Source organism: Ylistrum balloti, unplaced genomic scaffold (genome assembly GCF_031769215.1).
Source record: "Ylistrum balloti isolate Yb309-2 unplaced genomic scaffold, AGI_CSIRO_Ybal_v1 Utg371162, whole genome shotgun sequence".
In the NCBI taxonomy this organism is placed as follows: Eukaryota; Metazoa; Mollusca; class Bivalvia; order Pectinida; family Pectinidae; genus Ylistrum; species Ylistrum balloti.
The window spans coordinates 34,669-106,757 of record NW_026782635.1 but is presented as its reverse complement, the minus strand read 5'-3'; the positions used below and the strand labels follow the sequence as shown (position 1 = coordinate 106,757).

At 34.6% G+C, this 72,089-nt stretch overlaps 4 protein-coding genes across 4 annotated transcripts in view; 3 read left to right on the top strand and 1 right to left on the bottom strand.

Moving 5' to 3' along the window:
- The window catches only part of LOC132561175 (lactadherin-like), a 3,336-nt gene extending 1,745 nt beyond the window's left edge, over positions 1-1,591 (top strand). Inside the window, exons 3-4 of the mRNA XM_060225902.1 lie at positions 68-217; positions 1,421-1,591. Coding sequence (XP_060081885.1) covers positions 68-217; positions 1,421-1,591 — 321 coding nt within the window. The remainder of the gene's footprint in view (positions 1-67; positions 218-1,420) is intronic.
- Positions 1,592-11,370: 9,779 nt separating this feature from the next.
- Positions 11,371-13,623, top strand: LOC132561174 (uncharacterized). Its single transcript, XM_060225900.1, has one exon. It carries the CDS (start codon positions 11,371-11,373, stop codon positions 13,621-13,623), a length of 2,253 nt encoding a protein of 750 aa, XP_060081883.1.
- A 10,948-nt stretch (positions 13,624-24,571) lies between these two features.
- On the bottom strand, positions 24,572-36,214 carry LOC132561173 (proton channel OtopLc-like). The gene is made up of 8 exons (XM_060225899.1): positions 36,193-36,214; positions 29,578-29,707; positions 29,043-29,166; positions 28,066-28,312; positions 27,126-27,289; positions 26,226-26,388; positions 25,739-25,906; positions 24,572-25,344 (listed from the first exon to the last, which is right to left on the bottom strand). The coding sequence occupies exons 1-8, from the start codon at positions 36,212-36,214 to the stop codon at positions 24,572-24,574; spliced, it is 1,791 nt and encodes a 596-aa protein (XP_060081882.1).
- Positions 36,215-46,536: 10,322 nt separating this feature from the next.
- Positions 46,537-59,874, top strand: LOC132561172 (neurexin-4-like). Its single transcript, XM_060225898.1, has 6 exons — positions 46,537-46,627; positions 47,161-47,327; positions 55,368-55,526; positions 56,948-57,101; positions 58,236-58,391; positions 59,861-59,874. The coding sequence occupies exons 1-6, from the start codon at positions 46,537-46,539 to the stop codon at positions 59,872-59,874; spliced, it is 741 nt and encodes a 246-aa protein (XP_060081881.1).
- Positions 59,875-72,089: the final 12,215 nt, after the last annotated feature.

The following is a 72,089-nucleotide window of genomic DNA, read 5'->3' as shown; positions in this document are numbered from 1 at the left end:
TTAAAGTGGTGCGTTCTTGTGTATTGGAGTCCAATTAAACAGGCCCACAATTCTATTCATAAAAAAGGTGGAGTTTAAGACAGTTTCGACACTGAAGGCAATCGAAACTCTTGGTCGGGCAGATTCCAACCAATGGGTGTCATCATACAATGTCAATATCAGTCTGGATGGAATCACTTGGAATTACATAATGAACTCCACAACAGGCGAAGTGAAGGTAATACTTATCGACTTCGTGTGCTGTTATGTATATGCGACAAAAGGCCTTTTTAGGAACAATTGAAATTTGCCAATGAACTAATTTAAACTTAACTGAATGATTGTTGTAACACTTAAAATGATAACCCAGGAAATGTGTTACAAAAACGCCTCTGGGGCCTGTGATATGATATATTTAGTGCAGCGAATCATGAGTATGAAACAAGGACTAATATTTTGTAAAGATATCAATCAAAACATTAGTTAACACCATCAAATTGCATTATTTTGAATAAGTAGAATGTGTTACAATTAATGATCTGGAAAAGGTAACGTGATATTGCAAAATGATGAAATTTTCAACAATTCCAAAAGTTGAAAATGTTAATTTGTAATTTTAGATATGACAATTTTTAATGGATGTCATGCATCTATTTCCGGTTTTCTTTCGCCATAAAGATATGTTATTTTGCGCAATTTGAAAATTTAGATAGAAATGTAGAAAGATCATCAGAGTTTGTATGAATATGTTCCTGTTAAAAAAAATCACTTTTGCGTCTAAATTACCTTTACTTCTTAAATGGCATCAGCTAAGTCTTCAATGCATTTTGCCACTGTTTTTTTTTAAATATCACTTAAAATCATTAAATGCAGGAACGGTAACCTTTCAGTACTTTTTGTTTTAAGTAACAATGTGTTCAACTACAAACACTTATCTCTGATTGCAAATATGACGAAATATTTGAAAAATACGACCAATTACAAATCAACCGTTTTTGTGCGACGAAAATGCAATTAGCAACAGACCAGAATTATGAAAAGCTAAGAAGTATTGTAAAGATATTGTAACAGATTAGGTTAAATCTATAAACGTAAAAAAGATGTCCAGAAGCCCTTTTACCTCGTAAAACAAATAAACGATCATAAATCCATATATCCTAATTTTATTTCAGAACATAAAATTCGAACTCTGTTTTTATCAACAGTTTTACTCGTTTACCTATATATTTTTGAAATCTAATTCTGAAAAGATACATAAATGTTGATTGCACTTCTCGGTGTTCGGTTCAACATGTTGAACGAGAACTATACATCACTGACAACTTTTACTTTCTAGAGCATCATTCAATGCATGAAGCAATCACTTTATCAGAGTTTTAAAAATTCAAATCTTTGAAAAAAAATAATAAACTAATCATTGCTTTGATTTTCCTCTGTGAAGCGTTTCCCGGGGAATTTTGACAGGTTAACAATCGTCACCAACGAACTGGATGGGAATGTCATTTCAAAGTACATTCGCATCATACCCATTACTTTCCAAGGCTATCTGTCGATGAGACTTGAGGTGCAAGGATGTCCAGCTGCAGATCTTTGTAGTGAGTTTTCATTTTGAGATTTCGGCTTTTTCGAATTACATTGTAATGACATCATATCTTTTCTTTCAGCTTTCCTTGGTAAAACTGTCATTATAATATATTTGCATAATTACTTTTAGTCAACTTGACTGCCACATTTATCATGAACAACAATAACAATGTCGCTGACGTATAAATATAAATATAGAATAAGATCTACTTAAAGGCTGATGAAGGGCTGGTATTTAGGAAAATTACTTCTAAGACGTTTGTATACAATTCGAAATATTGCAGACCAATTTTTATCTGGCATAAGACCTCGATGTGAGCAATATTCCTAATTCCTTGAAGAATACGTGTTAACAATTTGTAGCCAATCTTTAACAAGCATAGATAAGCAGTTGTCAAACAATTTTATATTTGGTAATGAGATATAAAGTGGGTTAAGTTTAACTATATTTTATACACAGAAGTTTTCAATATACTAGTACCAGGTCTAAATATCTATGATGCCTCGATAATTTATCGATGTATTTTTCTACAGCCACTTGTCACAAATGGAAAAAAGTGTTAGGGTCCATTGGCGATTTTTTCACCGTTCTCATGGACATAGAAATGCCAAATCAAGGAGCTTGCGGATTGATCTGTTGCAGGACAGCCGGGTGTGACAGCTTCATGTTTGTGGTCGCAAACAATCAATGTACTTTACTTACATCTACCTTGATATTGAATAGCCTTGTGAGCGTGGATGGAGTATGGTATTTCATAAAAACAGTATCTCAGTAAGCGTAACATTTTCCAAGTGAATGAAAAAGATAATTTATGTATCCGAATGCCATCTATATATAAATTATTATCATAATGAAATTCAAAATATTTTCGAGCTTAATATAAATACGTGTTGAGATGACAACTGATCATGACTGATAGTGCAATTTAGCCTTGAATTACACAACAGCAATGACTTTAAGTGTATACTTGAGATCTTGTGAAACTATTATTTTTAGATCAAACATTTTATCACAAGCCGAAAGGCATTTCATGAAAATTGTCACTATTAGAATATAAGATATGCACCATGTGATTATTATGGTAGATGCATGGTCAGTAGAAGACATGCATCGTTTCCTTACTCGTGACGTAACAAGGTTATCATCATAAAAAGTGGTGAATTTCATACAAAGTTTCGTGATGTAGACAGACGATGATGGGTTAGTTCACGGTCGTTATAATGATCTCTTTGTGAAGTTAACTGTCGTGTTGTGACATTATTTGCCACACTTACCTTACCAGAGCAACGGGTCTTATTATATTTGTAGTTTTGCAGGAGTTTCTGCATAAATATTTTCTGTATTTTTACTTTGCCCTAGATTCAAGAAATTAATGTTATAACTCAGAATTTGTAAACATGTCGGTATTGTCTTTGTTGTTACTAGTTTTGTCGATTTGAAATAAAAAAGATAAAATAATAGACTCCTATTCTTAGCGTTCAGTCGATACATTAAATATGGGTCATGGCGTGATATTCATATGACGCCTAGTTAATAAAGTATATATATCGTGACCTCAACTTTGACGTCAATGATTTGTATGTTATAAAATGCAGAGAATCAAAGTCAATATTCAAATAAATGTATAGCATAAAACAGCAAAATAATTTCCTTTGACATAAATTTGTGCCGTTTAATAAGAAAGGATAGTGACCTTACTCTATTTGTGTTTATATATTTTCATGTTGATCTGAACAATCCTATATATTGTTGTTTACATATGTATCTTATTGAGAACAAAACAACAAATTTCATCAAAAAAAAAATTCAAGTTGGTAATGTCTATAGAATAGAGGTTCTTATAACACAACCAGTAGAAGATTAGAGTGTGGCATTTTGATAACTACGTGGTCACTTTCATCAGATAAATGACCAATATGGAGCTTACTAGCACAGACGTACGTAGTGAACGAGATAGTAAGGGATCCACCATTTTGTTTTGACTGTGCTATAATCCTGTGTAGATAAAGGTCGCAAATACGGTGATGAGATGGTGAACAGATTATAGACCACAAATACACAAGATGGTAACAATATACTAAAGTGAATTCGGCTACACTTGTTTAACACTGCGGTACTTATCCAAAACGTTCAGGAATTCATTTCACACAATTTAGTGTCTCTCTTTTCGTCAATACATTCACTTATAAAGCATTCGGTATCATCCGCCTATAGCAAGACCGCTCATACCGACAGAACTCCAAACTCTATATACAAGACATTAAGTTTCGATAACGTGTGTCTTTTGTGATACCGTCTATCAGCCATGAAACCTCACAAGTCTCTCCGTTATATCCTTGTCCATCTTAAGGATAAAATACCGAAAGAAAACTTCGCAGAATACAAATCGGATGCAAGGACTGTGACGCAACATATATCAGAGAAAAAGGCAGAAGCTTGGCGTCCGACTCAATAACCGTCAGAAAAACGCGGAATTTCAGGAAGGAAAAAAGCAAAACCACTAGATCAATATATCAGCATTTACAGATGCAAAATCACTGGGAAAATTCTTTTCATTCATGTTAACCTGAACATATAGCACACTGTACTGCACACTTTATACAAACTCATACGTCAGCAGACTTTTATGCCTTAGCAAAGAACGATGCCTTGATGGAAAAGATATAAGGAACTGGAATGAGCACAGTGCTACTATACCGCTTGATTTGTCTGTCTTTGTCCATAAACATTGTTGCTTTATTTTATTTCTGTATTAAATAACTAAACTTGTTTCCGATATAATAAAAAATATGTATACCAGCATTTACGATTCATAATGAACCCTTAAGCTCTACAATAATCAGGAAAGCTGTATGATGCCTCGGCGCTGAACGCCATATCACTGAAATATTTTGCCAGGGTTCAATATCTTACACAGTCCTGGTATGGCATCATTCTATACCAATGCTTTAAAGGTAATATTGAAATAGATTGGACTAATATTTACACTGGTATTCTGTTTAGTGTACCAGATTTGAACTATGGTATCTATTGGTAGTAACAAGAGCTACAAATTGTCGACATTTGTACAGGTGCTTATCACATTAACACAGTAGGATAAGACACAAACAGTGACGTGTAATATAGATCTGTATTATACCTCTCTGGATAAGACTTACATTGATCACATATAAAATATCACTCTACTGTACAGGGCTATGTATAATATGAAGGTGGAGTATGATGCTGGTTAGATACTTGTTAGTTCCGTTGTTGTTTACCATGTTTTCAATTGGAAATATGATACTACTTACTTGGATGGGTGTCGTCGACGAATTTGAGGACGCTTATCCTTCGAGAGCGTCTGGTCGCATTTTCCTTGTGTCTTTTCAGTCTCTTATTAAGTCCTCCTCCCTTGAAAGTTCATGAGAATTATGTTAGGATGAATAGAAACAGATTTTTTTAAACACTAGAACATGCTATGAACTACATATTGTCTAAGATTTCTTTCCGAGCATTAGGAATTGAACCTAGACACAGAAGTGAATGACATTTTTAATGTGAACTTAATAAATTGATGTATACCGAATAATGAATCAAACTGATCATATAACATTTCAGGAATTGTTAAGTGACTTCCTCAATGGGGTCTTAAGTATGACAAATTAAATGGGACTAAGTAAATTGCATTCGAATGAATCACATGTCAGTTGTGAATTGGGCGCCGTACTAAACAGACAGACAGACAGACAGACGGACGGCCGGACGGACGGCCGGACAGACGGACGGCTGACAGATAGACAGAGAGAGAAAGAGAGAGAGGTGGGGGAGGCAGAGAGGCAAACGATACTGAGACGACATATTGGTCTTATTATCAGGCACATTATCGAATGACCGTTAATACTTAAGTTCATCTGCCCAGTAAAATATATATATCGGCGGAACTACTTCAAAATCAAGTTATGTATGTGTAGCCCAATCGGAAGACATGATTTTTGTTTGACTTATCTCTGTATATAGGTACTAGTATACAGAACAGAACAAAATAAGTTGTGATTTAACAGATGGTATTTTGTCACCAACACGTATGTGAAAAGAGAATCCTAATGGGGACCAATCAGCGACATATTTAGCGTTCTCCTTGATACGAATGCAGGATATATGTGGGTTCATGTGTTACGGACAATCCGAGTTCAGCAGGCTTCCAGTTTAACGTCACCACTAACCGCTATAGGTTACTAATTACAGCTCGCAGTCACACGGCAAATGTCATTTTGAATCTGAATAGAGTTGTGCATTTCGTGAATATACTTAGAGGTATACAAGGACGCTTTCAGGGCTTTTTATACAGCGTGATAACAGCAATATCAAAGTCAGTTGACCGTAATGTACAATACATTCTTGATGAACAATGAAATGTTGTGAAAAACGGATGTGGAAAGTATTATATACGGTACGTTGTAGTGGAATATTTCCAAGGATAGCGGCTGGAAAAACTTATTCAAATTTAAAATAAATTACTCAACACTTAAACAGGTAAAAAGAAATATAATTTATGTCGGCGGAGAAGAAATATAAAATGAGAATATAAAATAGAGGAATCAGTTCTTTAGCACTTCTAATATATTTTCTAAGCGATAAGGGGTCAATTCAACAACCAACATCGAGATACAAAATGATATAAAACGGTCCTATCCGATGGTAAATAACTGTCAACAAACTGGAGTCTTCATATCAATTCAAAGAAAAAAGTAGACAACTTACTCTTTAATTTTTTGCTTTCTGTGTCAATCTCGTGGTAATTTTGTTTTTCAAAACTGCAACAAATTACACAACTTAGAATCGTCTTCTTTTCAGAAATGATTGACAAAGATGCTTTAGTGTTATTCACTGATATTTAATGATATTCGATAAAAGAAAGATTCTTTTTCAGATTTATTCTACAAACAAAACCAGTAGTGTGATTTGGAATGTATCTTCTATTTTATTGTAAAGTGTATTATTTTGAATCAGGGTATTTCAACGGAGTACGCATTCTATTTAACACATTGCATTACATTGTTCAATATCAAGGCAGAAGTTTTTCAACAAAGCGTTGAAACAAGTTTTCATGCGATAACCATCATTTATCAGACTATTGAACGTTAAAGGTCATTGAATACACTGAGTGCTCTCAGTTTAATGAGAATACGAACTGTCAATTTGTGAAATACAATATTCATTCATTTATATTTAGCAGATATAGTTCCCAACAGGGGTTTATCATCAGAAATCTACTCCACTTATCGTATCATTTAACACTTGGAATGTGTATGACTTATATACACAAACTGTGCAGCCGACTTACCCTGAGGTGTGTTTTACCTGTGGAAACCGGGTAAGTGAAGCTAACATGTAATGTGGATACAAAGTGAAGCTAACATGTAATGTGTGGATAGCAGGTGAAATGAACGTAGACATGTAATGTGGATAGCAGGTGAAATGAGCGTAGACATGTAATGTGGATAGTAGGTGAAGTTAACATGTAATGTGGATACGGAGTGAAGTTAACATGTAATGTGGATACGGAGTGAAGTTAACATGTAATGTGGGTACGGAGTGAAGCTAACATGTAATGTGGGTACGGAGTGAAGATAACATGTAATGTGGGTACGGAGTGAAGCTAACATGTAATGTGGGTACGGAGTGAAGCTAACATGTAATGTGGGTACGGAGTGAAGCTAACATGTAATGTGGATACGGAGTGAAGCTAACATGTAATGTGGGTACGGAGTGAAGCTAACATGTAATGTGGGTACGGAGTGAAGCTAACATGTAATGTGGGTACGGAGTGAAGCTAACATGTAATGTGGGTACGGAGTGAAGTTAACATGTAATGTGGGTACGGAGTGAAGCTAACATGTAATGTGGGTACGGAGTGAAGCTAACATGTAATGTGGGTACGGAGTGAAGCTAACATGTAATGTGGGTACGGAGTGAAGCTAACATGTAATGTGGGTACGGAGTGAAGCTAACATGTAATGTGGGTACGGAGTGAAGCTAACATGTAATGTGGGTACGGAGTGAAGCTAACATGTAATGTGGGTACGGAGTGAAGCTAACATGTAATGTGGGTACGGAGTGAAGCTAACATGTAATGTGGGTACGGAGTGAAGCTAACATGTGAAGCTAACATGTAATGTGGGTACGGAGTGAAGCTAACATGTAATGTGGGTACGGAGTGAAGCTAACATGTAATGTGGGTACGGAGTGAAGCTAACATGTAATGTGGGTACGGAGTGAAGCTAACATGTAATGTGGATACGGAGTGAAGTTAACATGTAATGTGGATACGGAGTGAAGTTAACATGTAATGTGGATACCGGGTGACGTTTACATGTAATGTGGGTACGGAGTGAAGCTAACATGTAATGTGGGTACGGAGTGAAGCTAACATGTAATGTGGATACGGAGTGAAGCTAACATGTAATGTGGGTACGGAGTGAAGCTAACATGTAATGTGGGTACGGAGTGAAGCTAACATGTAATGTGGGTACGGAGTGAAGCTAACATGTAATGTGGGTACGGAGTGAAGCTAACATGTAATGTGGGTACGGAGTGAAGCTAACATGTAATGTGGGTACGGAGTAAAGCTAACATGCAATGTGGGTACGGAGTGAAGCTAACATGTAATGTGGGTACGGAGTGAAGCTAACATGTAATGTGGGTACGGAGTGAAGCTAACATGTAATGTGGGTACGGAGTGAAGCTAACATGTAATGTGGGTACGGAGTGAAGACGGAGTGAAGCTAACATGTAATGTGGATACGGAGTGAAGCTAACATGTAATGTGGGTACGGAGTGAAGCTAACATGTAATGTGAGTACGGAGTGAAGCTAACATGTAATGTGGGTACGGAGTGAAGCTAACATGTAATGTGGGTACGGAGTGAAGCTAACATGTAATGTGGGTACGGAGTGAAGCTAACATGTAATGTGGGTACGGAGTGAAGCTAACATGTAATGTGGGTACGGAGTGAAGCTAACATGTAATGTGGGTACGGAGTGAAGCTAACATGTAATGTGGGTACGGAGTGAAGCTAACATGTAATGTGGGTACGGAGTGAAGCTAACATGTAATGTGGGTACGGAGTGAAGCTAACATGTAATGTGGGTACGGAGTGAAGCTAACATGTAATGTGGGTACGGAGTGAAGCTAACATGTAATGTGGATACCGGGTGACGTTTACATGTAATGTGGGTACGGAGTGAAGCTAACATGTAATGTGGGTACGGAGTGAAGCTAACATGTAATGTGGGTACGGAGTGAAGCTAACATGTAATGTGGGTACGGAGTGAAGCTAACATGTAATGTGGGTACGGAGTGAAGCTAACATGTAATGTGGGTACGGAGTGAAGTTAACATGTAATGTGGGTACGGAGTGAAGTTAACATGTAATGTGGATACGGAGTGAAGCTAACATGTAATGTGGGTACGGAGTGAAGTTAACATGTAATGTGGGTACGGAGTGAAGTTAACATGTAATGTGGATACGGAGTGAAGTTAACATGTAATGTGGGGTAAGCGTGAAGCTAACATGTAATGTGGAACGTGAAGTGTAATGTGAAAAAAACATGTAATGTGGGTATGAAAATGTGGATCATTTTGATTTTATATTTTTTTAAAGTGATAACAGTGTATGTCGAATGGACTTATGAAGACTAACATGTAATGTGGGTACATATAAATGTAAAATAAAAAATAGTGAGAAGCAATGTGGGTACGGAGTGAAGCTAACATGTAATGTGGAATAAGTAATTAAAACGTCATTATGCTTCTAGTGATTAAAATGCCAATCAGAAACATTTGTGAAACTATATTAGTTATATTGAGAATATCCTACGAACTGATAAATAAATTTCACATAATCCCATAATATATATACCATTTAATATTTTTAGCGTGGCACACCTGGATCAACGCAAAATCGAGTTTTATACATTTAATATCTGTATCCATGGGTAGATTTACTAAAAGATATACTATTCATTCAACGGTTTTTAGGTGTCCATTGTTCCACAGTCACCCAATTCCCCTATATGATATATAGGTGTATTTGCCATAGAATTAAAGGCAAACTTGCCGAATTATAAAACAGACTAGTAGTCGGTACGGTGAGAGAATGTTATTGGTTATGTCAAATACTGCTTCTTTACCTCAATCAAATCAATAAATGAACGGAAAAGTTAATGTTACTATAGTTTTTAGTATCACTTAATTAGTTCTTAATCATAACGAATAATGTTTAAAAAATCTATCATCCTTTTGACAAAGACTGTGTATTATCGTTTTCACTATATCATTACTAATTAGGGGATGGCTTGCTTGTTTTATGCATATACTGGAGATTTGATAATGGAATTTATTTTAGATACGAGACGAAATCGAAAGAACTCTACAGAATTTATTATCTCATATCCAATATATGCATAAAACAAACATATTATCCGCCGTCTAAACAGATTTAACTTAAAATCATTTTAGATTGTATATTTCAAAAAGCTTCTATCATGCGTAGTTTTCGACATATATTTGAATGCGAGATGACCAATTTGTAAATGTACTGTAAAATGAAATGTAGATTTATGTAGCTGGACTTAGATTTCACAAGTACCTTATTGAGAAGAACACTAAAGAATGCATTTGCAAGTGAAGATATTTAATAGTTTGCATTAGAATTGCATCAAATAGTAGCAAAAATACAAATCACTTTGTTTACCAATCGATATCTTTTCGATTGTACAATAACTAATCTCAATTATTCTTACCTGCATGTTGATTGTATGTTTAATCTGTTTATAATATAATATTCACTTTGGAGGAACAACAAGGAATTTTCACCGTGTCTTATAGAAGTTATATGGTCCTGCTCGGTGTTAAGTAGTAACGGTAAAATTGAATGCTGAATAAGGACACGCCATTCTCGCTTATTCCTGCTCAGGAAGAGTATTTGCATGTGATTCATCGTATGCAATGTATGGCATTTCGGTAAGATGACAGTATCAAGTTGTCACTCAGTTATCCCATTTATAGAGATTTACCTTGTTTGTTAAAAGGACGTTTTACATGTATAACTAAATTAAGCCAGCATGATGTCTTTGTGTTTATAGTGATCTCAACTTTCATATTCGGTTATCAACTTACGCAATACTGACTTAGGCTCAGGAAATACTGTAAACAAATGCCTTAGAAATGGGACCAATAAATATTGTGGTTGGGTCGATCATTTTGGTAAACAACTGAGTATTTTAAGTGATATACAACGGCAATTAAAAAGTTAATATCACACGCATTCCATAGTAATGCTACGACCTGTCAGTTATGTAAAGCTTAAGGAATAGACCTTTATAGTACAACACAATGTGTTTAAAAACAATAAAGATTTAGGAACAAAACACATAATGATAATAAAAGTCATCATATCGCCGCTTTGTTTTGGCTTTCGATGGGCTTGTAAACAATGGTTTTAATTACATTACATCCCAGTTTCCTAGAGACTGATAAACATATTTCTAGAAATATCTTTAAATTGATCGACATAACTGTTATCTAGCAATCATTCGAATAGATTCTAGATGAAATAATGAATTTCCATGTTTTCTTACACCTCTATACCCCTATATATTGATTTCATGGAATCGGTCGCTGTTTTAATCAATAAAAAATATTATCTGTATACGAATATATGATATTAAGATATTCATAATGAATTATCTTAATTAACAATATTCGACGGTATAGCGTGATTAAAAATTAATACATTGTTCCATTTCTTTGAAGACATCAACATGGAAACTGATGAAGATCCCGCGGTAGCCAGTTTGGCGATCAGTAATATTCTTGATGATGCCGGATATTCAGAATTTTCTCTAATGAATAACCGACATTGTTGTCAGCTGTATAATTTCTTTGCTGATATCCAATATACCACATCAGGAATGCCTGCTTTAGGTATTAAAGGAAGACTCATAGGGAGTATGGGAGAAGGAACTCTGCTATTTTCAAGTTACAATTGTACTTCATGTGATATTGACATGATGCTAGTTCTTTCAAAATGTGAGGCATATGAAGATAGTAATATTCATGTTCCTGCAGATCGCTGGCAATTTCATATGGAACCTTGCATAACCAATCTTGGCTACGTCAAACTGAAAGTTCTTCAAGAAGGAACGGTATTTACACTTCCAGTTTCAACCTCTATATCTACCTTTTTTGAATACGAGGAAGAAACAAATACTCACTATTTATCAAATGCGATTCCTGCCACTATGAATAACTTTGGAGGACCCATTAATATGTTTGACATGTACTTTCGAAGCATGCAAATAGAAAATGCACTGAGAAATCAGATCGTAACAGGGCCAGCATTGTCTCGTGTGACAAGTGGAATGAACAATCGAGGTACTTTTGTAATGAATAAGGTCGATAATGTGATTTCTATTTTTTGTCCTGTTTGGCCCTCGGTTGCGGAAGAATGGATTACACGAAAGCGTTCCTATGGCTGGCCATCTAATGATTTCATATCAAAACATACAAATTGTGGGTGCTACGTCGTCCCAGTCGGATGTAAAGAATGTGATCGACAGTATCTAGATTGGAGACTGTCGTTTGCTCTTGTCGAGCAAGCCCTAGTTTTGGACTTCAACTCAACTCAAATAAAATGCTTATTATTATTAAAACAACTTAAAACCTTCGTGTTTCAGGACAAAATAGGAGACATAATTTCGTCCTACATCCTGAAGACTATCGTTTTCTGGGTGATAGAGGAATCCCCTCCCGACCTCTGGGTTCCAAATCGACTTCTCCAAACAGTCAAGATGTGTTTAAACAGGATTATTTCCTGTATACAAGAGGACTTCTGTCCAAACTATTTCATCCGCACGTGTAATCTATTGACGAAGAGGTACACCGCTACAGAAAAACAGACTGTACTTAAAGTATGTATTTTCACTAGAGTGAACACACGAGTTTTATTGTGTGAAACAACGCCATTCAGTGACGAATTTAGGTCGCGATACATGGAGGAGGTAGCATTAGATACTAAAGACTTGGACATAGTGTTACCGTTAGGAACACGCCTCTTTTCAATACAAATGAAGATACTGTGTGAAGAGGTGAGTAGTTTCATTAGAGTACCATTGTCATGTCAGCAAACATTACAAAAAGCTATAGAATATTGTGGCAAAACATGTGTCGAAATAAAGAATATATCCTCAAAACATGACATTCCCCTGCAAGAAGTGCGATGTCTTACAACGGAAATTGAACTGATTCGTAACCGCTTGCTGTGGATGAATACGAATCTAAGTTCAGAATGCAAGCCACGGTATAAAGACACGATATTGCCAGCGTGCAGATTCAGTCGGATAGAGGATTTAATGGAACATGTCATTATTTGTCACCTGAACGTCGTTGTTGGTAACATTATTACCAGCAACGAAATATTAAGATCGCTTATTTCACAAATGAAACAATTGCCATACGGTCGTTTACAGTTACCAGTTGATTCTATCCTAACCACAAACAATCCATTAGGTCTATCAAATTTCATTATGGAGTTTGCAAATTCGGTTCTAAATGGGTCAGATTCGTATGTGCCATTTTTGTCAGACATCGTGTTCCTACGATTTGAAAGAGACATTTTGCCACAGCCTTTACAATTGGAATTGTGCTCGCGTCAAAGTCAAAGCGACCTTAATGACGTTACTGTTGGCATGCGGGATACGGTGGCTGTTGATCCTCTCGTGTACGCGTGTTTTCTTCGGTTCTGGTGTTGTTTGAAGTTAGATCAGAACATAGAACAGCTGAAGGCACGTGACGATATGGTGTGGTGCTGCAGTCTTCCTGGCATCACCAATAAGGCTGTGGCATTCAATCTACTTGGGTACTGTCACCAACGCCTGGAGGAATATGAGGACGCTTTCAGGGCTTTTTATACGGCGTGGAAGCAGGTCCCCCGAAGTGAAGCGACCGAGGTTCACATTTTCGCCTTAGTGTACAGTACTATCAGGAGAGAGTTAAACGAGACATGTCCAGACTGATTCACATCGGTTATGACGTTCTCGTTGCATTTTCAGAGAATTCTGCATCATAACCAATCACTGATGTTTATAACTATATTTATTTTAAACAAAGAAGCAAATATTGATATGATGTTGGAGAATGATTACTATAAGACTAAGGCTCATAGATATGCGTATCTTAGTAAAAATCCAGATAAATATTATTAAGTGTTCCAAATGCTTCATTAATTTCAGTTGTTTTTTGTTTTTTTTTTTTTTGTTTTTGTTTTTGTAGTTTTATTCTTTAGGGTTCTATGTAGTCTTGATTTCCCTATTTAATTTATTGCTAAACACTTATTCATGTATTCATTCAAAAAAGATATATTATTGTAATATGTACATTTTAATGCCGTCATGTTTATTCAAAATGGCTGGTGGTAGTCTACACAAGTGACATGATACTTGTAGTTTTCGTTTCATATCAATGTACGCACTTGTATCTAAAATCAAATCTGAAAGCTGTTTAAGCATACAAAGTGAAAGCGTGGTCAGGGTTTTATGTTGACGAGGGTGAAGAAAGACATTCTGCAACACTTAATGAAAATCAAACCTTCAACGGTTTTGTTGTTTTATCTTTGCCTACCTAACGTTGACATTACGCTGGATTATGTCTGAAAACGTACTCAAACATAAGACTTCGCGACGAAAAAAATAGTTAAAAATTTCAAAGGAAATGATAGTGAGTTTATGAATTCTCATTATTAAATTTGTTCAGTACAACATATAGAATTGCTTATTTCAATAGTTTTGAACATGGTTTTAAGTACCTTCAGAATTAGATTTCGTGTTAAAACACTTTTATTTTTCGTTAGTGCCGATTACAGCAAAAGCAGATATAGAATATGTATTCCGACCGAGATATATATATACTTTATTATAGAATAGGCAGTAAGAATAAATCCAGTTTCAATCGTTAATTGAAGTGTATTCCTCTTTTATACGTATTTTCTTCGAGAATCGACATTGACGATGAATTCGTCACAATATCAAAGCTCCTTGTATCCATGTCATCGATATAAATTATCATTAACCATATCATAATGTGCATAGAATCACCAAAACTTTCACAAATTATTGGTATATATAAAACAAAATTTTATGTCGGTGTGTACAATTTTGTTATAATGAATGTGTATGGAAACATTCTTTAAGAAGTGTTTGTATTGGTGCATCAATTTATTGTCACTGAATGGGGATAATGGTGCTCATAGCTTGGTCAAGTGATAACTTGAAGCATGCTATTGGTGAATAAAATGCAGTTCGGATATAGGTTTTGACATATGTGAAACATCTATTCACAGAATGATACAAAACAAGATCTTTTTTATATCGAATACTTTCGTATGTTATTTCACAGGATTCATTTTTATAGTTGTGATAGCATGAACTTCACTGCGTCCAGATTTTAGTTCGGATTCGAGCTGTATATTAAATCGCCCTTTTTATAGATACCATTCATCAATTGTAGATCACGTTCCTGTCACGATTGTATGTTTACATAACGTGTGATACAAATTGCCCTATGAAGCTGAGGATGGGCGTGACATCAGTAGTCCCTAAACCTGAATAACCATTGAAACGCACATCAAAATCAATAATATATCACGTGATACATTTATTCACCTTAGATCATCATACTATTCCTTTTGCTTTTTCTATTATTTAATTATTGACATTTGTCATATATTTACCATATCACGTTGTATAAATTCTCCATTATTACACCAGTATATGTAAGATCTACAAGAGTATGTGACATCCTGACGTTCATACTAAGTTTCCTATATTTTGTGCATGCAATTCCATAATGACATATTGTATATCAATAAAACATTTTTATTGAAGTATTACGTGCCATCCAATATATATGTAAAAGCGGTTTCTTCTGCGGTTAAATTTAGATATGCATTTGTCAATACTTCTGTTCATTGCCACTCATTAACTATGTCTCTGAAGACAAAACAGATTTCAGAAACAGGATGGAAATACCAGAAAAGTTAACAAAACGTTATCTAAATTCACACGCTATTGAAAAGAGCAAATTATCGAAAGTGATTAACGGAGACAAGTTTAGAAAAATTGTCAGAGGAATCAACGAGAGGTTGCTGAATCTCTTATCGCCTTATTATCGACACCTGTATGTAAAATTCACTCAATTCAGGTACATGAAGTTCTCAAATGTGTTCGCACACCGTTTGGTCTCATTCTCATGGTATTGTTTCATGATTCTTCGTGTAGATAGTTTTTTTTCATCTCATGCCCTAACCACATATGAGTTTGGATAAGAGATTGTTGACGTATAGATATTTTCGTAAATGCCTTGATAATGAGACACTGTATCGTCATTTTCAGAATGGCCTTAGTTGGAACTTGTTTAAATGTTCATATGTTAATGGCATAATAGTTTGTCCGTTATCGTTGTTTTGACATAGAATCACAATTGTTTATCCTCGAGTGATGTCAGAGACATCGTTGTATATTTGCAATTAAAATATTCTTCTTTCTTACTTGCTTTTGGGTTTTTGTCTTTAAATTACCGTTGATATGAAAATAGAAATGTTGTGTTTATATTTTAGAAAAAAAAATAGTAAAAATATCTATTGTAGAGTGAAACAATGGACGCCAAGGTTATGAAATTTATAATTTCGACAGAGAATCCGAGCACTTGTCCTGCCAGAAGAGGTATTGATCCTACATTACCTCGACATGGAAAAAAAATAAAAATGACCAGTTTACTCATTAGAGCCTCGATGTTTAGGCCCCAGGTACACAGATTTCATTTTTACATCCTCAAACTAATATCTGATGATCTATATAGCACAGAAGACACAATAAACCTAACCAAGATATGTTATTCCCCTAGAAACTACCTAAGATTACGCGGTAATGAAATGTTTAATCAACCAATCTTTTCCAATTTACTGTCTTTGCTTTCTGTGTCTATCTCACTGTTTTACAAAACCGCATGAGACAAAAAATATCCAAGTGAAGGCATTTAAGGCAACGACGTTTTGCTTGATCCTTTATATATATAGAAAATGTCCGAATTCGAATTTGTGGACTACTGTCTTCGTCGGTTAGTGGTTCGGATAGTATAATAAGATACACTTTTTTCATTTAAACTTGCCCCAACGCACACTGAATCCATTAACAATTACACATTTAAAACCATGAAGCAAACACCTAGACTCATGAAACATATAGGGACGATAACACGAGGTTTTTGTGAAGAGTTATGGGGATTTGCTTCATCGACGACGAAAAATAAAATTAACAACGTAACCACAAGGCAAACTAAGGAACATCAAGCACGGCCAATTTCATGTGGCACAAGCATTACCTAATAAGATTACTATGGCAACCGTAAAACTTCCCAATGACTTTCATGAACCAGCATCTTTCGAAACCATGTGTGTGCGTTAGGCTTTCAGTTGTCAACATCGTGATTTAGTTGGAGCTACCACAAACAAATAAGTCAATCGACGTGCTTTTTGCTGTAAGACAGTGTCATTTCTGGTAAAATATGTTTATATAGTCACTAAATAAAATAATATACAAAAATATGTCATCGTAGATGAGCAAGGTTTTTACAACAATTAATCAAATTGGCTAAACGGCAACATCAAAACCTACACTGGATAATTACTGGAATTGTCAAAACGTTCAAAGTATGTTCATGTTAATGATATTTAAAACAATTCTGATGTTCCTGAAAAATGAAATAGGAACCCGTTATAAAAGGGATACATTTAAACTATTACTTTTTGTTCCTAACTTGCCAAGGACTTCTGATAGCTACGTACAACTTTTTAATGTTGGCAGTATTGTTTTAGGGTTTCAAAACCCCATTTCTTTGCTATAATTATTCCAAACCTACATTTAGTGTTTTTCAATCCTCGACCGCCACTAACAGGATGATGGTTTAATTCAATATCGAAGAAACTTCTGTAGCCTCTGGATCCAAAATGAAATTATTTGTAAATAATCTTATTGTATTCCTGATAGAAAAAAATGTGTTTGTTTGATACTATTGATATCATTTAGATATTCGTTTATTGAATACACAGAAAGCTCCCCCAGTTTACTAAGGATATGGACATTTCAGAGTATTTCATTCGTATTTATGTTCAGTATTGATGATTATCAGCAGAAAAGCATTATTTTTTACAAACGGCTAAGTCGACACCTTATCTATATACAATTACCGTACATGTATTTATGCAGACACATTATCTTTTTCTAGCTTAACCATGTGCAATGAAGTTGAACGTATACCTCCATGTTGTAATAGATACACACAAGAGACAGACGATTTTATGAATACATCTAGGCAAGTAACGCAATCAAAAACAGTTTCTATTCATTTGTGTGTGACGACTGATGCCAAATCATTATAAAAGGTTAGTCAGTATCATAGACTATGAACACGTGTAAAAAGTTAGTCAGTATCACAGACTATGAACACGTGTAAAAAGTTAGTCAGTATCACAGACTATGAACACGTGTAAAAAGTTAGTCAGTATCATAGACTTTGAACACGTGTAAAACGTACGAAGATTCTTGTAAATCGCCATTAAAATAGGAGCGCCATTCTAGCGACATTGCCTGGACAAGGTTGCGGAATGGTTGTAATCAGTATGCTCGGATGTCATTCATAGTTCCGCCAAGATTAAAGTATCAAACCACTTCATCTATACTGTATCAATTCATAGATTTAAATGATAAATTTAAATGTTATTACTAATATATCAAGAAATGAAATTTTACACAGCAACCGAATAGCGTAGTTTACAAAGCAATTCGATAACGATCAATCAAAGTACTCATACATTAAGGAACCCATTGTCAACTGGTTAAATGTACATCGTCTTTAAACACATGATATGAACGTAGTACGTTGTTTGTACATAGTCATCACTCACTAGATTAGAATTACATTTGAATGTTTGTATTACTTTCGTGTAAACTGACGTTTAGACAGCTTAATTGGTGTCATGAAACAGACAAACCATGAGATATATACATGTGTACATAACATACCGATGTATAAATGAACTCCTTTATAAAACTGAGCTCGTATTTACCTACTGTCGATTTCACAGGTGTAGTACACGAGCTATTCTATGTAAGTTTGTATATGTGAAGACCCTGGATCAATGCCATATATATATATATATATATACACTATACAGTCCAAGGTTTGTAAATGATTTCAGGTTTCACACTGTCAGTAACGAACTCACATGATATATAGGTGTATGTGTGTTATTGTCAACAAACTTATTTTGATTTTGGTGAAAATTGTATAAAATACACACAAGAGAATAACACCTTTTGATAATTTAGAGTTATGTACAGTGGAGTCAAATAAAGAATTAAACTGCATCATAAATCTGTTTCGTCCTTCTTGAACTCGTCAGTAATGCTACTGGCCTATAATTTGAAGCTGAAGCGATTGAGGGAATTCCATTTTAATGTTCCTGGTAGAAAGAATGCCAATGAGATAATTTGTTAATTTAAATAAAGTTTTCGCTTTCCTTCTCGCCCAGAATATACAGAATACAGAAATGTAAAATTAGCTGAAAAAGATGAAAACTGTTTCACGTTTTCACCTCACTTTATTCTAGTATGTTAGAGTAAGCAATTGAAAACATTTTAATTACATTATATTGCGGTTTGAGTAAAAACCATAAATCGGATATATCAGTATATAAAACTGTTCCAGGAGAGTAAGCGTCTTCTCCTTCATCGTTTCATGACGACACACGCAATGTGATCTACAACAGAAAAATACAATGTGTAAAAGCTAGATATTTAATAATAGTTTCACACCCTTTTCCCCAACTGAAAACCATGTTTACTAGGGCTCATTTAAAATGAGAATAAAATAAAACGTTACAAATTTGTAAAGAAATCGACATTCTAATCTTGATGTATATTAATAAATTCTCCCTTATCATCCACTGTAATGAAAATACTTAAATATGAATTGTCAGTATTTTGTCAAAATTGCACTGAAACTTAAAACGTTATTGCGTAATGATCAGGTTTTGGTTCCTCTTTAAACGTTAGATGTTTTACCGTTTGATGGCCCTAATGACCTCTTGTGTTGACGGGCCTTTAGAATGTCGTAAAAATATAATAAGATATTGAACGTTAATTTCATTTCGCTGGTGTTGGCAACGTCCATCTTAAGGCTCCATAACCTATTGTCGACTGATCATACGATTTATCTGATAAAACTAAAAAAAATCCATATCACTGTTTGGTCAGGTTGACCTTCAAATGATTAAGTATACAATGTACCCATTTTAAAGTTTTGCAAACGTTTACTAGGGGTTACAAATTAGTAAACATAATTATATTTTGCACAGGGAATTGGGTACCTTCTGTACACTCTCCAAATATCAATAAAAATGAATTAATAACAGTTTGCCACAGTGACTCATTGTAAAGAAAACAGAACGAAGATTCTGTTGTATAAAGAGTTTATAAAACCATTTTTTGTCATTCACTCGTGTTGTTAATTTTTAAATTCTACCTTAAAATATCACTACAACTTTGAAATAGGTAATAAGAATGACAGAATTATCGCTTACGACGACCAGGTATTTGTGTGCAAAGTTTCTAAAACAAAGTAATGAACTAACCTGTTACGCAAAAAAATTAACTGAAATGCAAAAACACCCCCAAAGGATCTCAATGTAAGCCAGATTCATGTCTCATAGTATTGAACATATTACGAGCTCGCTATTTGGCAGTGCCTATTTCATATTATCTTACTTGTCAATAACGCACTACTACTAATTGAATGCCAAATAAGGTCATACAACTTGTCTATTCTTATGCAAGAATATGTCAGCGTAATGAGATTTCTTCAACGTTTCTGTGACATGACTTTTCATGAAATAGCACTATGAATAGGCCATTTAGAGAGCATCATCTGTGAAAACACCAGTTAACCTAATTTGTTAAAATGTCTAACCAAACCAAACCATCATTCCAACCAAAGTCGGGAAAATGCTATTGACACAAGCCTTGAACAATATTTATTTTTATATAGGCTGATTAAAGGAAGGTAAATCTATGAACAACCCCTTAAATAATATCTTAAATGTCTGTATTTTCAATTCGTGAAACAATCTCTTAAATGTATCTCTATTTAAATGAAGATTTGAAACATTTACCTTTGTTTCTTCACAAAGAATTTGATTTTGATATGTCAAATGTGTTAAACATCTTGTTCCTATGATATGAAAGAGGCAGCCTTCCACAGACTTTACAAATAGAAATGTACTCGCGTCGAAAAATCAAAGCAACCCTTTCCGACGTTTAAGCTGACATATGCAATACAGTTGCAGTCGATAGACTTGTATACGTGTGTTTCCTCCGGTTCTGGTGTTGTTTGAAGTCCGATCAGAACATAGAACAGCTGAAGGCACTTGACGATATGGTGTGGTAATGTAATCTTCCTGGCATCACCAATAAGGCTGTGGCATTCAATATGCTTGGTTACTGTCATCAACACTTGGAGGAATATGAGGACGCTTTCAAGGCTGTCTATAAGGCCTGGAAACAGGCCCCCGAAGTGAAGCAATCGACATCTCCAGTTTACCCTAGTGTACAGTACTATCAGGAAAGAGTTGTCCAGACTGATTTACATCAGGTCTACTGATATTTTACCGCATTGCATTTTCTTAGACTTCTGCATTAATATCTATGCTTTACGTAGAGATAAACTGTGTCAACTGAAGCGATTGCAGGGCTATATTCACAGGCCCAGTCACCAAGATGTTCTTGGTCGCTATGCTCCAACGACGAAACATGTTAATAGTGGTGGAAATCCGATCCAGAACAGTGGTACAGGACACTACCATATAATGTTGCGTTACGGTGGATAAGCGATAGATTCCAAAACTACATTTCATCGATCTGAAATTAAATGGATAATAATATTGAAATGACTGATCATGTATTATTCCATTTTATCCATCAGCGACGTAACAAACATAACAAATAAAATGTTTAGCGAAGGATGGCTCTAGAAGATACCATCTCGTTTTCACTCTCCTAGACGTTTCACATTTAGACCTTATCACATATTGAATTCTTTTCGAAATAACCGTCAGTGCTGTAAGGTTTAACCACAATAATAAGTATGGGTTTTGATTTCTGTTGAATATCGTCTCTGATGTCAATAAATCCATGTGATATTGTAGTGCTTCCGATATTATATCAGTGTGCGAACTGATCAATTTTTTTCAGTTTTTTTTTTTTTTTTTCTTATTTTCCTCCCCTTTTTTAGGATTTCATTTCACGAATGGTGAGTTAAAATTTAATACCGACCTGTTTCTTATAAGAGTAGTAATCAAAAAGACACACAGTTGCAACATATCTATTCCATCAACGTCGCGTTGTTTATTATAGCCAATGTCGATCACATTCATTTAGCCATATCTGTTCTATTTTTATAGGAACTCTAATTCGTAGTCGATCAATTACCCTTACCCTTTTGACCAAACCAATGTTCCATGACTCCTAATCATAAACAACAAATTGCTATATCATAATGTACGATAAGAGAGAACATATACACGAAATCGACCGTTTTGTCTAAATGTTAAGCATACTGGCAGAACCAGAGAAGAAAAAAAAATATGTACTCTTGAAACTTTTCAAACAATTTTCAGTCAGTGCCGACCATTTTCCTTTCGGTTAAAAGTGGTTACACGGAAGCTTTAAGTGATATTCACGTAAGGGTGTTAGTGTACTGCCCAAGGTTGGATGACGTGACCACGTGATGTATGACCGAAACCATGCATTGCATTTTTTGTAATTCATTTCACAGGATTCATTTGCTTAAAAACCCTACCGCATCTGGAATCGTATATCTGGATTTTAATTAAAATTTGCTTTCACGACAGTCAGACGAAGATGTCGAACCGAAAATTAGACACAGTATGATAAATGTACAATGTATAAGTTACATTTACGATTATCAAACGAAGATTGTGAACCAAAATTAGACACAGTATGATAAATGTACAATGTATAAGTTACATTTACGATTATCAAACGAAGATTGTGAACCAAAATTAGACACAGTATGATAAACGTACAATGTATGGGCTGCTTTAACGATTATCAGACGAAGATGGTGAGCCTAAAATTAGCCACATTTATCTTTCTGTTTAGATTAAAAGCCTTTTTGTCGAGTAATACTAACGATTGTTTTGTTTTAATTCCCTTGATAACAGTTCCTTGAGAGACAGTTGAGTAAAACTGCTATAAATTCACAATCACTATACGTTCATATGTTTATGTAATACTTAAAATAAACAAAAGACACTCCAATGTAATCGAATTTGAACATCGAAACACAAAGTATGTTTATGACTAGAATATATGTAATTTATGTGCCGTTACGGTACGTACCGTTTATACAACTGTTATAATTATGACAGAGTTATTTCCCTTCATTTAGTTAGTTTGTGGTGCTCTTCTGTTATAAGGTAGACAATGTTGTTTTATTGTGCGCTTTCAATACAGCATGCATGTACAGGTCATTTCAGTTACCAGCTGTTGCATCTGTGATACCATAATGTAAGTTTCAAGACAGTTGCAACGTTTAATATGTTTTTTAATGTGTCATTGATGATACTATTCCATTATCATAAGATCAAATGAGATACTTGTATATCATTATTATTTTGGTTCTAAATTACAAATGACTATATTGTATGAATAGTTCATTAAATGAAATACATGCGCAAATGACGAAATTATAAAAGCACTATCTTTTATTGAGGTAATTGGAGAACAAAGTTGGAATTTTGTCTTGTATACACAGGAATATAAAACTTAATCTTGATTAAATTTTACGAACTATTCTCAATAAAATACCTCATGATTTATGATTAACAAATTTATCTCACTGCCTCCATTTCATGCGTTGAAACGTAAAGACGTTGATGACGCCATGATAATAACTTAATTACATTAACAGTCGCAACCTATTGCACACCTGTAGAATTACGTACCTGGTCGGTTTGATATTAACCCTATGTACAGCTATAAATGTATCATAAATGACTAGAACCATCATATCAAACGTTAAGTCCCAGATCTTCACAGAAAATATCCAACAAACAAATCCAGAAAATTCCACAATATCTCTAAATCCTAGCTGCATTTAATTATATAGTTTGCATGTTTTACAAATAACACTTAAAACAGCATCGACTTCCTTTCGTCAACTACTCTTTGCCGAATTCTATATTTGTCCTTTTCTCTCGGCCAGCCATTCTGAACGTTTGTCTTTCATAATCATTTTTCTTTCCCTCTGTCCTTTTGCCGGTCGTCCTTATCTCTCTTCTGATCTGTCCTGCCATGCTGAAGGGATTTTAATGTTTTTATTTTCCATTCTTATGTTAGGCACCAGACATATCGGTATGAATAGATGATTCTGAGTTTGTTTTCTAGGTGTATCGTCCGTCTATTACTGCTAGCTTTCTTTCAACAACATACGACGTAAGTCACCTCAAGGCAATTTGTATAAATAAAGCACCCGTACTCAAAACAGCATATTACGGTTCGTGATTTCCATTTCAAAACAGACAAAACACCACAACGAGTAATAGAAAGCCAAAGATTAAACAGAAAACTAGTGTTTAAAATCTGAAGGAGAAAATGGATTTATAAAAAAGTTAATAAAGATCGTATAAACGTGTGAAAGATATGTTTGTATTTACACGATAATTGACAATATACTAAGTTAATACATTTTGCAGCGTATCGTGTTTGTGCCAAACTGTCAGCGATCCGTACTTATCAGCATAATTACGTCAAAGATTTTAGGAGAATAATAATTGCCGTAAAAGATTTGACAAAAACAATTCGGTCTTCAAAGTTATATAAGGAGATGTTCCTATTGCTGTTTCATTTTCCAGGCGTGTTTCCAAATATGAGAAAGACACACCGTAGAATGAAACCGGAAAAAGATGGAGAGTGGTACTGAAACATGGGTGAATATTCCCCAGGCTTCCGGTCCGTAGAACTGCAGTTGCACTGGGTTGTGGGCGACATTCTTTATCTGAAAAGTCGTATTCGCCCACATTGTTATATTACACATGAGCAGGAAAGTAACGAACTCTCTCCCCGACTTTTTTGTCGCGTGCATTTGACTTCCGGCTGACATCCCCATTCCCATGATCAGCAACATTGTCTGAAGCGTCGCTTGTATCATTGAAAATATACTTGTTACAATCGTCAAGACAGCTTCCAGAGTGTCAATGAAATAAACTGCAGCAAAAATACTAAAGACTGAAAACATGAAAAGTCCACTGAACGATAACCAGGCCAAAATTTTTTCCAGTTCGTCGGTTAAATTACTTGAAAATTTTAAATGGCGCATGCGAATCATAGCGAAAATAGATGCAATTATCATGAATATATATGCAATAATTTCACTTAGATAAACTACTAGGACGATCACTTGACTCTCGTTGTCTGTCTGTACAACGACACTAAAAATAATCATTGAAACAAGTGATGCAACGAATGTCAAAATTCCAAGAAAAAGGCCACGACTGGAGCTTGCACAATCAATGCTGATCAGATGGTGGCTGTGTGGTATGTCATCAATTGTTGAAGCCCTTTTAGAAGTCATACCGACATTTTGCCACATCACAAAAAATATCCCTGGAATAAAAAACACTGCTTATGGCATAAAAAAAAACAAAAAAAACAAAAAAAACAAACAAAAACAAAAACCAAAAACAAAACAAGCAAAAAACAAAAAAAAAAACTTGGTGTCTTGAGCGAATTATGAGAACGTGTTGTTATGCATGTAGCTTTCTCGTACATCAAAAATATACGATTTTCTCTTTCTCAAATTATTGTTATCATTTTAGTGGATATTACGGCCCATTGACAATTATAGTCCAACGACCATATTGCCAGTCTCGAATTATAGATATATCGATTTGCTTCAAGTTTTTGTCAAAATACAAATTTTTAAAACTCAAAAACGGATTTACAGTACTAATATGGTGACGTTACTTGTTGTAGTTTGGAAGTTAGAATGGCTACTTACCAGCGCAGATGACGCTGTACTCAATAGTGAAAGGATATAGGTAGGGACTTGCAGACCGCAGAACTTGACCAATCAAATTGCTCCACTGACATGAAAGTTCGGGAAGTGCGGGGAAATACGACATCCCGATTTCCCGATTAATCCAACTATGACTTACATTATGCTCCACTGAAAGAGTAAACTCAAATTTACCAATCACATTGTTATATTTTTAAGTTTTGCTTAGTTATTACCTATCATTAATTAAGTATGGAGGTTGATTTTGTAAATATCTCTTAGATGTGAATTTGAATCCAGACATTCACTGTGTTATTAAGTTTTGAAATGAAGTACGATTATCAAGTAGGACGGTAGTTCCCTTTACAGTTGACACATTGTGTTTGGAAAGCATCGTATAAACTGTTCCATGGACATATAATTAAAAAAACTGACACAATAATCACAATTTATCAATAACCTCTTTGCATTCTTTAACACAAAGAATTACCTATTCTTGTTGAGTTCAACCTGGCGTAATGGTGTGATTTTTTGTGGCTGTGTATTGAATGAAGCGTCTCCACGACAATGACTCGAAACCAAACGCAAACGTTTGTAGCGCTCATGTGCATGAACCCAAACCGGGCGACGAAGGAATGCTTCAGTATGCTCACCTAAAGAGTAAATAATATTGGTGGAAGCTCGGTTATAAACAAAGAGCAAGAATAATGATGAAAGAAATACAGTATACAAGCAATGGTGTACGCCAGCAATTACCACTACAAAATATTGAGTTATTTTCTTACAACTCTACAGTACTAATCGATAGGTGTCTAAAACCTCCGCTATAGTATGATTATCGCTAGTCTAAAAACTAAATATATTATCAATTTTAGAACGGTAAACCTAAAACAAAAAGTGATGGACGCTAGTCTACATACCAACCATAGCACCAATTTCAGGACGTTTAACCAGAAACAGTCTACTATCCAATCATATAACAAATCTTGGGGCGTTAAAAAATCCCTAAACCTAGTCTAAATATAGGATCATATACAGGAGCAATGATGTTCGCTAGTCTAAACACCAAAATAATAGTCATACACTATAAGCTAAACACAGGGACAATGAGGTACACTAGCTTAAACGACAAATCAAAGGAGCAATGATAGACGGTGTTGCCTTTATGTTTACAATAAAACATAGTACCAACACTGGACGCTTGTCTGATTTACAATGTTCAGAGTATATTGGTGTTTAGTGCTCGGTGGTCTTTTTGTTCACAATAATGGAGCGAAATGTGATATTCAGCTAGAACATCATAAAAAACGAGGAAAACTCTGCAGTGATCAAATATGCAGGAAAACAATACCATTTTTGAGTATATGTAGCATTCATAGTTCAGACTTACCCTTGAATTTCGGAAGATGAAGAAGAGTTGTGAAAACGAGAAACAAGATTTGATGGCTGGCTTCAGTATCTGCGTGGCATCCATGCAGAATTTATGGCTGTCCCCAAACTCGAAATACTGACCAAAATACAGCGCGTCCAGTACCATACTTCCGATACCGAAACCTGTCAAGAATAATGTTGGATTATTTGCTTAATTTTTATAATATTCTATGCTAGAAATTCGTTCTGTTTATTGCTTTTCCCGTTGAGTAACAGGTATCAGCTCGATATGTAGACAGACCTATAAGAATTTTATATTAAAAATAGGAATATCGGTGATAAATGAAAAATCACTTTTGAGAATCGGGTAAAGACAATCTGAAAGGTCACAAAATCTGGAGATGAAGCTGTAAGCATTTCCGGCACCACAAGTGAAAACCTTGAAATAGTTGCATATATTTGTTATGAAATAGTACATATCATGTTATATCATGTTGCAGATAAGTTCATTTGTTTTATGTCTCCGCCGTCAGTGATCGAAAGAAGGTCTATGGACCTGCATTTGTATTTCTAAATTTTTGTTTTTGTTTGTTTGTTTGGGTTTTTTTCTTTTGTTTTGATAACGCAAGCAAAAATGAATTTCGAACTTGCATTATCGGTGAGAAAAAGTATCTGAATGGAGCAGGTGACAAACCCGATTCTCAAGACGAATTATAATTATAATATTGCTGAAATCATAATGGCTATATACGGAATCTTACATCTGATTTTAACTCCTTTTCTGTAACTATATTATTTCTTATTTTCGAGGGTTTGATTCTCAAAAATGCAATCTTAGTTTCAGTTTTAAATTCGTTAAGAATACTTTGTATCACTTCATTTACCTCACGATTTCCTTTCAAAACACATTATTTGGATAATAATATATAACTATGATCGAAAAAAATGAAGCATTTTACCAACAGCTCCCAGACGGAGGAAGAAGCTACCCGTCTCATGCGTCACTCCACCAAAACTTATCTTCTGTTGGGGCTTTTTAGAAACACTTTCTTCTTTGTTATGTTTGCTTGCGGAGATCTTCGAACGTATCCACGTACATAACGAATAAAACCAGGTAGGTTTCGGAAGAGGTTCAGACCTCAGTAAAAACAGGTAGATGAAGAGCAGAAAAGCCAGACTAGCAGTGTACACGTAGATATAGAAAAACTGGAAGACAATTAATAGAAAAATTAACAGAAAAATTTTCAGTATTTGTAATATTTAAGATAGATATCGTTTTAAGATATATCCACGATATCAGACAGGTCTCCCGTCGTTTAAAAAAATGTTTTGCAAGCTATTGCACAATACTATGTTCTTTTTATATGGAGTATTAGAACAAGTGCAAATTCAACTGTTTCATATTGACAGAAACGTTAAAGCCTTGATTTGTCATTTCTTCTATTTATTGGAGGGTTTGAGTTTTGCATCCATGCATGAAATGTCATAAAATCAACCGTACAAAATAATGTGAAATTACTCCTTTAGTTATAATTATAAAGTTATAATTTAACACCAATAATTCAAAATCAATGATAAACTGTTCATCATTTATCGAAAACCATTGTTTCTTTACGTTTCAACTGCAATGTTTTTTCACATTTTGCTCTTTACGAATCAGCTGCGACATGTCAATACTATAGGTTAAGGATGTAGGGATGTTGATCTCAAGAAATGGAAAATTAAAAGTTTTACAGGCTGGATAATTCCTGCCATATCCCGTTGCTAAAGACAATGCTTAATCAAAATATGAAAAAAACATATGTTAACCGATCCATGCCCTATCATATTGTATTTGGAGTCGACAAGGGTGATTCACTGATCCCCGGTTTCGAACCAATTGTCCTACGACCAATTGACCAAAGCATTAGCAACTAAGGCATCTGTTAACGCATACCTCAAATATGTAATTCTGTCCCCAGTCCGTATGCACGAAGGCCTCGGCAATAGGAAGGACAAGACCGATGACCACCAACAGGATTCCATATAGTCCGCTCAGTATAATCACAACGTCGGCACGACTGATACAGACAGCAAACACATTACATACGTCAGTAGCGGTCAAAGAAAGGAATAAAAACGTAAAGAGTTTATTTAACACGTATAAAATTTATATGATCAGTTTCAAAATAATTAGACAAAAATGACAAGTTCAGGAATTAGTTACACAATTCACAAGACAATTTTTCGTCACGTATGTATAACGCATAAAAATCCGTAATTGTAGATGTATCATATATAGAAATATTAGGTTTTTGCTGAGATTCGGTTTCAAAAAGTGTAATTGTCTCCCTTTAAGCTTAAGCAAATTGTATTTTCCTTCAATAAAATTGGAATTTATCCCTTATGTAAATGTTAGCGAGAATTAAAAAACGATTTTAAAAAATACATAAATCATGAAATTGAATTAATATGAAGATTATGATTATTACCTAACTCCCTCTGAGGTAACGTTTTCGCCCCCAGTAGGCAGCGGAATATCGTACGATGTCCCTTCTGATACCAAGTTGAGCGGTGAAGTCTCTCCGTCACACTTTACCATTTCCGTGTCCGCTTCAGGATCTATTTAAAATGGAACAAATCTAGAACGATGATTGACATATATATCTTCATTCATATTTTGTCGGTGGAAAATACAACGATTTCTTTGCGTCTTATTAAACGATACATTTTCATTTTATAATGCAATTACGCCGATTAAAAAAAAAACCGATATTTTTAATTATCATTATCGAAAGAACGTACCGTAAAAAGTTCAGGAAAGGGATACGTATAGTTGTTTATAAGCAAACCAAAATTTCTTTTATTTTCGAAATCTTGAAATCTTGACATAAATAATAATACTACATATACTATGATTTCAGCGTCATGGTTTGACCTAAGAGCTAGTGAATGCACGACTCCACAACTGTGAATAGTATTATCAATAATTGAAAAGTAACGCCATACTGAGGAGTGATAATGTTACAGTGAATTTTGGTTTCATGTAAGACTGAATAGCGACATACAAACACGAGCGTTTTGTTTACAACGTGTCACACTTGACCTGTCTTAGTGTACATTCAACGGACGTATCTTTGTCTCAGCACTGCATGATCTAAAACATAACACCGTCAGACAGGAAATCGTGTATACATTACTTTATTATTACTCTCATTGTAGGTAAAACAATATTTATTTATCTATATTTAAGTGTTTGTAACATCAGAAACCTAGCCGGTACAAATGTATCATCTAGATACCCATACACAGGTATTTCTGTTGACTGGGGCACACCACTCGCCACCCTGGTTTGCAAATGTATACGCTGAAGACTCTGTTTTCCAATAACTCAAACATTACCTTCATCAACTCCAATAAACACTAATCTGCATATAGTCGCTATTTAGTCACCACTACAGGAGTAGTAAGTTTAGTATGTAAATTTACCCATACATTGTGATTTAGATTTGGTATTGTATGGTTATAAAGATCTTTCTTTTGAAACAAACTCGAAAATTATTTTGAATGTCCAAAACTTTATTAAATCTAGTAATAGGTTCACTTGACGTCATCCACCAAAACTACCCCCTCAATCATCCTCCTCCCCCTCCTCCTCCTCTCTCTCTCTCTCTCTCTCTCTGTTGCCATATGGCTATTGCGTTGTCTAATTATATTTTGTTATATATTGGGGAAAGGGTGTTTCATAAGTTGTAATAACTTGTACCTAATCCTGTTGTAATATTTTTTTTTGCAATAAAATATGTTTAATTCATTAGTCTGTAATATTAATCAACCATGCCGTCGTGAAGAACAAGTCAAAACATGATCCATGAAATAAAACTCCTTGAAACATCGATTTTTTCCCGATATTTCATTAAAAAATCTGGAAAAAATTTAAGATTTTTAGAATTAAGTTATGATGACGCTGGAATACCTAAAGTATTTGAAGTATGGCGTTATTTTTGTTGTTGTGGTATCTGAGAGGTCAGCAAACTTAAAGTTTTCATGTCGAAATTGCATGTACATGGGTTATGTAATAACTGATAAACACTTAAATGAGTTTTCCTTTATATGTTCTGTTTATATAGCGTACAACATTAGTATGACACAACAAACATATATCCACCTCCAAATAGTGCATCCCAACATCTTACGCTTCAGAACAAATCAACAACATTTCAAATAAACACTTGATATTCTTCCATTTCATGACAGGAGTCGATTTCAAAAAGGTTTGTATTCCAAGTTAGAGAAAACCCAAAAATGCACCGGGAAAATATAAACTCAACATTCACCCCCAATTTGCCGACTAAGAGGAAAATCGACCAACCTCAATGCAGTGAATATCTAATTTTAGAAACTACGGCTCTGATTGGTCAAAACTACGAAATTCTATAAATCACTAGTAAAACTGGTGATATACGATGTGACCTTTACAGTTGGTTTTATCCAATAGAAAAATTCCTATATTTCACGAGTAAAAATTTGAAATTTTTTTTTATCTATTTACATGTAGGTCATCATGGGAGACCTACTAATGAACAATGGTAAATTTGAGATAATCGGCTCCGTCAGATATTGGATTTAGGCACACAATGTTTTATTGTATTTAGTTCTCAATATCCTTATTCCCTAAATATCGCTGATTGGTGTTTCGCTTGGTTCCATACGTCTGAATGAGACTTTAACGCGGAAATTGCTTCGAATATCGTGCATTAGCGTTTTCACAAATGACTCAAATGTCTTACTTGTAATTATAAATTTACTTAAGAATAACAGAAGCTGTGGCTGTTTTTATCTGTATTTAGACTTCCACGCCTGAAAGTTTGACAATGTTGACCACATAAAGATGATAAACGTAATATTTAAGTCCAGTTGATGGCTGCCATTTACTTTTATATACCTTAACGTGTGTACAATTGTATGCAAATAACGAAGCCCTCTGGCAACATTGCTAAATTACAAGTCAGCTTGGCTCTTTGCTGTAGATAATTTAAAACTTAAAGTAACTTCAAACATAGACGTAACCTAGATACACTTTGTAAATAGACATTACTTCTGGCAATCCGTATAGGCTTTTTTAGCCGACTTTAGATAGGTGGAATGCTTTTAATGACAAGTAGCTACTTAGCCTTTTTCTTCTAAATGTGCAGAATCAAGCCATTTTACTGTTTTAATTTGTTCGCTGTTTTCGTGGTATGTAAATATAAATCCTATTTAGACATAAAATTGCCAGGTTTGGTTTTTATGGCCGAAATCAATAAAAACGTTTGGTAGACAAGCATAACCCATAAGCAATGTTCTCACTTTAATATTGTGCATTATGCTATGCTTATCTGCAACTTTTGTCCTTTATATCGATAATAAACACCATAGGCAGCATAGTTCAATGCTTATGACGTCTGCTTATACACATTTTGCAGTGAAATATAGACCCTAGTGACATAAATGTATTTACTGCCGAAAGTTTGGTCTTCAAATGAAACTGCCATTTAAAGGCGTCACAAGTGACATGCGATTTAAAGTAATAGTAATAGATTTCATGAAAGTCTAGTAATTTTATTTAGTAGACTGGACACCATGTCTCAGTTTAAAAAATCACTAGCAGAGGTATGGTGCACATGTTGAATTTGAAAAGCAGAGCCAAGCAGAAGACTTAAACATGGCGGTAAGCAATTAAGTACATCTGCAATTTTTGTAGCATTTTTGACAATTTTACAATTTGAATAGATACATGGTGGAGCTCAAAAGTGCGATATCAGAATCCCTTCTCGGGGCGTTAACTATCAGCTACTGTGGTAATTGTGTTCTTGGGAAATGCCCTTTATCCAAATTGCTAAGGATAACACATGACGAAAACACTGTATGAAAAAGCCAGTTACTACAAATAGACTTTGCCTCAAAATGACCCTGACTTGACGAGGAGACACACTAAACATATTCACTGTACATGCTTTTCAACTTAATCTCTGAAGAATTCTGGGTAAAATATTTTTCACGATATGTTTATCATTCTTATGTCGACTTAAACAAATGTTGAAATTGATTTTTACTTTGGTATTTGTTTAATATCAATGATTCACATTTCTTCAAAGCGCTCTGTCGACTTCAATCACGATTCATGTAAATAAAGATACAACATAAAGGCACCATCAATGAAATGGTTATTGTTTTTCAAGGACACGTGCCGTCTGGTAATTGACACGACCTTGTGGATGTGTTTGGCCCTGTACGAACAATTGTGGCACTAACCTGAGGCAGCATGACAAACAAAAAACAATCAACCTATGTTGAATTGATATTATACAGTGTATTTCATCTGTGGATACTGATATCTTATATATCCTTGAAATGGTCACATACTTTTCTCGTACGCACTTCTGAAAAGTGGCGTGTCCTTTCTTTCAACCCTACCTCATATAAAGGACGTTTCGCCTTGTGGCTATTACTAGAACACTTTTCTAAACTATTCATGAAATAGTTGTATGTGTTGGAGAGGTTTAAAGAAATCTGAAATATATGTGTGTGAGAAAAATAATTAAGGTTCCGCAAATACTTGACATTTACTTGTACACATTCACAAGCACTGAGAAGATAAATATTCTTCGTACACACATGAGAAGCAACATATCAAGTCACCTCCGTCGTATGTCGCGACAGTCAGAAGTTAACGACTTCGGTTCGCGGATAGGTAAACAACGTCATATCAAGCAGATTAATTCTTATTCTTCATTATAAAGTTTCTGAATTACAGACATTTGTCTAACAGCGTGTACGTATGTCGTTATTTATCACCGTTGTTTATATTGAACTCAATTATATACCGTGGATCACGCTAGTCCGGACGCCAGGTGGTCAAGAAAACTTGTAATCCTGACGTAAAGGTTAAGTAACATGCATTTGAAAATTATTTATACTCAACTGTCCGGAATATGAAATATTTCAACTTTGATCCGTGTATGTTTACATGCGTTTACTAATATTATCGTCTCTATATCCTACATAAGGTAACGAGGCAACCCATGTGGATCACACGTTGTTGCCTTTATGAAAGATTTAGGAAACAAACCTACTTATTAGTTGCTTATCTCGACTCCTATTTGCGTTGATGAAAACTGGTAAATTATGATTAAAATACCTTCTTACATAATAATATGCAATTTTTGGCATTTGATTTATGAAACTCGAAATCATTTTTGTTGAAACTTTAGTGGTCTTCACCCAAAACAGGAGAAGAAAAATTATTACGTATATATACATAAGTAGATATTGAATGGTTTCCTGTTTAAATATATATAGCTCACGAGTATTCAGCATATTACGTATGACAACAAGATGACGCAATTGTGAATTGGCTACTGAAGGCGGTATTCTTTTTTCATGCCAACAGTTTTTTTTTTCTTTCAAATTAACTTCCAGTGCTTCCAAGCCAGAAAATCGTCAAATTTTAATTGAGTGACTAGAAAGCCTCACTCTGATTGGCAGAAATGAGTGACTAGAAAGCCCCGCTCTGATAGGCAGAATTGAGTGACTAGAAAACCCCACTCTGATTGGCAGAATTGAGTGACTAGAAAACCCCGCTCTGATAGGCAGAATTGAGTGACTAGAAAACCCCACTCTGATTGGCAGAATTGAGTGACAAGAAAACCCCGCTCTGATAGGCAGAATTGAGTGACTAGAAAGCCCCACTTTGATTGGCAAAATTGAGTGACTAGAAAGCCCCCCTCTGATTGGCAGAAATGAATGGCTAGAAAGTCCTGCTCTGATTGGCAGAAATGAGTGACTAGAAAGTTCACTTCTGATTGACAGAAATGAGTGACTAGAAAGCCCCACTCTGATTGGCAGAAATGAGTGACTAGAAAATCCTGCTCTGATTGGTAAAATTGAGTGACTAGAAAGACCCGCTCTGATTGGCAGAAATGAGTGACTAGAAAACCCCACTCTGATTGGCAGAATTGAGTGACTAGAAAACCCCGCTCTGATAGGCAGAATTGAGTAACTAGAAAGCCCCACTCTGATTGGCAGAAATGAGTGACTAGAAAGCCCCGCTCTGATAGGCAGAATTGAGTGACTAGAAAACCCCACTCTGATTGGCAGAATTGAGTGACTAGAAAACCCCGCTCTGATAGGCAGAATTGAGTGACTAGAAAGCCCCACTTTGATTGGCAAAATTGAGTGACTAGAAAGCCCCACTCTGATTGGCAGAAATGAATGGCTAGAAAGTCCTGCTCTGATTGGCAGAAATGAGTGACTAGAAATTTCACTTCTGATTGACAGAAATGAGTGACTAGAAAGCCCCACTCTGATTGGCTGAAATGAGTGACTAGAAAATCCTGCTCTGACTGGCAAAATTGAGTGACTAGAAAGCCCCGCTCTGATTGGCAGAAATGAGTGACTAGACAGTCCTGCTCTGATTTTTTTTTTTTCAAATTAACTTCCAGTGCTTCCAAGCCCCACTCTGATTGGCAGAAATAAGTGACTAGAAAGTCCTGCTCTGATTGGCAGAAATGAGTGACTAGAAAACCCCGCTCTGATTGGTAGAAATGAATTACTAGAAAGTCCTGCGCTGATTGGCAGAATTGAGTGACTAGAAAGCCCCACTCTGATCGGCAAAATTGAGTGACTAGAAAGCCCCACTCTGATTGGCAGAAATGAGTGACTAGAAATCCCCGCTCTGATTGGCAGAATGTACAAAAGTTATATCATCATTAGAAAAAATACTTAATCACTAGTGATGTTATCAGATAACTCATAGTAATAATATGTGTTTTAATCTAATTGATAAGTTCTTATGTTTTACTGACAAGACAATTGATAAATAGCGACGCTTTTAATTATTTCGTTCATCATTGACCATATATTAAGATTTAAAAACAGTTAAATAGGATCTTTAAAAGAAGTTTACATGCTCGTGTTTAACAGGCTGGGACACGTGTTAGGGGCAGAAGTTTAGCTGACACGTACGATGTAATGTCAACTCGGACAAATATGCTGGTAACTTAAAGATGTTATCATTTAACACCTAAATGTACATGCCTAATATATATAGTGTTACAGTACATTACCTTTGTCTACGTCTAATTTCATCGTGATCCTCCGCCTGAAGTGTTAGGTCTTTCTCGGACAGGTAAAATAAGTAGAAAGTTCAAAGGTCATGCAAGAACATAGGTCATACAAGGAGGTCAACGGTGAAAAATGATATTTGCTTTCCATCTTGCTCATATATGGAAACACTTTTACCTTTTCTTATATGTTACGTATAATGTTGTTGATTATATATCAAACATTAATGTTGACTTGAGACGACATTTTCCATATCGCATTCATCAGAAATCAAATTTAGGATTACAGTACATAAAGACTTAAACGAAACGGATATTTCATAGCGTTATATACAGGTGATTTCTTTTTCTTACTTTGTTCGAATTCAGATAAAGACTGTATGAATTAAGATTAAAGGAATGCGAATTAAGATTAAAGGGATACAAATTAAGATTACAGGGGTGAGAATTAAGATTAAAGGGATACAAATTAAGATTACAGGGGTGAGAAATAAGATTAAAGGGATACAAATTAAGGTTACAGGGGTGAGAATTAAGATTAAAGGGATACAAATTAAGGTTACAGGGGTGAGAAATAAGATTAAAGGGATACAAATTAAGGTTACAGGGATGCGAAATAAGATTAAAGGGATACAAATTAAGGTTACAGGGATACAAATTAAGGTTACAGGGATGCGAAATAAGATTAAAGGGATACAAATTAAGGTTACAGGGATGCGAAATAAGATTAAAGGGATACAAATTAAGGTTACAGGGATGCGAAATAAGATTAAAGGGATACAAATTAAGGTTACAGGGATGCGAAATAAGATTAAAGGGATACAAATTAAGATTAAAGGGATACAAATTAAGATTAAAGGGATGCAAATTAAGATTAAAGGGATGCGAATTAAGATTAAAGGGGTGTGAGTTAAAATTACAGGGATACAAAATAAGGTTACAGGGATACAAAATAAGGTTACAGGGATACAAATTAAGGTTACAGGGATACAAATTAAGGTTACAGGGATACAAATTAAGGTTACAGGGATACAAATTAAGGTTACAGGGATACAAAAAGGTTACAGGGATAAGGTTACAGGGATACAAATTAAGGTTACAGGGATACAAATTAAGGTTACAGGGATACAAATTAAGGTTACAGGGATACAAATTAAGGTTACAGGGATACAAAATAAGGTTACAGGGATACAAATTAAGGTTACAGGGATACAAATTAAGGTTACAGGGATACAAATTAAGGTTTACAGGGATACAAATTAAGGTTACAGGGATACAAATTAAGGTTACAGGGATACAAATTAAGGTTACAGGGATACAAATTAAGGTTACAGGGATACAAATTAAGGTTACAGGGATGCAAATTAAGGTTACAGGGATACAAATTAAGGTTTACAGGGATACAAATTAAGGTTACAGGGATACAAATTAAGGTTACAGGGATACAAATTAAGGTTACAGGGATACAAATTAAGGTTACAGGGATACAAATTAAGGTTACAGGGATGCAAATTCATATTCTATCTCAAATCCAACAAAAATTTATAATAAGAGCATGTTTTTGGACTCCAGAGAACTGTTTAGGTCAAGTGTGATCTGCAATTTTTCCAATAGAAGTTTGGGAAGTTAGATATTTTTAACCAATTAGAAAAGATGATTATCATTTAGCAAGTGTCTAGAAAAATATCTGCAGCCCAAATGATAACTAAACGTATGTTTTCGTTGCATAATGAACCATATAATGTTGATAATTATATAGCATCCGACAAATAAGGACAAATGATTACTCAGATGATGACCATACCCAAGCTGAAATCAAAGTTAATTCCTTCTACAATGAATTATCTATTTATTGATTGCTGTCAAGAAATCACAACGCTAACACTTGCTAATTTATATTACATTGAGCAGTACATGATCGTTCATCGTTCTGCGGTCCAGTGATGTCCACCTGTTCCTTCCATTGTGTAGTGCTGCCCAACGCGTTCCTCTGCTGTCTTGTTATATACCGCCTGTTCCCGTTGCGGTCCAGTGATGTCCTGCCCATTCCTTCCATGGTCTAGTGATGCCTAGTCCGTTCCATCTACCATGTAGTGATTTGCTTCCTGTTCCCTCTTCGGTCCAGTGATTTCCAGTTCGTTCTCTCTGCTGTTTAGTTAAATACTTCCTGTTCCCGCTGCGGCCCAGTGATTTACAGCCCGTTCCTTCCATGGTCTAGAGATGTTCAGCCCGTTCCCTATACTGTGTAGTTATAACTTCCTTTTTTCCTCTGCGGTCCACTGATTTCTGTTCGTATAAGCAGGAACATACAAATAAGTGTGTATAATGTTGGCGGGATATACTCTCCTTTCACGGCTTCTCATTTGAATACTTCCAGATTCCATTTGATGATTATAATGATGTGTACAATAATTTCTTCCCTTGAAGTGACTTATCATACGGAGTTTTATGCGGATTTCCTCACGTTTTACTATTAGTTGTCATTCACCGGTCAGATATTAATGGATATAGCAAGAATATTAATAAACTACATGTTTGACAACAATTCATATCTGTCACGACAGACTTTTTAATAAAAAAAAGCGGATAATTGTTCGGAACAAATAAAATATTTTCTTCCCCACGTAGCGTACACACACATATATAAAACAACAAAAAACTAAATGCTAGGCGTCCTTTCATATAGCTCCAACATCCGATATCGATCCTTTATACGGGTTTAATTAAACAGTATTTAGAGGTATCATTGACCGTTATTCACAAGTAACAATGAATATGATAATTTACTTTTTTATTTAAAAATCACAAAAATATCTTGTGATTAAAAAAATCTGGTTTGGTTTACATTGTTGAACTTTTGATCGTTGGCTAGGGTCATTTAACAACGACCTCCATTTCTATGCTTATTGAGATCACATTTTGACTGCATCTTTTGGGAAGCCGTTTGTAGCACTGGAAGGAGAAATGGTACCATGGAAAGAAAATTGTATCTTGAATCTTGCTTGATTTTAATATTTTTAGATATACTGCATCAGTGATATTTAAGTCCCTCACCACCATCGACCTCGTTTTGTTACTATCAACTAGAGCACTTTATTTCGTTCTGTTTTTTTTTTTAATCTATAATGAAGCAAACACTTCTTGAATGTCAATAACACTGTGGTGATATAGAAAATGAAATTATGTACACTGGAAGTGTAAATCTTTCTTTCATTCATATTTTGCGCTATTTTAATGGAATTTGAGTTTTAATTATGACTATGTTGCTATGTTCTTATTTTCTTGTGTTCTTTTGTATACTAAGGTATAAGAACCTTTCAATATATATTTACACTAGAGAAACATATAGATTAAACTGCATTATGTATTTGTTACAGCAGTAATGCTAAAAGACTCATTTTCAAGCCAGAAAATGAATGGTGCTTCTTGTTTCGATTTCAAAATCATCACAATGTGAAAAACATGCCATTTGGGAGGTTTAAATCTTAATTAACTCCAAATATCTAAGATGGCCGCTTGCTCGTCGTTTTGTTTTTCTGATAAATTTAAAAATAAAAATAGTTATAGTAATTTGGGACCATCATTAGATACTTAAATCCGTGCTGCAATTCTCACTAAATAGTGATAGCAATTATTGTTTACGAAAGTTTGTTTTTTTGTTTTTGTTTTTTTTTCGTCGCATGATACGTCATTTTCTATTGTTAGTTTGTCGTTTATCAGCATCAATGTAACCTTTGACAAACAAAATGCTCGTAGTTTTCCAACTGTTCTTAAATATCTCTGTTGACCTAGTGTTGTAATCTAGTTTGTAGTCATTTTAATCCATTTTGTCGTCAATAAAGCTCCTATTAACTTAAAAAAATATGTTTTCCAAGGTATTAAAAGGTGCTTGCAAAATTAAAAGGATGTTTAGAAATGAAAAAAGGTGTATTTTGAAGAAAAAGTGGTAAAATGATGTCTTGTTAAACAGACCGACAGCTAATGATGTATGCACGTTGTTCGGTTCAGTCGTGGTAGATATAAATTTAGAAATGGCATAGAAATAAGTGTGAGATATAGTTTATTACTTTTCTATATATATAGGAATATAACTAAGGATATTTCTTAATCAAGTCATTAATATATAAATCGGGCACTTGTAGATATATCAGATGAACACTGAATAGCTAGATACACTCGCATATTTGATGTTTTTTGACTTGCCTGACCGGCCTTAGTGTACGGACACACATTTTATATACATTATATATGTGAACATTAAATTGACGTGTTTTGTAAACAAAAAAATATATGCTCACCGATACTATTTTATATAAATATATAGATATCTAGAGGTAGCAAAAGTTCTGACATTCCCTGTAAGACCGCAATTGAAAAATAAATCGCTACCAATCTAACGTAATAAATAGTTTTTAATTAGAATTCGAAACGACTCAGTGTTTATTTATAATAATACGGGAAGTCCTGCCCTTTGACGCATGCGCAAAGAACTGTAAATAAATCTGCCGTCTTCCAAAATGGCAGAAAGCCTGCGAGGGAAGCGGTGAAGAAAATGTGTTTTGACGGACTCTGAGGCGAAAAGTAGGAAGATGGCTGGTTCATACTCTGTATCGCTCTCTGTTTGGCTCTTTCGTGTAGTGTCACTCTCTAAAATAATTATGTTCATATTAATACATTGCATTGGTGTGAATACAGAGGCAGAAATGCCTGCGTTCACTATCATCCTATTAAATCCTCTTAAAATCACATTCATAAATACTCTTATCATCGAATATTCGCTTTAGATAGATCCATTTCGCAATGTTCTATATGTTCGTTACTGTATCGGTATACCCCTCTCCCCATAGCAACATGTTGAGGATTCAGAATTCTACCGGTGATCAGATAATAAACAATGCATTACGTCACCATTATCACGATGTATTTGTGCAAACTATGCCTGGAAGGTACGTCTGACAAACAGTCAGGTGAGATTAAACATTGTGATCTATGATTTGTTTGGCGGTTATTGTCAATGAAACAGAAGACGCTTACTATCTCGGTACACCTGGTCTTATTCTCCTTGTACTTTTATGGAAGTTTCCTCGTAAATCTTGCTTTTGTTCACATTATTGAAATTGAGTTTGAATTATGTTGCCACGTTGGTATTTTCTTGTTTTTATAGTATCACCAAGGTACCATTTGTTCTAGGATAACTGTCTGATGTTTCTGGATCAGATTAATATTTGTGTATCCACGTGAATTGACACTCGCAGGAAGCACAGACGGAAATTGCACAGCACCAGATATTTGTCTAACACTTTGATCTATCAAAAAAACTTTATCGTCCAAGATAAATCACCTATACTGATAGACTTAATAAGCAATTATCGGTTTTGGAGAATTTAACTGTAGGTGAATTTTGATTAATAAAGCTATATTAATGCTTTTGCATAATGACGCCAACTATAGGGAACAAAAAACTCCATTTGTCCAGGCTGATGATGGATATTATGGTGTCAATTTTCGGTCTCCTGCACTTGGTAACTTTGTGTTATGGTGAGTTTTTTTTTTAAATTTGTATTTTAAGGTATTCATTAAATCACAAGTTTAATAATTCCGACTGCAACAAAATGCACAAAGAATATAGGTAAAATCCATGGGGAGAGGAAACATCTATCTCTCCAGATATCTAGGAATACTGTATCTATCTCTCCAGATATCGAGGGTTACTGTATCTATCTCTCCAGATATATGGATACTGTATCTATCTCTCAAGATATCTAGGGATACTGAATCTATCACTCTAGATATCTAGGCATATTGTATATATTACTCTAGATATCTAGGGATAATGTATCTATCACTCTAGTCTAGATATCTAGGCATACTGTATCAATCACTCTAGATATTTAGCGATACTGTATCTATAACTCTAGATATCTAGGGATAGTGCATCTATCACTCTAGTCGAGATATCTAGGGATTCTGTATCTATCACTCTAGTCTAGATATCTAGGGATACTGCATCTACCACTCTAGTCTAGATATCTAGCGATACTGTATCTATCACTCTTTTCTAGATATCTAGAGATATTGTATCTATTACTCTAGTCTAGATATCTAGGGATACTGTATCTATCACTATAGTCTAGATATCTAGCGATACTGTATCTATTACTATAATGTAGGTATCTAGGGATACTGTATCTCTCTAGATATCTAGGTATACTGTATCTATCACTATAGTCTAGATATCTAGCGATACAGTATCTATCACTATAGTGTAGGTATCAAGGGATACTGTATCTATCACTCTAGATATCTAGGGATACTGCATCTATCACTCTAGATATCTAGGGATACTGTATCTATCACTCTAGATATCTAGGGATACTGTATCTATCACTCTAGATATCTAAGGATAATATATTTATCATTCTATTCTAGATATCTAGGCGTTCTGTATCTATCATTCTATTCTAGATATCTAGGCATACTGTATACATCACTCTAGATATTTAGGGATACTGTATCTATAACTCTAGATATCTAGGGATAGTGCATATATCACTCTGGTTTAGATATCTAGGGATTCTGTATCTATCACTCTAGTCTAGATATCTAGGGATACTATATCTATCACTCTAGTCTAGATATCTAGGGATACTGTATCAATCACTCTAGATATTTAGGGATACTGTATATATAACTCTAGATATCTAGGGATACTGCATCTATCACTCTAGTCTAGATATCTATGAATATTGTATCTATCACTAGATATCTAGGGATACTGTATCTATCACTGTAATGTAGGTATCTAGGGATACTGTATATATCACTCTAGATATCTACTGTATCTATCACTCTAGTCTAGATATCTAGGCATACTGTATCAATCACTCTAGATATTTAGGGATACTCTATCTATAACTCTAGATATCTAGGGATACTATATCTATAACTCTAGATATCTAGGGATACTATATCTATCACTCTAGTCTAGATATCTAGGGATACTATATCTATCACTCTAGTCTAGATATCTAGGGATTCTGTATCTATCACTCTATTCTAGATATCTAGGGATACTATATCTATCACTCTAGTCTAGATATCTAGGGATACTGTATCTATCACTCTAGTCTAGATATCTAGGGATAGTGTATCTATCACTCTAGTCTAGATATCTAGGGATAGTGTATCTATCACTCTAGTCTAGATATCTCGGGATACTGTATCTATCACTCTAGTCTAGATATCTAGGCATACTGTATCAATCACTCTAGATATTTAGGGATACTGTATATATAACTCTTGATAACTAGGGATACTGTATCTATAAGTCTTGATATCTAGGGATACGGTATCTATCACTATATTCTAGATATCTAGGGATACTGTATATGTCCCTTTAGTCTAGATATCTAGGGATATTGTATCTATCACTCTAGATATCTAGGTATAACGTATATATCACTCTAGATATCTAGGGATACTATATCTATCACTTTAGTTTAGATATCTAGACATACTATATGTATCACTCTAGATATTTAGGGATACTGTATCTATCACTCTAGTCTAGATATCTGGCGATACTGTATCTATCACTATAATGTAGGTATCAAGAGATATTGTATCTATCACTCTAGATATCTAAAGATACTGCATATGTCATTATAGATATCTAGGGATACTGTATCTATCACTCTAGTAAAGATATCTAGGGATAGTGTATGTATCACTCTAGTCTAGATATCTCGGGATACTGTATCTATCACTCTAGTCTAGATATCTCGGGATTCTGTATCTATCACTTTAGATATCTAGGGATACTGTATCTATGACTCTAGTCTAGATATCTGGGGATACTATATCTATCACTCTAGATATCTGGGGATTCCGTGTCTGAATAAAGGGCGATTGAACAAAAACTTGTAAAAAAAAGTAATTAAGAGTAGCAATCAACTGCACCAGATCAGGATAAGTTGATATTTGTTTTGGTTTCGCACGAACAGTGGACCTAAACAGAACGATATGATATCAAAATTTCCCTCAAGGGAACTAAATTTTATTGATGAGGAATAATATTAAAATACCAAAATGTCAACATAATCATAATCCAAAGTCAAATTCAATAAAACTATGGCAAAATATGAACAAAAGAAACATTTATTCAAAGACCCCTTAAAAAGTACAACGAGAAGAAGAACAGGTGATTCGAAAGAGTAAGTGTTTTCTGCTTCATTGGCCACACCCGCCATGTTGGGTGTGGCGCTTTTAAAAGAAGTGTCCAGTATATTTGAGTATCGACGATAAGTATATATATATCAAGATCAAGAGAAATTTAAAAAGATGATATATCTAAACATTTTTTTCGAAACTATCACACACTATCTGTCCGGTTTCAGATCAATATCAAACAGTCCATAAATTCAGGCCAGATTTCATATCAATATCAAGTTGACGATAAATACAGGCCAGGTTCATATCAATATGAAGCTGTCGATAAATCCAGGCCAGGTTTCAGATCAATATTAAGCTGTCGATAAATTCAGGCCAGGTTTCAGATCAATATTAAGCAGTCCATAAATTCAGGCCAGATTTCAGATCAATATCAAGCTGACGATAAATACAGGCCAGGTTCAGATCAATATGAAGCTGTCGATTAAATCCAGGCCAGGTTTCAGATCAGTATCAAGCTGTAGATAAATTCAGGCCAGGTTTCAGATCATAACCAAGCTGTCGATAAATACATGTCAGGTTTCAGTGTATTAAAAAATTTTTAAATTTTGCTTTTTGTTATCTTTATGCCAACATTATCTAACAAAACGTGTCGTTTGCCTAAGAATGCCAAAGACCAAATTTGGTCCACATAAGATAATTTTACAGGAGAAATAAGATTTATTTTATTACCCCTATTGGGCTCTCTCCTCCGGCCCCGGTATATTTTAGACCCGAGAATTATACAAAATTGATTCCCTTTCACCTGAAAATGTTTCCGATCAGATTTTGGTAAAATTCAATAATTCCTAAATCAAGTGTAGGCTTTTAAAGATTTTTTTCTGTTTCCCCTATTGGGCCCCAGTCATTCAACCCAAAAAGGCTCAGACCATCGCGTATTCCTATTTGCTTCTCTTTTCAGCAATAATCCCTCAGACAAAATTTAGGTAAAATCCAATCATTGTCACAGGTAGACATTTTTTAAAGATATTTTCATTTTAAAGAACTTACTCTATTTTCCATAGAGGGCCCGCTCTACTGCCCCAGGGGCAACCAGTTGTACAAAATTTACTTCCATCAATCGTATAATACTTCAGACTAAATTTGGGTAAAATCCAATTCTGCAGGAGAAATATGATCTTAATTGCCAAAATCCCCATTGTGGACATCACCCCTCCCGCCCCAAGGAACTCAGGCCCACCGTTCATACAAAATTGATGCCACTGTCACTCAAGAATGCTTCAGGCTGAATTTGGACAAAATCCAATCATTTCGACAGGAAGATTTCGATTTTAAAGGATTTCTATATTTCCCCATTGGACTCCTCCTCTCCTACCCCAGAGGGCCAAAACCCAACATTTTTACAATTTTTTTCAAACAATGCCTCAGACTAAATTTGGGGTAAATCAAATCATTTGTACAGTAGGAATAAAATTTGAAACAATTTGCATTATTTCAGAGCTCTTAGCTAATCTCGAACACCCTATTCTAAAAGCATCCCCTCTGTACACGACCATACCGCATTCTAAAATGACGCCGTTGTTCTGTTTGTATCGGCGCTTTCGTTTTTACTTATTTCTTTATGTTAACGGTAGTATAATATGTGAAAGTTAAATGTATTTGGCCGAAAATTAGAAGAAATATAAAGGAAGACATTGTTAAAATGATCGCCTTTCTAGCTGATAATGCCGTAGTTTTGTAGAGTTTGGCACTAAGCATTCCAAAACAGTTCATTTGAACTCTAAGAGAATAATCTGTATTCCTATTTCTGCGGACTTGATATTGTTTTATTACAATGCTGAATCTATCGGAGAGCATAGCACCCCAATCAAAAAGATTTTACGATGTCCTTTGATTTCATCATCAGATTTGTCGATGGTATTATATCTTTAAATAACAAGACATTTATAAATAATGTCCATCGTACATACCCATCAGAATTGGAAATCAATGACACGGTGGACTACTCTACGTCAGCCTTGACCTTTTCATACAATGGAACAAACTTAGAGGTAAAAGCTTTCCATGCTGTATGATAAACGCGATAATTTTAATCATATTATAGTAAATTTTCCAATCATAGATTGCAGCTACCATGCATCCCGCAACTTAGTATATACAAGTCCCATTTGATTCGATATGAAAGGCTTGTATTCAAAATCAAATTTTTCGTGCAAGGTGTCGCAAATGTCAGAGAAAACCAAACATCGTCTGCGATATGAAGGTGGAGGTATTTGGTGATCACAATTAAGTTGATTTCAATATAGTTAAACGTTTGGGAACGTGACATTATTTACTTGGATTGACCAAACCTTGCATGGAAGGTGTCGTCGATGAAGAAATGTATTGTCTCTGTTGTTCAAGGACAGACGGTTTGTTTTAGGCAGAATACTATTAAAGTTGTTTATTATATTAACCTTTATGATATATATGCTGAAGACACATCAAGCATTCAAAGAACAATTGCAATATATCGTTCTGCTCAATGTCACAACTGATATATGGAGGGTCAACGATATGGAAAACACAAACAACCCTTGCCAAGAGAGGTAAAATAGAGGGAAAAAGACCTTTAAACCAATGTTCATACGACTGTATGTTATGTCAGTACCCTCTCCTATATGTCCACATGATAATGATACAAGATGTACGTTCTTTCACGTACCTCAGATGACAAACATATTTATTCTGTCAACGAAAGAGGACGAAGCAAAGTTTTATTTAATATTGTTTGAAAGCAAATACATTTTTTTTAATTTTCAGCTGGATGCTATCCTTGTGCCTTCAATTTGGTTACTGGGCCTTACGGTGTCTCCGTCGATGCTTTCACTGCGTCATCCACTCATTCCCATTGTCCGATAAAAGATGTCAGGTTGAACAGTACCAATGCATGGTGTCCTTTACGAAGTATCCAAGGACAGTATATACAGGTAATACTTCAAGGTAATCACATACACTTGTATGACCGAAGTACAATACTTTGATATAACATAGTAGAAAGTACGGACCTAACGTTCCCAAAGTTTGCCGTAACTCCCTATTTGACGTTTTAATTCATAGTGACATAGTTAAGTATTCAAAAATATTTTTTTACACATGAGTGACTCCATACTCGAAAGTGTATATATTTTGAAGATAGAAAAGGCATATTTTAGTAAAATGTACATTAGGCATACATACACACATATATATACATGTATGAGAAATAAATTCTCTTTTGATGAAAACGTTAGAGAGTCTCCAATGAGTATGCATGACCAACAATACAGATACAGGTAGCAGTAAACAGTTAATTTGCATTTTTCCTGAAATTATTTGTCATGTTTGAGATATACAGGTATAGCAGATTGGTTATGGAAAATACATCATTACATGTATATATATTTATAAACTGTATAACAATTACATTAACAGTAGAGAGATGAAATTTGTGTAAAAAAAAAATTTCCTTTGATTTCTGACATTTGATTGTCATGGTTACCTACTGAAAAAATGCTAAAAATGCAAAAATACTGCTAATTCCAACCCAACACTACAACTTTCTAGGAGAAATTTAATTCTAAACACCTATCTTACAATCAACAACACTGTCATGGTAACAAAGTACTTACATTTCAGCAAATTCCAACTCGGAAATTCTTCATAACATGACCACATGTGAACACTATGAAAATTTCACTTCCTGTAAAGCTAGTTTTTGGTGCATAGACACAGATTCGAGACTGCCCAAATAGTAATCTCCAACACAAAGCTAAAATATTATCCTGAAAAAAATGAAACCCCACATTGTCCACTTTAACATGACAGAACCAATTTTAGCAAGGATTTTTTTTTTCATCTTTAATTAAAACCTTTATAATGGGGTAATCTAATGAGCAAAAAAATCACCCATGGCCACACCGAGAAACTGTGTACTGCTACCTACAACATTGTACTATACGGGATGGTATAATACAATAACAGTGATTCGATCTGCGAAAGAATGCAGCTAGATGTCTTCCAGATAAATAAAAAAAGGTCTCAGGTCACTTTCGGTATCCTTTTTGTTTGACATACCCGAAGTTGTCAAAGGCCTTCACAAACAAATACAACTTAACGAGGCTTGAAGATTATAACAGATTTATTGTTGTAATTTGTTGTCAAATCGTTAGAATTATGACAGAACAAATAATTATCGTTATTTGCCGCAAATTCCGAATAAATAACATTACGAAGTACGTCAATCTTGTTTATTTAACTTATGACAGTTTTTCACTCGGATTCCGTTACACAAACTTAACAAAAATAAATAAAGTGAATTCGTAACTTTTTTTTAAATGAACACCAGATGCATCCCTCCATGAATTCTGACTTAGAGGACATCACTTCTTATTTGATATGAACGTTTTTGTTTTTGGTGATTTGAAAATATACATCATAAATTATAATTTATAAATATGATTAGAGGCAATATACAGTGTTATTCTGGAAAATTTTCCGTTGAATCGGTTTCATCTGATTTGCCAGTTGGTCAGTTGTATATATAATTGTTTTGATTACATTCAGCAAATGCGTCAGAGTTTTTGAAAATCTTTTTAGTTTTATGCGATGTGATGAAAAATGCTGTAACTGATAAAGATGAAATGTTAAAAAGATTCTTATCGCTTAGAAAATATGTCTTTGTCAATATTGGTGATAATTTGAACATTTGAAGAGCGTCGATTTGAATAAACAGGAATACACAGATGTTGCAATATATTATGATTTATTTTACCATGTGGAGATGCAGATACCAGCATCTTTGAGAATGCCACGTTGAGAAACAACAAAGGAAAATATAGAATACATCGTATATAAATAATTGTATATTTTTGTATCAGTAATCATATTAATAGCACAACTTATGTTTTCATAAAAGCTACAATTAAGTTACAAGTATTCATCTAAAATCTTATCGAATCTTTTCGCGGTTATTGTTTTGTTTCGTTTAAACACGCGGACGCGAGGTGCTATGTATAAATGACAAATTTTCGAAGGATTAAACAGCAGTATAGTGGAGTTAAGTTCATGATATAGTACTACTGAAACTAAATCTAATCTTGTATTAAAAAGTACTATTCATTTGATTTTTGTATCATCGACGTTATCACGGGTTATGGAAAAATGCAAGTGGGCTTTTAGTGCCCAAGGTTTGGCGTATTCTGCATGTCTGGTGTTAATTTATTCAAATAGCAGCGCAGTTGAAAATATGCACATGTACACTACACCTGATAATTTACAGATTAATGAAAAATACGATATTTATTGAACAATTTATCGAGTCGCCTCCTATGTTCCAAATTTAAACATTTAACATCACAGACAACACTTTAAAAAAACACTTAACAGCTGCTGTAAATCAATCGCGGCGACTTAATTTTGCGTTTTCAATGTGTAACATCTTCATGCGACGATTCAATCTCACAATTCATAGTCAAATCTGGATATTTAGGACCAGATGTCAGTTCCGTCTGTCAAATTTTAGTGCGAAGGACTCCAGATGGCTGTTTGTAACCGATGTGTAGATACGTTATGTGAAATTATGTTACGATATATATATATATATATATATATATATATATATATATTGCGAAATCTGGATTGTTTCGACCGAATACTGCCTAACGTTACGATCATAATGATGTAGCTAAAGGAGTATTTGATTCAATAAAAACCAACTGAATACGAAGGATCTGCAAATGTGAAAGCAAACTCAGGTACCTTTACACCAGACAAGCAACACTCCATTGAATCGGCCGTAAAAACAATTCTCCGGTCACCCATGGAAACGTCAAACGATGTAGATAGTCCCACTACGATGAAGACACGATGGTAGAACATCGAGCCTTGGATTCCTAGCAAGGAAATTCGGGTGCCTGCAATTTTTTACTGAAAAATAAAAACTTAAGCAATGATCATAATCATGTAACTAAAGGATAATTTGATGCGGTAAAAACCAACTGAATAAGACGGGATCTGCTATGTGAAAGCAAATCGACGTACCTTTACAACAGAAACCAAAAATTTAAAACTTTAACCAATGAATTACAGCATAGTCTGGCCAATCAAGTCAGCTTGCAAATAGTTATCCAGGTTACCTCGAACTGTTAGAGGAGCTATAATTCACTCGGAAAATAACACGATTATGTCGTGGAGCATATGAAAACTAGAATCGGAGGGTACCATAAACAGGAAAATTCTGACCGCTGGGTAAAAGATATCATACTAAACAATGATAAAAAGTACTGAGTTCAGAGGAAATCTGATTGGAAAAAGCATTTTGAAAAACAGAGAATTTATCTTCCTTGTAAAGAAATTCATGACAAAATTTTCTTTACCAGAAGTGCTAGTTATAAAATTTGAGCAAACATCTGTACCACATCCTGTGGTAATTTAACTATGGATGAGGAAGGTAAGTTACCGCAGTTTTAGATTAAACATGTATCCTGATAGCAACTGAAAGCACGTACTATGATCCTGAATGGAAATGTAATTGGAAACTCCCTGTACATTACGAGTTATAAACCAATCAAAACATCAGATATATATTAGACCAGTCCGGGTGATATTATCATTAATATATATGGTTAACACGTTACATAAAAAATAAAATTAAACAAAGGATTGTTCCCTAGCCTTTAAATCTCAGGCCTGAAGTAGATATCATGCTTGCAAAACACAAGTTAGATTATTATATTCGCGGCATGCAATATGTCAAATGAGCTGCTACCACCCTAGCCTTTGTACCAGGGTAAAACTGATCAGTGCCCAGCAGTAGAATATTCTATACACTAACAGGCATTGGTCAAATGAATCGACAAAAAGATTTGCCAACAAAGTATCCTTATCATAAGTTAATGATGTCAGGGATAGAGCCCAATCACCTCTATTGTACCACGATATTCTCATTTTCGATTTTGATTAAGCCCCGCGTTCCTAACAAGCTGCGTGCCAGTGGCTTGAACTGCCGAGTTACAACCTCTGGATATAAGTGATAACACACAATTAAAGCAAAAATTCAAATCATAATTTATGCAGTGGTACTCGTACCTCGTACAGAAAAAAGTATACAGGAAGAGTTAATATATGTGACATGAGCTATTCACTCGTGTGTATTTTGTACAATGTTATACATGGCTGGATATGTCACAACGGAATAGTTCAAGTTTCAAGTTTATTGGATCCTCAGATACATGAAAATGTATAACATGAGGTAAAACAATACTATATCAATAGATACGTGACAAAATGGATGGTAACTGAAAGTAACGTTTCACTGTATTTTGTTAGGACTATTCAAAGTACACAGTACTTTCATAGATCAGACTGATAACAACTAGAACGATACGATTTACTTATATAAAACAAGCTGGTTTCATAACATCACGCTATATAAGGATACCATAGTGTTACTTCAAAACATTTTGTTAAGACTTTGAAATAAACACTTATATCAGTGCACTGAAATAAGTAACGGAATTCGTCACCTACTGAGGTATTACATAGAGAACATTTCTATCCTGTCTCTGAACATTGCGCCATCTTCCAGTTTCAATGGGAAATTTCATATTACAGCATCCAATTTTACATAAAATCCGTCTGTTTTTATCAGAGAGTTGAGTCAGGTATGGCTCAAGCATTAAAGAATTTTTAAAACTACTATAGAATAAGCCTCTAGATGAATTTTCCGTTTCGTTTCTCCATTTTTGTATAAATTGATCTATTAAACTTTTTTTAATACTGGTTTTGATACAGTATTTACTAATTGGGCCCTGATTCTAGAAAACAGCGCTCTGCCCTACATCATCAAAGCAAGATTTAATCAAATCTACCCATTTAAACTTACACAAATTGTTGACAGGAAGTTTGTATATCAGTCTGTACATAAGACTACTTAACTTTGACTCTTGCATTATTAACGAGTTGTAAAAATTAACCATTCTGAGTTTAATATCTATTTCCAGAGGGTAACGACCAAGTTCGCCATATACCATAAACACTGTTGTCGTGTTTCTTACCCCTAAACTTCTTTTACAAAATTGCAGGTGGCCTTTCTCGACAATTTAGATATTTTCAAAGCCCCATATTTCTGATCCATAAAGTATAATATGGCTTAAATAAGAGGTCAAATAATTTGAGCTGTAAATCAATTGGAAGATGTTGATTTTTAATACTCCTGTACACATAGAAAAGAGCCTTTTGTGATTGTTCACGCAACTTTTGCTTCCACTTATAAAAGTAACTTTTAAAATTAAATGTTACACCCAAATAATTAGCTATCTACTTCTTCAATTATAAGGCCATTAATCTTAAAACTTTCGCTATTTTTTTTACCTTTTCTTACAAAATATCATGACCTTGGTTTTCTTGACATTAACATTAAGTTTCCACTTGGTACAATACAAATGAAAGATATCCAGCGCCTTCTGTAAACCTCTAACAGAGTCTGAGAGAATAATAGTATGATCAGCATAAAACAAGACAAAAATATCCAGAAATATGTTAAGTTCATTTTGAAAGTTCTCCTTTAAGTGTCTCAAAGGAACACTATTGTTTTTACGAAAGAAATCATGACAGTGTCAAATGCTTTTCGAAAATCAACGAATGTTGTGTATAATATTTTTTTTATTTTTAGATAAGAATAGTGTGATAAGCGAATGAAGTATAAAAATATTATCAATAGTGGAATGCCTGTCACGAAATCCTGCCTGACTATGAAAAATTATTTGATGGGTATCAGTAAGCTGGTTATTTAAGATACGTGTAAATAACTTACCAAGACTTATTAAAGTTATTTCCCGGTAATTATCTGCATCTTTCATGTCACCTTTATTTTTATAAATCCAGTAATACATCACAAAAATCTGACACAACTTTATCAATACAACTTTTGTCAACACTAGTGTTAGGAACACTCAACATGTCTATTTGTTCCCCAGTTTTTGTTATTTCTTCAATATTAAGTTTATGAGTATATTCATTTTTCTTGTTTTGGTCCCATTTTACAAATTCAACAGTATTTGATTCGGTTACCATATTACCGCTTTCAGGATATTAATTTTTATAAACAATGGAAAAAGTTAATTGACAATGGACGTCGGAGAACATTGGGTTAAAGTTACATATTTCAAAGTTTGTAATAAAATTTAATAACTCAGTACTAAATAGTAAATAGTCTGCCACACTCACCCCTTTACAGGTAGGTGCTCCATCACTTTTGTCTGTATAAAGTCTACCATTACTCATAAATAATGAACACCTCTTACACATATCAATAAGTTTAGTGCCAAACTGATTACTGCGACCTACATCCTTATTTGCCCTCTCAAGTGGAATGTTATGGGACAAAAGTTTATGATAGGCGTGGACATTGTCTACATTTGAGTTATCTAAATTAAGAATATTTAGAAGTTTATTTTCAGGTACGACATAGTCTACCAATGTACTTGTGCGGGCGTTGAAGTCTCCCACTAACAATATGTTATCATTAACGGAGGAAAGATAAGTAATTCATTTTCAATTTCAGTAAAACAGTCATCTGATGAGTATGCAGACCCCTGAGGGGGAATATAAACACAACCCAATAAAGAACTAAAGTTTCCTATTTCTTACATGATCCATAAAACAAATTCTGAGTCTGAGTCAACAAATTCTAAGTTATTCGACAGAATAGATTTTAAAATTACTGCTATTCCACCGGACTTGTGTTTACATTTAGATCTATTGTTCATAAAATAGGAAAAACCACCTGGAACTTATAAATCATCAAACTCATCTGTTTTGGATTCTACACCTGCAAAAGTATCATTTTCATTAATAAGATCATGAAAGTCTGGGTTCAGTAGTTTCTGCGTTATTCCACAAACGTTAAGACAACTGATGGAAAGTTTACCGTGCTCAGACAATGCACCTGGGGACCTGGCCTATGTGCTCTGTCCTGTGCTACCAGGTACGCGTACATGAGTGCCTTGCCCTTGCCCTTGTGCACGCTGTTGTACAGGTGTGTCAGTTTCTGGCCGATATGGAGCACCATTCACATGTAGCGTGACGTACACGAGCCGTACATTCTCGCCGCGTTGTTTTAACTCTCTCAGTTTCGGCAACAAAGCTTTGCGACGATTAGCAATTTTCTGTGGATACTGCTGAAAAATAGAATATTGCCGTTTATCCCTTAACTTTGTTGGTACCTGTTTCATTACTGCTTCGCGATCACTTTACCGCTCAAACTTTACTATGATGCCCCTCGGCTTTACAACTTTTTTTCTGTATCTTCATCATTGGATTCTTCATTGCCATTAAAAATTAAATTATACTTTATTGATTGAGACTGTAATTTTAACAAATCTTCTTTAAAGTTATTTTTTTCTTGTTCCGTTATCCAGTTTTGATTTTCAAGGTCATGAACCCGGTTTTCAATGTCGTAGTGATGTTATTCTTCTTTTTCGAGTGTTTTTGTGTTTCTTAATTAGATCTTTGATTTTCACTATTTCAGCTTGCGTTTCCTGGACATTTTTTCCATAAGTTCAAATTTATTGTTTGACTTGACACTGACCAGGTATTACTTTTTCTCATTTTCAGTTATAGTCGATGCCGTCTGTGCGCGTGTTTAATATAACAAAACACGGAAGATTCCCATATCAATTAATCCCATCTCTACCGATTGATAGATATTTAAATGTCAATCTTGTTTCTGATTTGTTGTCTAAGGCTTAGAGCTAACCGGAAAAGAGGGCGTTAAATCCAAATCAACCGATTGGTTGATTTCTTTCAATTGATATTGGGATAGAAACTATTGAGGTTTTAATAACTAGCGAAAAACAAATTTCACCAAATGACAAGTGAATTTTAAATGCGTATATTTTTCTGCGTAACGTTTATATGTGATAATACTGGTATGTAATTACTAATTTTGTAATATTGAGTCATTTTGACTTATTGCAAGATACATATAGGTGGAGTTTCAGACGGTGTCGGAAGTGAAGGCGATACAGACTCGTGGACGAGTAACCCATCATCCATGCCACCAGTGGGTAACTTCGTACAAGGTAAATACCAGTATCGACGGAAGCGCATGGAGCAATATTGTGGATCCCACTAGTGACAAAATAAAGGTATATCTAACACTGTGTGTATATTTCAGTTAGCACACTCTTTGAAGGGTTGGAATTATTCATGCAAACAGACATTTGTGCAAACACTACACTGTAGTGCTGTATATATTAAACAGTGTCTAACACTACACCATAATCAGTGTCTAACACTTCATTACCGTGATGTATGTATTAAACGGTATTCTAAAACTGCACTAAAGTACTGTATGTATTAAAAATTGTAGAACACTACATCCTAGTACTGTATGTATTAAGCAGTGTCTAACACTCCATTACAGTGATGTATGTATTAAACACTGTCTAACACTGCACTCTAGTGTATCATAGTACTGTGTGTATTAAACATTGTCTACCACTACACTCTAGTGTATCATAGTACTGTGTGTATTAAACATTGTCTACCACTGCACTCTAGTGTATCATAGTACTGTGTGTATTAAACATTGTCTACCACTACACTCTAGTGTATCATAGTACTGTGTGTATTAAACATTGTCTACCACTGCACTCTAGTGTATCATAGTACTGTGTGTATTAAACATTGTGTGTATTAAACATTGTCTACCACTGCACTCTAGTGTATCATAGTACTGTGTGTATTAAACATTGTCTACCACTGCACTCTAGTGTATCATAGTACTGTGTGTATTAAACATTGTCTACCACTGCACTCTAGTGTATCATAGTACTGTGTGTATTAAACATTGTCTACCACTGCACTCTAGTGTATCATAGTACTGTGTGTATTAAACATTGTCTACCACTGCACTCTAGTGTATCATAGTACTGTGTGTATTAAACATTGTCTACCACTGCACTCTAGTGTATCATAGTACTGTGTGTATTAAACATTGTCTACCACTGCACTCTAGTGTATCATAGTACTGTGTGTATTAAACATTGTCTACCACTACACTCTAGTGTATCATAGTACTGTGTGTATTAAACACTGTCTACCACTACACTCTAGTGTATCATAGTACTGTGTGTATTAAACATTGTCTACCACTGCACTCTAGTGTATCATAGTACTGTGTGTATTAAACATTGTCTACCACTACACTCTAGTGTATCATAGTACTGTGTGTATTAAACATTGTCTACCACTATAAATATATAAATATATAGTGTTAGTGCCAAGACGTAACATCATTAAAGCAAATCTGGTTTTAAAAACCTTAGGTTTATACAACATGCATCTGATATAACTTGCTGTCTAACGTTTGCAATACCATTAAAATGTTACAATAATTAACATACAAATATTTCTGCTAAATGGTTACAAAAGTTCGTATATTAAGCTATTAAAATTACCATGTATTTATCATGTCAACGTTTCTTACCTGAATTATGTTTCTTTTTATCAAATTTCTACTGTATCAAAAAGTGTCAATTTTAGCACATGCCCTTCGTTTTGAAAGGTGTTCCGAGGAAATTTCGATGGAAACACAATTGTATCAAATTGGCTAGACGGAATCGTTCTCGCCAAGTATATCCGGGTTATACCGGTCTCCGGACATAACCATTTCTCTTTGAGGCTGGAGGTGAAAGGATGTCCAGTCAGTGATGTCCACAGTAAGTTTAGGGTGTGGATTTTTATTCTTGACATTTGCAGGTGTCATTGTTTATTGTAATACTTAAAACAATTTAAGGTAAATTGATTTTGGAAGTGTAAGTCATATTAGTTTCCGTCCCAAATTCGTTTAGAAACTTGAATAACGGTGGCCATAGTGATACTATTAAGAAATATTATATCTCTTTGTGAGATATGAAGCTGGATGCTAGTTCTCTTTCCCTGATAGCTTCACTATTGTAAACATTGTTCTTGTTTGAGAACGTAACGTTCATCACTTGGATTGACCATGCGATGTGATAATATGTACAATTTGTGGGAAGGAAATGGTGACCATTTTGTTAAAGTGGGATACTGATATTTTGTATGATGAACTCCATGAAGGAAATTTACATTGGACGTAACGTTTTGCATTTCTCGGTCATTGCAAAAATGTTTCAATAAAATGAATAAACAAATAAACGATGATAATTACAATTGCACGCATATATGAAAACCACTGTTTGTTTGGCTTTTGATACCGGGCGATCCCAAATTTTAAAAACGCATCTTGCATAGGCCAGTTTTGTAAAAGTAGAGAGTACAATAATGGGCGCGTTTTGAAGTTTTCATTTAAAGTATCATTTTATCTGTTGTAGTTGGCAAGTCAGTGTAAGTTTGTATAAAGATTAGAGTCACAGTATTTTTAAGTAATTATTTTCAAATTTCATATACTGTTATTATACATAATACAAAATAACAGCAACAAGCAAATGACAAAATATGACGAGTATTATTTAAACACTGCACTATCCAGGTAACGTCCGTTTTATAATTACATGAAGGAATAAGGAAAGTTATATTCACATTTACACAACAAATATTCTCAATCTAAGTGCACCCTTTAAATACTTGTTAGTGTTGAAATTACAATACACTTTAGTTAAAGAGTATACTTCAGATGACTATAGAAAATGTGTTTCTTGTTTTAAAAAACATAATTACCAAGAGAAGACATATTAGAATAGGGCAACACTTGCGAGTTACGCTATGATTTTTTTTTTTTTTTTTTTTTTTTTATTATAATTTTAATTATTGACTGAAATCTTTAATATCTTTAAAATAAGATTGTATAGATGAACAATATTATTGTACAGGCACATGCCAAAAATGGAAAGCCATGTTGGGAGCCAGTGGTGACGTTTTCCGTGTTAACAAGGACGTAAAAGTATCGAACCAAGGACTTTGTGGATTGGAGTGTTACAGACAAGAAGAGTGTGACAGCTTCATGTTTGACATCGTCTCAAACATCTGTAGATCACTTAGGTCAACTCCTGTAGTAATGAATAACACTGTAAATTTGAATGGAGTCTGGTATTTTATGCGAATATAGCTGAACAGGGTTCAAGTGGGAGTTATCGGGAATATGGGCTCTTTGTCTGATCGACGATCTCTATATATCTTCTTTGAGTGATTTTCACAGGTATGGTTTCTATAAAAGTATTTGTCAGCTTAAACGTATTATGGATAAGTTTAACGCATCTCACGGACGGAAACTGTTGTATACCATTGTGAACATATTGTATACTCTGTGTCATGAAAGAAGTATTATACCATGAAATAAACACGTCTTATAAACATTATTCGATATATGACTCGTATTTGATAAAGCATTTTTAAGAATCATGCACAAATAGCATATTCCCAGACGTCATAATGATTGTTTTTGTTGTCAAATTATCAATTGTTCTTGTTTTAGTCTTTTTTGTTTGAACACTCATATATTAACTGGTCAGGTATATATCAAGTCTTGCTATTTATATTCTCAATTATACAAATACATCTACACATAGCGTAATGCCTGGGTGTTCCCATACTGGATAAACTAATTACGGATGGGCCATGTAACGTCATATTGGAGTGATATACTGTTATGAAACCTTGAGATTCGTTTGGTGTACATCAAAGAATCAAGCTATTCTTATCGTCAGGTCAGCAAGGTATCGCAAACGAAACCTCCAAATTAGCCTTGAAATGGTCTAGGGGTGCAATTGGTTAAAGTGATCGTAACCCATGGAGTATGGAGGTAAGTGTAATATATACTTCACGAAAACAGTATTTCCCTACCAGAAATTACATAAATATAAACTGCAACTAGAACGTTAAATTAGGATATCTTTGATTGAGAGCAGGTACATCCTTCGACAGGAATATACTTTTTACAACAATAAGGAGAGTATTACAGGATAGAGGGTTATATTTTCTCTAATCACATGCTTACAATGTTAAGTAAATGACGAATGGCATTTTACAAGAACAAATATGTAGTATCCGCCTGATGGATGCACTGAAGGCAGAGCATTCCAAATATAACCAATTAACAACAGATACAAGGTTCAGCCACATGGAATTTGCTGATTTTTATTAACTAAGTGCGCATGTCACAAATAACAAATGATCAATACTTTTCGATGTATATTGTCGCATATTTCTGATCATAATAGCACTACAATTCAGATTTATTTTAGATAATTCTTTATGGTATAAGACAACATCGTTTGTCGTCATTTTTACATTCCGAAATGTCTGAAGCCTTGTCAACTTATAGATATATCACTGCGCTTGACAGAGCAGATTGAAAATAAGTCATAAACAGATTAAAATTTTCAAAATTTCACATCTAATAAATAATACCATCGCAAAAAGTTGGGTCAGATCGATATACGATGTACATTGTATTTTCAAGAGTAAGTTTTATCTTGATCTCTTTTATTTTTTTCAGTGGCTAAGATCTGATTTTGTCACTAACCACTGGTCAATATTAACTGTTTCAAAATCGCTATATATATAACAAGTTTCTTTTCACAATTATGTCTAAACGGCATCTTGTCTGTTTCCCACAATATCGTCCATTTGGGCGTAAAATGATGCTCACACGTCTATCTCTAAAGTTAAAGGAGATAAATATAAATTTATGTCAATTAAGAAATTCTATTAGTAATTTGAACGTGGATTGATTTAATTCCTAATAGCCTGTCTATACCTGTGGTCATCTTGTTGAAGATTGTTCTCATCTCTTTCTTCATTGTCCTCTTTTCATTGATCAAAGATAACTCCGTTTTACATCTCTTTCTGACCTGAGTGGTGGTCGTATTCCTCTAAACATTACAACATTCTTAATCGTTGTTAGATGCTTGATGAGTCAGATCCAGTTACGAATATTTCCATTGTTGAGTTGATTCGGATCCGTCGCTGATATCGAACGTCCTTTGCAAGCAAATGACCAATTCATACATTTTTGTCATGTGTAAGGATCGAGCACAGAAGAGTGTTTATGTTTAGACAATTTGTCTGTGACGACTTTCACCAGATGTTCAAGCTATTTCAATAACATGTAATGGCGGCTGACCAAAACGATTGCACAAACGCTTATACAAAGCCCTCGGTGGTATGGCTATAAGTTTTGATGGATTTTCGTAACATACCTTGTTATTTCCGTTAGTCAGACGAATCTCATCATTGTGAATAATATCAATGTTCAATGTTGGAAAAGACATAGCCACGCCATAGAAGTAGATGTCATCATCAAGGGATGTGGAAGTGCTGATAAACCATTGGAAACACTACATGTGGTTTATCACTATTGTTGACAGCTCTGTTTGTGTCAGGATTCACTAAGAGGTACTGACCTAATGTGCTGGTGTTCTGAAAATGGAATGTGCTAATTTGGTCAGTAGGAATATTCGCGTCTAGAAGAATTAAACGTTAGTATGACGAAGTTCAGTAGTCGCGTAGGAGTTCTTACATTCTTTATTGCGAGGAAGTACATATCATATAAGACTACTATTTTCATTCATTTCAAAACGATTCACTGGCAGATTGACGATAACTTCTCGTAGTTACCATTCGTTATCGAGTCAAAGTTATTTGTGTCGATTTTGGTTAGTCGTGTTACTCGTTTATCTGGTAATTGTAGTAAGATACTCTATATTGTATTACTCTTCAGAAAAAATACCCTTACAGTATGTCTCCCGTCTGCCGGAGGTTGCGTTCCCTTCGTCAGGGCTGCGTCTAGTATCCATTACAACACCATATCACCTAGCGGTTTGTGTATGTGCTATCACACTGGCTCTACTGTGTTTCATTCTGAATTTAAACTGAAATCTGCAATTTACTTAAGGTTTGCAGTAATCACGTTTAAATATATTTGAATAGTGGCACGATTTAGAATATCCATGAACCTGATGTTCTTTCGAAATCACAAGATATTATCAGATTATTAGCAATGGACCTTTGAATGATTATCTTGTTATATCGATGTTCAGTCGTATGAATTATGATAGTGTTCAGCTTTAAAGCTCAGTGGAACGTTTCATTACATAACTAGATATTTAATTTTTTGAACAAAACCAGTTCGTCGGTTAGATGTTAGATGTTGAAAAGAAAGGTGATGAAAAGAGACATGAGTTAATACAACACTGACAGTAAACATTTTCTATTCTTTGCCATCTAGTTATCTGATTACAACTCAAGGTAAAAAGTGTGTAAATTTCTAGTTTTATCAATACCTCCAATTGTATTGTTATAGTTTCCTAAATCTACCTTAAGAAAAAAAATGTTCTTATTTGACTTCCATGTTAGGATAACATTAACCTTATAATATAGCAATGCACAATTTGTGGAGAAATACTGGTTTATGGTTCAAGTTTTATTTTAATATATTAAGCTATATTCTGAACACGATTGAATAACGTACACAAATGCCCCCTTCATCCGATGAGGAGGGGGCGTAACTATACATATGAAAGATGATATGTAGTTAAATAACTTTTTTATTACACATGTACATATGAGCAGTAATTCAATATCTCACAACAATGTCTTGCAGGCAACAATATGTAAGCATTAGAACAATGAATTTGGTTCATTTGACCTCCTTACTTTATTTCAACACAAGAGAGGGACTACGCTAACCCTGACCTGTAATATGACTGAGAAATGTGGACAATAATCATTTGCTTGGATATATAAGCTGACTGGCTGAGTTGTTATTTGCTAGTTATCAAATATCATGAACCAAACTATTTGTTAATAACTGTTTAGTACTTGCAATGAGCTTGTGTGACGTAGAGCACCATTTACGACCGGATTCCTATTAATTAAAGAAGATATAGAGATTAGGTAGCTACATATTAGCTATTGAAAAAAATAAGTAGTCGGGTTTTCGATTAGGTAACGTTACTCGAAGTTACTAAATGAAGTCATCAGAGGATGCTACAGGAAATATGAACACTGTATGTATATTTATGCCTGGATTAAAAATAGTAATATTACCCAAATGAAATCAGTAGGTAAGACAGGGATATAAACCAGGAGCTATGTATATTACCATGCAACAGGAAAAAATACACATTCATCTTAGGATCACACCATCGGTCCTAAACCTTGATGTTGGTCGAGGTTATTTCATACATCATAAAGAATTAAAGATTTTGTTAAGTTAATTGAAGATTTTATCCTTCATAACACGTCACTATTTTCAAAAATCATAGTTAGAATTAACTTATATCAATAAACATGATAGATATCTTGTTACAAACACTTTTGTCTTATTGTAATCTCCAAAAGGTGTGAACAGATTGCTGACACCAGTGGTTTTCTTATGGTTGAGTGAACTGACATAATATTAGAGATATCTGTGTCCAGAGACCAATCTGCACCTATGCCAATCCATTCTAGCTATGGTTAGTCACGAGGATATCAATCGTAGTGCATAGTTATGAGTTTCTATTTCATTGTAGGTTTGATCTTTACTCATATTTAGTGCGTAGCTTCAAGAAAACGCGACAAAGATGTAACTTTATGCCACAATATTTTAGAAAACAGGATTAATGTTTCAATCATCAAGAGATATAAAACCTTTTAAAGCATACTTTAACACTTTCTTTTTATATGTATGTATGCATTAAGATTTTACAGTGTACTCGACATAGAATACTTATATAATGAATATACGGACGCGATTTATTACAGGTCTAATATGATTTCTTTGATATTTGTCTTCTTGGCATGAAGCTCCGGATGTTCCCTTGTCCGTATACATGTGCCGGTAACATCTGTGATAATTAGGTAATGGGGGTCATAAATCATAGTCTTTATAGCTGTCGTCACGTGTCCCATTTGAGCAACAAGCTGTTATCTTGATTTTTGATTGTTTTGCGAAAACAGTCATTGAACGTTGGGAGTAATTTCCTCCTGCAATCGATAAGCGTTCAAAGTTATTTATCTATAATTGTTTTATAGATCTATGTTATGGATAGGATAAGAATGCAGAACATAAGTCATAATTAAACCTGTAAAATTTGTGAGATAGAACGTTATTGTACGGACTTCTTGAAGCATGTCTCACGAAACAAGGTACCTTCACGCACGATAAAAGCTTGTTGTATTCAACATTAGAATTTTTCACTGAATATTATATAAACTAATCTTTAGATATGGAAAAGGGCATAGAATCATGATAATTATTATTTCTATCTGTTAGATAACTCCGAGTATACACTAAATCCTGTTTATTTTTAACATGTTTAACATGCTGAACAAAATCATTAATGTATATTTATTAGATTTCGGCCACCCCACCACGATAACTCAGCCAGGTTAGAGTGTAGGCCTACGTATACTCCATTGAGGATACTGGATGCTTCGTTCGACGTTCTCACCAATGTGTTTTTTTTTCAGGATGCTGAGAATTATTATTACAATCTTAACGGCCCGCCAACACATAAAAGGTCATTAGGGTCATCAACCGGTGAAAGACCAAATAACATCAAACAAAATAAAATGTAAAAGAAAAATGCTAAAAATCTTAAATCGTTATATTATCACAAAAGAGTCAAAATGGTAAGCCATATTCTATTATATCATCAACATCTTTCATCTACCCAGAATTTTTTATAAATCTCAACATTTTCATAAAGGGTCTTGTAGACTTTAAGTTAATATAAAAATTCTCGAGTAGGCAGAAAGTCAATGCAATCCAATAAAAAAATGTTTAACGGTGAATGGATCATCACATCCTATGCACCAAGGATTATCTTCGCCTTTCAACATATATGAATGTGCACGGTAAGTGTGGCACATCAGAGGACGGATAAGGACAACTTCGTCTCGGTGGATGTCTCTATAGAAGGGAAACCATTCGCCGATGATAGGTTTTACGGCATGCCATTTGATATCGGTATATGGATTCCATTCCTCCTGCAACTGAGCTGATAAAATTGTTTGCTAAATAATTTAAAATCATTAAAATGAAATTCAAAACCATCAGGGTGTAGCGATAAAGCTGCCTTTCCAGAACGATCTGCATGTGCCCAGGATATCAGCAAAACACAATATGAAAGTTTAAGTCCAAGAGATAGTAATAATGTATTACAAATGAAAATATTGTCAGCATTTCTATTGCTCAGCCTATGCAGTACAGAAAGAGAGTCTGAATAGATTACAGCTCTCATTACTTCGTTTGTTTTAACACATTCAATGGCGAGGTAGACAGTTCGCACTTTCGCCGTAAATATTGAGGCGTTATTCGGTAGCCTGCATCTATATGAGTCATCTTGTATCACCATGGCCGCAGCAACCTTAACCTTATATTTGTTTTTTTATACCATCAGTATCTTAATTATCATAATTCTAACTGCAATTTCGAAATTAATGGGCAAACGGTGCAGCTGTCAGTGCCTTATTAAAACATTGCTTGAGGTGAAAAGTCAATTTCAGTTGAGTTCAGGAACAAGGGTGGAATTTCTGTCGTTCGAAATGACTTAATTTGACAATATCCGTATTACTATTTGTATTTTGTGAGAGTGCGGAATCCAAATACCGAAAGGTGGATGTTCCTTTGTTTGTTTTGAAACAAGGTTTTATATTTTGGATCAAATACAAGTGAAAAATCATTATTTTAAGGATTTTACTTTAGCTGAATGGTGTATTGCAAATGCAACTTATATCAACGGCCTAAAGTGATGATTCGTTAGCCTCTCTATAGAGGCTTGCTGTAGGTGTAGTCTTTAAAGCTCTGAGAGAGACCATCAGACTCTGAAGATGAACAGTGTCTAATAATTTGAGATATGAAAGTCTAGCAAATCCATTCACACTGGTATCGTAGTCTAATTTTTATCTAATAAGAGCTCTCTAAAGTAGCAAATTAGCTTCCCAACCAGTGTATTCAGTTCCTTAAGGCATGCGGTTTTAATTCATTTGATATGTGGAAGGAACGACGATTTCCTGTCGAATATTACACGTCAGAATTTGGTTTGTCCAACAAAACAACTGATCTGTGCTGACGTGACTGTTTCCTTTGGCATGTGACTGGTTGTTAGGTGAAATATTTTCAGGGGGAAATATTAGCAAAATTTGTCCTATATTTCCATGACTTTGAAGTTCAAAGAGAGGACACGATGCTTTGCTTTATTTCTCTCATCTTTGCAAATCTATAAAGTGTGTGCAGGCATATAAATTTGTATGTTTCTCATAAGCAAATATTCCATTGAACTGGGATGATTGCACTTCTTTCTATGCCGGATGAACATTTCGGCCTACTTTTAATGTAGCTAACTCTTCCCACTTTACATTCTTGTGACAGTGTGTATGTTTTCTTCGACTTGAAATATATATTCTCGAAAATTGTTTCTTTCAGGTTTTGTGATGGTTTTTTTTTTTTTTTTTTTTTCCGAAGGCGTAATTTCATTTTCATGACTGCTTCATTGAGAGCATAAAACATCAATATTCTTTTCCTTTTATTACTGTGGGACTATGATTTCATATCTGTATTAAGTTAAGCTATTAATGGACGCAGGCAAAACAATGTCTCTATGTCCATATCTAAAATTGATTTACAATGAAATTGATATATCATACAATGCAGGAGGATATAAAACATAGTGACTTAGCAAATTTGAAATATCAAATTATTGTTCAACATGAAAGATTGAGATAAAGGTCTAATTATATTTCAGTGCTTAATATGGTATAACATTCCTGACTTAAATGCCTCGTTTTCTGCTGATGCGAAATTTTTTTCTGTTACATGGTGGTCCGCGAACCCGATAGATGTAGGCCTCAGATTCTTGTTCTTATCTGTTTTCCTCTTTATATAATTTATTTTCCTTTCCTCGTTCTAATTTGGTTAGATCATTCCTTGTTTGTATAGAAGAAAATTGTTCGCATCTGAGTAGCCTTTGGATATTTTTGAAAATATTTCTTTTATGTATCAGAGAGTCAAATTTCACAAGCATTGATCGCCCTTTTTCACTTGAGGCTGTACTTGAATCCGGCCGTTTTCTCAGTCTAATTCCTTTCTGGGGTCCTTCCTGAGCATTTCCACACGTTTCAATGATCCTCTCCATATCTGCTCTCATTCTTGTATATCCATCGTCATCGGACTGTTCAGGAACTCCAAAAATGATCGTGTTGTTTTCCCTGCTTTTCCGATCCTTTACCTCTGAGAATATTTCATCCGAACACTGAGACGTTTCACGACCTTTTCCATTTCCTTTTTCGATATGCATCCGACATCAGATATTTCACATTTCCTCTTCATTGAATTATCCAAATCCTCAAGCCTTTTCTCGAATGTTTCCATTATCTCGCGACACCTTTCCTTAATTTTACGATCGGTCAGTATACTTTTCTCAACTGTCACTCTACACGGAGGAAAAAACAACATACTACCTAATTGCCACAAAACTTCGTCCGTACATACATCCATGCCAATACAGCCAATGCAAAAAAAATTCCAGGCATCTGTTGAATTTCAGCATTTTTGTTGTCTTCTCAACATACACCACTGAACACAACTTGCACCCAGATTGGGTGACGATCAGGGTATCCATCCTGACTTCTGTAGACGAAAACACTGGGCTGGCTCTGGTTACGGCTCCAGCTGTACAACTTCTGGCTTTACTTTTTGTTATTTTCCATAAAATGTATCAACGTTATTCACTCCATAACACGTAACCAACTTCTTTGTAGTAACTTACATCAATCCCATGTTTCTTTTGTTATGTTTACTGTCGAAAACAGTAAATATCTTAGAAAATTACACCGTTGCCTACGGAGCTTCCTGAATCACAACCGGTAACCATGGCGTGACGCCATGTTTTGCTGTATTTCTAGGTTAACATTTCGGAATTTAATTTTCCAAGTTCTTTGCTTCCGTACGCTTGTTTATTCAACACTGATATCAACTTACATACGACAAATTGTCAGTTTGCGGTGTTGTCAGTTTATGTATATCATGGCATCATTCCCCTCTGACAAATCAGTTCCTTGTACTGTATCTCGATGGCTATACAATGTTCTTAGGACAATATTGCTTGATGATTAAGTGCAGTGCTTTCAAGTATTTGTGTATTTTTTTCCCGATACTCGAATCCTTTGAAAACAGTGTCCCTTACCATAACTTATTTTTCCAAGCATTATCACCTTTTGTAGAAATAGCTTCAGAATATGTAATGGTTTTTCGTTGTCACCGTTATACTCTAAAGTGAGTTAAGCTATGTGTTATGTGTGCATCGTTTTTCTCTCACACTATGAGGGATAATTTTAGGGTACATTTCAAGAATTTGTGCAGAATCAAAGCATTTTGCGTTAATTTCAATGTTAATCATGGGGACTCAGACGAATCTGACCATTCCAGAACAGTATTGCCTTTTATGTCGAACATCTAATGAATTTATTTTTTTTTTTTTTTAAACAAAAGTGTTAATGGAAAGATAGAATTCTTTAGCATAACTGTGTTCGCTTAATAATAATTACATTGATATTAAGTTAACCTACTGTACATTCTTTAAGAAATAATTTTCTTATATTTTTTTACATATATTTTAACATGACGCGCTTAACGCTCGTCATTGAAATATTTGTAAAAAAAAATGCAGTTTACACACCAGTAAACAACAAAAAAAATTAAATTATTTCTTAATTGTTAATCGAAAACAGCAGTCACCAACATTTAAATTATTTTTAAAATGCTGATACATTTCTGTATTTTTGGAAACTGTATACAATACTATTAGGCTCCGTTATCATTGAGTCATCTGTTCTGTTTCAAATAACTCAGAAGTAAATTTAAACAGTGCTTGTGTACTTGTAGTAATCCTTGTGAAAACGTCTTGCAATACTTTAAGCGAAAATTTTGATACAATTGTGTTCGGAAGTCCCCATCTTAGCGTATACCTTTATTCAAATATTTTCAGGTATATGCAGTCCTTCATTAAATCTAGAAACAGATTTTAATAACAAACGTTATTGTGGATATGATATGAATGCATATTTCGATAGTAACAATTGTTTGCTTATATAAATGTGTATAACTGGTGCCTCATCCCTGTTTCAAGGTTGACTGACAAAACATATCTTTAAATCTGTCACTTCTGACAGATTTATATGGCTGTTTATCGTCTACATAGTGTCAAATTCCTCGAAGCTATAAAATATTCATTTGCAATCTAACATTGCACTTTATGACTGGTATTGATCTCGCTTATTCCCTTTATGGCGGCTGCTACCAGTCATTGAATTTGTAATGTCGGAGCCTACAGGGTTCCATCCAGCGCGAGTCATAGTTAGTTTGAATAGCAGTAGAAGGACAGGTAAACAATGTACGCTTTACACGTCAATGTCGCGGTATTCGGTTGACGGATGTGGTTTTAAACAATTTTGATTTTGGATAAACAATAATGCATATTAAACATTAAACATTAAAATGTGCTGAAATCGATAACATTGAATTGTACACGTACAGTTGAGTGCAAACTAATCTTTACACTCTACTCCACTTGTAGTGCACGAGGAAAATATTTCTAGTTCACAAGGGAAAAAAACAGAAGACTAGAAGAGCAATAGGGTCGAGACAGGTAATGGGCAGAGTCAATGGCCTTCTGGTGTTTCAGCCCTGAGACTATAAACATTTTTTGTGAGAACACTTCTACAGATAAATTACGTTACTATTCGAAACACGATGACCACTTACACGAAAGATGAGAGTACACTTAATTATTTAGACAATTTATGAAAATTGGGTATTTATACATGTAATCGCTGACATTCAGAAGTTGCGAGAAACTTGTTTATAGAAAAAAATTGGTTGATGATCACTGGTTCATGTAACGTATCCGTCATTCTCCTGGGAATTATGTAAATCCAAACAAAGAACATAGAGAGGTGAAATCTGCCTTACGTAGAGTCGTGGGCCTTCTGCAACAGATAAATTATTACAATCTACGTCTCTTTATTTATTGAAATTTATTATCCAGTAAGATGTGCATTATTATGAATGTAGTCGACGTTAATCAAAGAAATTTAATATAATCAATAAGATTGCAGCGTTTGCTCTTATCAATAGACCTCATATCAAATAGGAGCTTGACTATGAGTTTATCTTGGACACGGGGAACTGAAATGCATATATTGGCAGATGTAAATCTAGAAAAACATCCTCTTTCAGAAACAGTAGAATTTTGCCCACGAACCAATTCAGACCAAACTGGGTGCTAAATGTAGCACATTGAGGGACAAACCAGGAACTGGGTTTTAAAAGTCCAAAAGACCACAGGGGCCTGTACTATAACTCATTTAATGTTGATGAATACATCAATGGTCAGTTTTCGGTCCGAAAACCTATTAAATAGATACAATCTTGCATCAAATGATACTGTATTGTAATTAGCATTTTTATCTTTACATTGTGATGTCAAATATGTAACAAAATACTAAAAGATAAAAAAAGTTATGGGATCCTCAACTTGAAACATCATTTTTGTTTTAATTTTGATATGACAACATTTTGCGGTAGTGAAGCGCGTATTTTCGGTTCTAGTTCACCAACATTTTTTACAAAATATTTAGGGCATTATACTATCTACCTATGGTAAAAATTTCAGACAAATCGAGAACAGGTAAAATTGTCATTGTCTGTAGATTTGCAATCAATCATCCTTTTTTAATATATTATTTATTACTTCTATTATGTTATCAGAAACATCTTCAGTGAATTCTGTTGAGTTAATTACATGATTCGATATTGTAAAACCTTCTAATTGCTTGTGATGTGTTGAAATAAAGCAAATTTTGTTTCTTGCGCACAATAGAGCTTTTAATGGATACAGAGACTAGAAACTTCCTCAAAATATGTATAATTTTCTAAGAACAAACTCCTGCGTTGTGCAGGAAATTGATAATTTGTGAACTAAGTAAACTGAAATGATAACTAATGGCCATGGTGTTTGAATATAAACCTTAGCATAAGGAATGCACATTGTTTGAAAGCTTTCAACTCTTGATTTATTTTATTTTAACCAATAAAATTCCAGAGGATATTGTTAAATACGATTCAAAATTTTATCAAAGTACAGTTAGACAGTTACTGGAATATATTTATTTGTATGTGAGTTTAATTTTCTATAGTTTCTCTAAACGTTGACTTTTCAGTTTCCTTGAAAATAACTGCAAGCCACAAATCAAAATGTGCGTATCATTGTCTTTTTCAATCATGCTCACAATAATTAGTTTTTAAAACATACTTTTCTGGCAGAAGGTTGTAGCTCTTTGGCATTTGTCAAATGTACGTAGTATCCAAGATAACAAAGAATGGATGATACATGAAAACAGGGCATACACAGTATTATGCTTAGACTGGATCCGCTTATCCTCTTGTGGAATAAACTGAATCCAATAGATATATTTCATTTGAGACCTGTGGCGAGATCGTATTTGACCACTGAGGATAGCATCAGCATGCTTGTACACCCAGATCTCGTAATCACCACCATCTGCCTGGCGTTCAGCGATTTACAAGCTTCAGCTGGTATAATCCGCAAGCCAAAGTCTCCAGATATTCCAAATCTAACTTAAGAAAGAGGATCTGAGAAGCTTCTAGCTTTCGCCATAAGTTTGCCAATAATTGGAAATCATAGCATTGGATGGTAATTTTTCTCTGACGGAAACCCATTTCTTCATGCGTCCGTGGTATGATCCCACGACCCTGCGAGTTTTGGTACATTGGCGATCATCATTTGCCTATGATTAATCTACTTGCGATTTCCCTGCAGGAAGGAACGATGGCATTTTTAAATCGTACTCCAAACTGCCCAGAATGTTAAGGACATCCCTACAGCCACGATCAACAACGACGTTATCGTTTTCATCCAGCCATGACTTGAGAATGTCAAAGTTCTCGATGATAAGTTGTGTAATGGACGCATCATTGACACTCACATAAAAGGAGCCAATGGAGTCAATACATCTGGTAAGACGATGGACATAAGATTCAAAGTAGGATGACCTTTGAAAAGCATGATGAAAACTTTTATTGAAATATATATGTTCTGTCAAGTATTAGACTAACTTTGTTATCAAAAACCTCTTGGTAAATACAATGTTGTGTGACAGTACATCTTGGTAAATACAATGTTGTGTGACAGTACATCTTGGCGTGTTATATGGGTGGTCTCAGGATATTGAGGAACAAGTGTTGTGCTCTCCACTTCAGTAATTTTATTACTTGCTGCTTTGCGATCATTATGCTGATGGCTAACAATAAGAGAGCTTGTTGTCAGGACTGAATGACAAAAATCAAGTCATGCTTGCCTTTTGATTAAAATTTGATTCTTTTAAATTATTCCATGGTACTTCAGATAAGAACTAATACTAATTAATACTAATAAGCAATTTGTATATATCATGCTCGTAATTGATTTCAAGACTGTTCCTTGTCAGTATTATGTGCCGAGAAACAAATCAAGGTTGGCTTTTGATTAAACTTTTTATATCGATGATAAGGTAAATTCGGAAATGTGAATGATCATTTGTATAAGAGATCTCGTCGACAGTAGGTTATCAGCCGTCAGTCGTTTATTTTCAAATTAGATATTTGACGACGAACTCATACAAATCTAAGGTACTATACAATTTGTTTTTTTATTTCTTACAACACAGGTGCACTTTAAGAC

Coding starts and splice junctions, on each gene's coding strand:
- LOC132561174 (XM_060225900.1), top strand. CDS start 11,371: ATGGAAACTGATGAAGATCCCGCGGTAGCCAGTTTGGCGATCAGTAAT.
- LOC132561173 (XM_060225899.1), bottom strand. CDS start 36,214: ATGAAATTAGACGTAGACAAAG. Junction 28,313..29,042: donor GACAGAATTACATATTTGAG/GTATGCGTTAAC, acceptor ATTGTCTTCCAG/TTTTTCTATATCTACGTGTA. Junction 25,907..26,225: donor GTTGAACTCAACAAGAATAG/GTAATTCTTTGT, acceptor TTACTCTTTCAG/TGGAGCATAATGTAAGTCAT.
- LOC132561172 (XM_060225898.1), top strand. CDS start 46,537: ATGAAAGGCTTGTATTCAAAATCAAATTTTTCGTGCAAGGTGTCGCAA. Junction 46,628..47,160: donor TCTGCGATATGAAGGTGGAG/GTATTTGGTGAT, acceptor TTTAATTTTCAG/CTGGATGCTATCCTTGTGCC. Junction 57,102..58,235: donor TCCAGTCAGTGATGTCCACA/GTAAGTTTAGGG, acceptor ATTATTGTACAG/GCACATGCCAAAAATGGAAA.